This window comes from Pseudophryne corroboree, chromosome 8 (assembly GCF_028390025.1).
Source record: "Pseudophryne corroboree isolate aPseCor3 chromosome 8, aPseCor3.hap2, whole genome shotgun sequence".
NCBI lineage: Eukaryota > Metazoa > Chordata > Amphibia > Anura > Myobatrachidae > Pseudophryne > Pseudophryne corroboree.
The window spans coordinates 166,546,331-166,618,419 of NC_086451.1; the positions used below are offsets into that span (position 1 = coordinate 166,546,331).

At 39.8% G+C, this 72,089-nt stretch overlaps 9 non-coding genes across 9 annotated transcripts; 8 read left to right on the forward strand and 1 right to left on the reverse strand.

Moving 5' to 3' along the window:
* Positions 1 to 7,138: 7,138 nt before the first annotated feature.
* Positions 7,139 to 7,305, reverse strand: LOC134951673 (U1 spliceosomal RNA). The gene has a single exon (XR_010184370.1). It is a non-coding gene; the product is annotated as a U1 spliceosomal RNA (small nuclear RNA).
* An 11,480-nt stretch (positions 7,306 to 18,785) lies between these two features.
* TRNAS-ACU (transfer RNA serine (anticodon ACU)) lies at positions 18,786 to 18,859 on the forward strand. The gene has a single exon. It is a non-coding gene; the product is annotated as a tRNA-Ser (tRNA).
* A 5,951-nt stretch (positions 18,860 to 24,810) lies between these two features.
* TRNAS-ACU (transfer RNA serine (anticodon ACU)) lies at positions 24,811 to 24,884 on the forward strand. Its single transcript has one exon. It is a non-coding gene; the product is annotated as a tRNA-Ser (tRNA).
* A 2,263-nt stretch (positions 24,885 to 27,147) lies between these two features.
* On the forward strand, positions 27,148 to 27,221 carry TRNAS-ACU (transfer RNA serine (anticodon ACU)). Its single transcript has one exon. It is a non-coding gene; the product is annotated as a tRNA-Ser (tRNA).
* A 5,753-nt stretch (positions 27,222 to 32,974) lies between these two features.
* On the forward strand, positions 32,975 to 33,048 carry TRNAS-ACU (transfer RNA serine (anticodon ACU)). The gene has a single exon. It is a non-coding gene; the product is annotated as a tRNA-Ser (tRNA).
* A 2,233-nt stretch (positions 33,049 to 35,281) lies between these two features.
* Positions 35,282 to 35,355, forward strand: TRNAS-ACU (transfer RNA serine (anticodon ACU)). The gene has a single exon. It is a non-coding gene; the product is annotated as a tRNA-Ser (tRNA).
* A 26,800-nt stretch (positions 35,356 to 62,155) lies between these two features.
* On the forward strand, positions 62,156 to 62,229 carry TRNAS-ACU (transfer RNA serine (anticodon ACU)). Its single transcript has one exon. It is a non-coding gene; the product is annotated as a tRNA-Ser (tRNA).
* A 1,096-nt stretch (positions 62,230 to 63,325) lies between these two features.
* Positions 63,326 to 63,399, forward strand: TRNAS-ACU (transfer RNA serine (anticodon ACU)). The gene has a single exon. It is a non-coding gene; the product is annotated as a tRNA-Ser (tRNA).
* An 8,108-nt stretch (positions 63,400 to 71,507) lies between these two features.
* TRNAS-ACU (transfer RNA serine (anticodon ACU)) lies at positions 71,508 to 71,581 on the forward strand. Its single transcript has one exon. It is a non-coding gene; the product is annotated as a tRNA-Ser (tRNA).
* The last annotated feature ends 508 nt before the right edge of the window (positions 71,582 to 72,089 follow it).

The window sequence follows — 72,089 nt, forward strand, 5'->3', positions numbered from 1 at the left end:
TCAAGTAACTCGGAATCCTCCAAGTCACGCGTAGCCAAAGGCACCACAATAGGTTGGTTCATGTGAAAAGATGAGACCACTTTTGGTAGGAATTGAGGACGGGTCCGCAATTCCGCTCTATCCACATGGTACACCAAATATGGGCTTTTATGTGACAAAGCCGCTAATTCCGACACTCGCCTAGCCGAAGCCAAGGCTAATAACATGACCACCTTCCATGTGAGATATTTTAACTCCACCGTTTTAAGTGGTTCAAACCAGTGTGATTTTAGAAAACTTAACACCACGTTAAGGTCCCAAGGTGCCACCGGAGGCACAAAAGGAGGCTGAATATGCAGCACTCCTTTTACAAAAGTCTGAACTTCTGGAAGAGAAACCAATTCTTTTTGAAAGAAAATGGATAAGGCCGAAATCTGGACCTTAATAGAGCCTAATTTTAGGCCCAAATTCACTCCAGTTTGTAGGAAGTGAAGGAAACGGCCCAGATGGAATTCTTCCGTAGGAGCATTCCTGGCCTCACACCAAGAAACATAATTTCACCATATACGGTGTAATGTTTTGACGTTACATCCTTCCTAGCCTTTATCAGCGTAGGGATGACCTCAACCGGAATGCCTTTCACTGCTAGGATCCGGCATTCAACCGCCATGCCGTCAAACGCAGCCGCGGTAAGTCTTGGAACAGACAGGGCCCCTGATGCAACAGGTCCTGTCTTAGAGGAAGAGGCCACGGATCTTCTGTGAGCATTTCCTGCAGATCCGGATACCAGGTCCTCCGTGGCCAATCTGGAACAATGAGGATTGTTCTCACTCCTCTTTGTCTTATTATCCTTAACACCTTGGGTATGAGAGGAAGAGGAGGAAATACATAGACCGGCCGGAACACCCACGGTGTCACTAGGGTGTCTACAGCTACTGCCTGAGGGTCTCTTGACCTTGCGCAATACCTCTGTAGCTTTTTGTTGAGCCGGGACGCCATCATGTCTATCTGTGGCAGTTCCCACCGACTTGTAATCTGTGCAAAGACTTCCTGATGAAGTCCCCACTCTCCCGGATGTAGGTCGTGTCTGCTGAGGAAGTCTGCTTCCCAGTTGTCCACTCCCAGAATGAACACTGCTGACAGTGCGCTTGCGTGATTCTCCACCCAGCGAAGAATTCTGGTGGCTTGTGCCATCGCCACTCTGCTCCTTGTGCCGCCTTGGCGGTTTACATGAGCCACTGCGGTGACGTTGTCTGACTGGATCAGAACCGGTTGGTCGCGAAGTAAGGTCTCCGCTTGACGTAGGGCATTGTATATGGCCCCTAGTTTCAGGATGTTGATGTGAAGACAAGTCTCTTGACTTGACCAAAGACCTTGGATATTTCTTCCCTGTGTGACTGCTCCCCAACCTTGGAGGCTTGCCTCTGTGGTCACCAGGATCCAGTCCTGAATGCCGAATCTGCGTCACTCGAGAAGGTGAGCACTCTGCAGCCACCACAGGAGTGATACCCTGACCCTGGGGGACAGGGTGATCAACCAATGCATCTGCAAATGTGACCCAGACCACTTGTCCAGTAGGTCCCATTGGAAAGTCCTCGCATGGAACCTGCCGAATGGAATGGCTTCGTATGATGCCACCATCTTTCCCAGGACTCGAGTGCAGTGATGCACTGACACAAGTTTTGGTTTCAATAGGTTCCTGACAAGAGTCATGAGTTCCTGGGCCTTTCCTATCGGGAGATAAACTCTCTTCTGGTCTGTGTCCAGAATCATGCCCAAGAAAGACAGACGAGTCGTAGAAACCAACTGCGACTTTGGGATATTGAAAATCCCGCCGTGTTGCTGTAACACTTTCAGTGAAAGTGATACGCTGTTCAGCAACTGCTCTCTTGATCTCGCTTTTATGAGATCGCTCAAGTACGGGATAATTGTGACACCTTGCTTACGCAGGAGAACCATCATTTCCGCCATTACCTTGGTGAAAATTCTCTGGGCCGTGGAGAGACCAAACAGCAACGTCTGAAATTGGCAATGACAGTCCTGTACCGCAAATCTGAGGTACGCCTGATGAGATGGATAAATGGGGACATGAAGGTATGCATCCTGTACACAAATGCGGACAACTGGTGTCAAGCCGTGTGTTGCCTTTGTCAAGCTGTAATAAGTAGGGGTAAGGACGTTAACCACCTCAGAACATCCTCCCTTATACGTCACCTGCAGCGCATTAATCATAAGTCAGTGACAAGTTCAAAAACTTTGGATGACAGCGGAAGCAGTCCACTGACCACTAAATCCCTTCCTCTTGTAACCAAGCTCCTGCAAACCACACCACCAACTCCCTCAGTGTCAATTTCCTCCTTAGACAGGAAAGCCAATAGTCCTGTAGGCCATGTCACTGGCAAGTCTGACGAGTCCTCTCCTGCCTGGGATTCCTCCGATGCATCCTTGAGTGTAACGCCTACTGCTGCTGGCGCTGCTGTTGTTGCTGCTGGGAGTCGATCGTCATCCCAGAGGGGAAGTCGGAAGACCACTTGTACTACTTCCAGTAGGCAATTGACTGTCCAACAGTCCTTTGCGAGGAAGATGAAATATCACAGCAGTCATCCTGCTGCAAAGCGGATAACTCAGGTCTTGTCAGCCTGGGTGGTGAGAAACGTGGTTCCGGTATCCATCGTTAATTCAGAGGCAACTAGAGACTTGATTGAGGTACTGTGTCCCCGGTACCAAATGCCATCTAGGTTCCATTTCTCTAGGCAGGCGATACCGAAAATGTACACAGACCTCAGAAAAAGAGTCACCAGTGTCCTAAAAAATGCAGTTGTACCCAAGGTCCACTAGTCCACATGTCCGTGGTTAAGTGGAGCAGGGCAGACTCAGGACTATATGACTGTGACAGCCCACTGGGTAGATGTATTGCCTCCCGCAGCAAGAACAGCAGCGGCGGCACCAGTAGCAGCATCTCGCAAATGCCAACTCGTTCCTAGGCAGACTACGCTTTGTATCACCGCTTTCCATAAGAGGCACACAGCTGACAACCTCTTACGGAAACTGAGGAACATCATCGCAGAATGGCTTACCCCAATTGGACTCTCCTGGGGATTTGTGACATCGGACAATGCCACCAATATTGTGCGTGCATTACATCTGGGCAAATTCCAGCACGTCCCATGTTTTGCATATACATTGAATTTGGTGGTGCAGAATTATTTTAAAAAACGACAGGGGCGTGCAAGAGATGCTGTCGGTGGCCCGAAGAATTGCGGGCCACTTTCTGCATTCAGCCACCGCGTGCCGAAGACTGGAGCACCACCAAACATTCCTGCACCTGCCCTGCCATCCTCTGAAGCAAGAGGTGGTAACGAGGTGGAATTCAACCCTCTATATGCTTCAGAGGATGGAGGAGCAGCAAAAGGCCATTCAAGCCTATACATCTACCCACGATATAGACAAAGGAGGGGGAATGCACCTGACTCAAGCGCAGTGGAGAATGATTCCAACGTTGTGTAAGGTTCTGCAACCCTTTGAACTTGCCACACGTGAAGTCAGTTCAGACACTGCCAGGCTTTTGCAGAAGAAGCTGGAGACATTGAAGGAGGAGCTAAAACAGAGCGATTCCGCTAGGCATGTGGGACTTGTGGATGGAGCCCTTAATTCGCTTAACCAGGATTCAATCTGTTGAAATCAGAGCAATACATTTTGGCCACCGTGCTCGATCCTAGATTTAAAACCTACATTGTATCTCTCTTTCCGGCAGACACAAGTCTGCAGAGGTTCAAAGACCTGCTGGTGAGAAAATTGTCAAGTCAAGCGGAACGTGACCCGTCAACAGCTCCTCCTTCACATTCTCCCGCAACTGGGGGTGCAAGGAAAAGGCTAAGAATTCCGAGCCCATCCGCTGGCGGTGATGCAGGGCAGTTTGGAGTGAGTGCTGACATCTGGTCCGGACTGAAGGACCTGGCAACGATTACTGACATGTCGTCTACTGTCACTACATATGATTCTGTCACCTTTGAAAGAATGGTGGAGGATTATATGAGTGACCGCATCCAGGTAGGCACGTCAGACAGTCCGTATGTATACTGGCAGGAAAAAGAGGCAATTTGGAGGCCCTTGCACAAACTGGCTTTATTCTACCTAAGTTGCCCTCCCTCCAGTGTGTACTCCAAAAGAGTGTTTAGTGCAGCCGCTCACCTTGTCAGCAATCGGCGTACGAGGTTACTTCCAGAAAATGTGGAGAAGATGATGATCATCAAAATGAATTATAATCAATTCCTCCGTGGAGACATTTACCAGCAATTGCCTCCAGAAAGTACACAGGGATCTGAGATGGTGGATTCCAGTGGGGACGAATTAATAATATGTGAGGGGGGCGATGTACACAGTGAAAGGGGTGAGGAATCGGAGGATGATGAGGTGGACATCTTGCCTCTGTAGAGCCAGTTTGTGCAAGGAGAGATTGATTGCTTCTTTTTTGGTGGGGACCCAAACCAACCAGTCATTTCAGTCAGCCGTGTGGCAGACCCTGTTGCTGAAATGATGGGTTCGTCAATGTTTTTCTTTTCAATCTAAGCCCCTGCAGTTTTCTGTAAGAATCTGCTTCGCTATGATGATCAACAAGTCACAAGGGCAAACACTCAGGGCTGGAGGTGTAGATCTTAGGACCAGCTGCTACAAGCATGGCAAAGGTGTCACTATCATTGGTGACACCCAGAGAGGCAGCGAGGGAGATTGTAATGCAGTGCGCGCAGATAAGCAGCGCAATGGTAAAAAGGAGGCATGGTCTCATAGGTAGGGGTGTGGCCTGTTTTCCTGAATCTCCATTTTGTTGCTCCGGGTATCCCGGGGGTTGAGTGCTGCACCCGGGGACTAGTGTGTGAGTGGTGCTGGCTCCTGCACAGTGACAGAAACTGGGTGTTGCACGTAATGTTACAGTGAAACACCCATATTCTGTCACTGAAGAGGAGCCGGCACTTTGGTGTCACCCCCCTTGGCGGGTGACACTCGGGTGTGGGCCGCAACCCCGTTGTGATGCCACTGACCCATGGGAAGCTTTACGTGGCTTACCCATGTGTTAGTAGCCCCAAGCATCTTTTGTGTTAGTCCCTGAAGAAAAACTTCAAATATTTACAAATACATTTTGTAATCAATGGGCCTAATTCAGTAAGGATTGCAAATTCTGCTAAGTAACAGAATTTGCAATCCTTTGGTTCGCATGCTGGGGCCACCCAGCATGCCGCCTCCCTTCTTGACCACGCTGAAATTGCAGTCTCAGTGCAGTTCAGCGTGATCATAAAAAATGGGTTAGCCTCCTGTTGGTGCAGACTGTATGTGTGCGCAGGAAGCCGCCACCATTTTTGTGATCGCAGCTGCTGCATGTGATGTCATGCAGCAGCTCTGACCACGCCTCCTGTTTCTCCGTTGCCGACCCCATTTTGTAGCCCTGCCCATGCACCGCTCCATCTCCGACTTGGAAATGGATTGTTGCTGCCCCCCCCCCCAGCACCGATTGACAGTCAGAAGCGATCGCATTATCTGCGGGGTGCCGCAGAAAATGCAGGCGCATGCGTATGCTCTTAGCAATTTTTGCAGTTGGATTGCTTATTGCGATTGCAATCCAACCTGAATCAGGCTCTATTACCTATCACAATGCACTGCGGGTAGTACAAAATGGGGTTAATATAAGAGAAAACCCCCCCAGAGCTGTGCTCCTTAACTGTCCCTGGTGGCTAGTGGAGCGGCTGCCCAGTAATCAGTGTCCACGCCAGTGCGCACATGGCCCACCCCCTACAGCCACGCTGGATCACGGTATAGTGTGGGCACAGAAGTCCCTTACCTCCCTTTCATCAGCGGCCTCGTGATCCCGGAGGGCGGTGTGTGTGTGACTGACCTTAGGAAGAAACCGGAGCCTCCGCTGCAGTGACCCAGCAACCAGGGCACGGGAGTATACTGCGCCGCTGGGAGTGATGGAGCTGTAGTAAAGATGTCTATTAGACCTAACCTGCTGCAGCCCTTGTAGATTCTTATAAAAAAAAGTTCTTCTTTTCTTGTCAAAATTAATAGCTAAGAATAGGCTGCCTGAGGCAGCCCCCTGTTAAGTGGCCTGCTACTGAAGGCACCAACTACAAACTGAGCTCCCTGTTCATGTAAGCGAGGTTATAGAGCAGGGGGCGCTGAGCATCTTGGGAACAGTCAAAAGCTTTGAGCCTGTTGGTGCCTCAGATCAAGATCCTACTCTACACCCCAATGTGAATCCTTGTGGAGTCCAGTGTACCCCACAGAAGAAATGAATGTGTCACACCCATTGGCAGCAACATTAGAATAGCTGCTGATGGGCACAATTGAGAAAGGAAGGGGGGAAAACATTTGAATCCAGCACATATATGTAATTTGAATATGTAATTTGTACCTTCCTACTTTAAAATGTAATGGATGAACCTCACCCTGTGAGAACTATCTTCATGATCAAGAGATCTCATACGCAAGAAAAGCATGTGTTGGGATAGGGCTGTGGAGGGCGGCTGCTCGAGCACACCCCCGTCAAGTTAAGGAGATTCAACTGAGGAAGCACAAGGGAACTCTTGTCTGGGGACAACAACTGCAGGGAGACCACATCTTTTCAGATGAAAATGAGAGGGCGGAAGGCTGCCTAATACTGAAGCACCCTCAAACATCAAACCATATGCAACAACTAGTACAAGCATTCCTGGGGAAAGGTCTGCAGCAGACGGATTTGCATACGGTGATGTCATCCAAGCAGTGGGCCAAAGTTGGCTGGAACCCTCATCTGCATATGAAAAGAGAAAAGGGGCGCTTGGATGACCCCTAGTTCGCATTGAACACCCCCCACCCTCCTTTGGTGTGGGGCTCATGTTGGCCATGCCCCAGCCCCTGAAGCATTCAAGCTGATTTCTTGCAGCAGCTGGGCACTGTAACAGCTCCAGAGCTGCTCTGTAAGGCAAATAAAAGGGTGTGGGCCCTGCAACACCACCTGTAGTTCGCATTGTGCGTTGGAAGGCACAAAGTAAGCAGACGGGAGAAGTCAGGATAGTGCGCAAGGGCATAGAAGGGAGGGGCTCAAGAAAAGAGAAGTGGAAACAGACAGCAAACTAGGCGGGAGAGAGACCTGAGACAATGAGATCTAAATTATACCAGAGCCAACCAGGGGAAAGCACAAATGCAGTCCCCCCCCCCTACCACAAATTATGCAGTCGAGATTCCCACATTTGGGGAAATCACAGAGGTCAGCATACCCAGAATGCAATGAATGAACCTCACCCTGGGAAAACAATCTTCATGACCATGGAATCACCTAAGCAAAATAAGTATGATTTGAGATAGGGCTGGGGAGGGCCGCTGCTCAGGCACACCTCCGTCAAGTAAAGGAGATTCAACTGAGGCAGCACAAGGGAACTCTCATCTGGGGACAACAACTGCAGGGAGAACACATTTTCAGACGAATGTGTGAGGGAAGAAGGCTGCCTAATACTGAAGCACCCCCCAAACAACAAACCAAATGCAACAACTAGTGCAAGCATTCCTGGGGGAAGGCCTGCAGCAGATGGATTCGCATATGGTGATGTCATCCAAGCAATGGGTATAGTTGGCTGCAACCCTCGTCTGCATATGAAAAGAGAAAATGGTCACGCAGGGCATGGCGGCCTTTGTGGGGTTGCGCTTGGATGACCCCTAGATCGCTTTATACACCCCCATCAGTGTGGGGCTCATGTTGGCCATGCCCCAGCCCCTGAAGCATTCAAGCTGATTTCTTGCAGCAGCTGGACCCAGTAACAGCTCCAGAGTTGCTCTACAAGACAAGTAAAAGGGTGTGAGCCATGCAGCACCACCTGTAGTTTGCATACACACATATATAGGACAGCATCTCTTATATGCCCCAGGGGCAATAAAATAGTATCCTTATCTAGAGTATCCGTCCATGCCGCTACAGCACTACACATACACACCCAGGCCGACGCAATTGCCGGTCTGAGTAAGGTACCTGAATGTGTATAAATGGACTTCAGGGTAATCTCCTGTTTGCGGTCAGCAGACTCTTTGAGGGTAGCCGTATCCTGGGACGGGAGGGCTAACTTCTTGGATAAGCGTGTTAATGCTTTGTCCACCCAAGGGGAGGATTCCCATCGTAACCTATCCGTTGATGGGAAAGGATACGCCATAAGAATCCTTTTGGAAATCTGCAGGAGATTCCCAAGCTTTTTCACATAACTCGTTCAGCTCGTGTGAGGGGAAAAGGTTACCTCAGGCTTCTTTCCCTTGTACATATGTACCCTCTTGTCAGGGATAGGGGGCTCCTCTGTGATGTGCAAAACATCTTTTATTGCCATAATCATATATCAAATGTATTTTGCCAATTTTGGCTGTAACTTTGCATCATCGTAATCGACACTAGAGTCAGAATCCGTGTCGGTATCTGTGTCAACAATCTGGATAGTGGGCACTTATGAGACCCTGACAGTCCCTGCGACATAGGATCAGGCATGGGTTGAGACCCTGACTGTCCCAAAGCTTCAGCCTTGTCTAATCTTTTGTGCAATGAGTTTACACTAGCATTTAAAACATTCCACATATCCATCCAATCAGGTGTCGGCGGAGACACCACATTCATTTGCTCCCGCTCCTCTCTAATATAGCCTTCTTCCTCAGACATGTCGACACACGCGTACCGACACACCACACACACAGGGAATGCTTTTACTGAAGACATTTCCCCCACAAGGCCCTTTGCCAAAGCTGGCCCTAACCAATATGATGCCCTAGGCAAGATTTTGCCTGGTGCCCCCTAGCACCACCGCTGGTTCCGCCTCTGACCTTGCACCTCTTTCCCAGCACCATCAACCCTCACCCATAACAGTACTTATTTTGGTGTTTGTACCCCCTATATTTTAAACAGGAACAGTTCGCACATTTGGCGCACAGTCCAAAAAGGGGTGTGTTTTTGCTGGCAATGGGCATGTCCACACAATAGTACCCCCAATTAAAATTCCGCCACACAGTACTGCAATTTTATTCACATTTGATCACGCGATAGTGTCCATAATTCACATTACATCCCACAGTAGTATTACTTTACCTTATAAACGTTACTTCTCACAGTAGTGCTCCGTATTCACATTACATCACACTGAATTGCTCCTTATTTACATTACACCACACCCTATTGCTCTTTATTCACATTAGACGACACAGTAAATGCCCTTTCTATACGCAACGCTACATATTAGAGCACCTTATACACATAATGCCACACATTAGTAATGCATTTATACACATAATTCCACACAGTAATGCCCCTTACACATATGAGACACATCACTAATGTCCTTATAAACATAATGCGTCTTACACATTATGACAACCTTTATTAATGCCCTTTTACACATAATGGCCCTCATTCCGAGTTGTTAGCTCGCAAGCTGCTTTTAGCAGCATTGCACACGTTAAGCCGCCGCCTACTGGGAGTGAATCTTAGCTTATCAAAATTGCGAACGAAAGATTAGCAGAATTGCGAATAGACACTTCTTAGCAGTTTCTGAGTAGCTCCAGACTTACTCGACAACTGTGATCAGTTCAGTCAGTTTCGTTCCTGGTTTGACGTCACAAACACACCCAGCGTTCGCCCAGACACTCCCCCGTTTCTTCAGACACTCCCGCGTTTTACCCAGAAACGGCAGCGTTTTTTCACACACACCCATAAAACGGCCAGTTTCCGCCCAGAAACACCCACTTCCTGTCAATCACACTACGATCAGCAGAACAAAGAAAAAACCTTGTAATGCCGTGAGTAAAATACCTAACTGCATAGCAAATTTACTTTGCGCAGTCGCAGAGCGAACATTGCGCATGCGCAATTAGCGGAAAATCGCTGCGATGCGAAGAAAATTACCGAGCGAACAACTCGGAATGACCACCCTTGCGCATGCGCAATTAGCGGAAAATCGCTGCGATGCGAAGAAAATTACCGAGCGAACAACTCGGAATGACCACCCATATCCCTTACACATATGCCGCACATTATTAATGCCCTTATACACATAATGACACACATAGTGCCCCTTACACATATGTTGCACATTATTAATGCATTTTTACATGACACACATAATGCTCCTTACTCATATACCGAACACTACTGCACAATCAACCCACTCACATGCACACAGCACTCACACTGCCACTAACACTGTGACCTCTGCCTCTGCTTGGATACAGATGTGTCCTCATAAATCTTGCCTCAATGCTAACGTTGGGGCACCTTTTTTTTATTAAAATGCATCTTATTTGCATTGCTATGTTGTTAGGATGCACACGCAGCTTCTGCCGATTAAAATGATATGCAGCACGCCTATATACTGTGTGAGACTGTGGCTGTATCTGCATATGAAATGCTACACACAGAATATAGGCATGCCGCATATCATTTTAATCAGCAGAAGTTGCTGATGCCCCTAGGCATATCAAATGCCCTAGGCAATTGCCTAGTTTGCCTATGCCTATGGCCGGCTCTGCCCTTCGGAGAGACAGAGAGAGAGTATGCCAGCACATACCCCAGCGCTATATAACCCAGGAATAGCACAGTAACTTAATGTTTGCACAGTAGCGCTGCTGTAAGTAATTTGCGCCAAATTATGTGCCCCCCCCCTCTCTTTTCAACCCTCTTGTCTACCGTGGTATAAGCAGGGGAGAGTCCGGGGAGCTTCCTCTCAGCGGTGCTGTGGAGAAAAAATGGCGCTGGTGAGTGCTGAGGGAGAAGCCCCGCCCCCTCGGCGGCGGGCTTCTGTCCTGCTTAAACTGTACAATTGGCGGGGGCTCATACATATATACAGTGCCCAGCTGTATATATGTTATATTTCTGCCAAAAAGAGGTTTATATTGCAGCCCAGGGCGCCCCCCCTGCGCCCTGCACCCTTACAGTGACCGGAGTATGTGAGGTGTATGGGAGCAATGGCGCACAGCTGCAGTGCTGTGCGTTACCTCAATGAAGATCATGAAGTCCTCTGCCGCCTCTGAAGTCTTCTTTTCTTCTCATACTCACCCGGCTTCTATCTTCCGGCTCTGCGAGCGGGACGGCGGCGCGGCTCTGGGACGGACGGCGAGGGTGAGATCCTGCGTACCAATCCCTTTGGAGCTAATCCCTTTGGAGCTAATGGTGTCCAGTAGCTTAAGAAGCAGGACCTTGCAACTCGGAGAGTAGGGCTGCTTCTCTCCCCTCAGTCCCTCGATGCAGGGAGTCTGTTGCCAGCAGTGCTCCCTGAAAATTAAAAACCTAACAAAATACTTTCTGTCAGAAAGCTCAGGAGAGCTCCTGAAAAGCACCCAGTCTCCACTGGGCACAGTATCAAACTGAGGTATGGAGGAGGGGCATAGAGGGAGGAGCCAGTGCACACCCAGAACTAAAGTCTTTCTTAAAGTGCCCATGTCTCCTGCGGAGCCGTCTATCCCCATGTTCCTTACGGAGTCCCCAGCATCCTCTAGGACGTTAGAGAAAATAGGATTTTAATACCTACAGGTAAATCCTTTTCTCTTATTCCGTAGAGGATGCTGGGCACCCGTCCCAGTGCGTACTGTGTCTGCAGTTATTAAATGGCCCTTAACTCCAGAACATTTATGTGGAGACAACTTTCCCGACTTGACCATCTTCCTTGGACGTTTTCCCCCTGTGTAACTGCTCCCCAGCCTCGGAGGGTTGCATCCATGGTCCCTAGGATCCAGTCCTGGATCCCGAACCTTCGCCCCTCTAGGAGGTGAGAACTGTGCAGCCACCAATGGAGTGAGATTCTGGTCTTGGAAGACAGGATTATCCTCCGGTGCGTGTGTAGGTGGGATCCGTACCACTTGTCCAACAGGTCCCACTGGAACACTCTGGCATGGAACCAGCCAAACTGAATGGGCTCGTAGGCCGCAACCATCTTACCCAGCAACCAAATGCATTGATGGATTAACACTCTTGCTGGTTTCAGAATTTGTTTGACCAGACTCTGGATCTCCAGAGCCTTTCCACTGGAAGAAAACCTCTTCTGTGTCCAGTATCACTCCCAAAAACAACAACCGCGTCATTGGGACCAACTGCGATTTTGGCAAGTTTAGGAGCCAACTATGTTGTTGAAGAACTGTCAGGGAGAGTGCAATGTTTTGCACTAACTGGTCCCTGGATTTCGCCTTTATCAAAAGATCATCCAAGTACGGGATAATTGTTACTCCTTGCTTGCGATCACCCTGGTGAAAATCCTCAGAGCCGTGGACAGACCAAACGGCAATGTCTGAAATTGGTAATGACAATACTGAATTGCAAACCTCAGGTAGCTTGATGCAGAGGCTAAATGGGAACATGTAAGTAGGCATCCTTTATGTCTACCAAAACCATGAAATCTCCTTCCTCCGGACTGGAGATCACTGCACTGAGAGATTCCATCTTGAAATTTAATTTCCTTAGGTAGAAATTGAGGGATTTCAGATTTCAGATTGGTCTGACTGAGCTGTCCGGCTTAGGGACCACGAAGAGGCTTGAATAAAAACCTGCTCCCTGCTGACTAAAGCCGATTTGAACAATCGGTGAGGGGGAACGTCTTGAAACCCCAGTTTGTACCCTTGGGACACTATTTGTAAAACACACGAGTCCATGTCCGAATGAATCCAGAACTGACTGAAGAGTTTTAGACGTGCCCCCACTGGTGCGGGCTCCTGCAAGAGAGCCCCAGCGTCATGCGGTGGATTTGGCAGAAGCAGAGGATGATCTCTGCTCCTGCGATCTTGAAGAGGATGCAGACCTCTTCCCTCTTCTCCTTCCTCTACCTGCAAAGAAAGGGGAATCTTAACTTCTTGCATATCTATTGGGCCGAAATGACTGCATCAGATAATGATGCGTCTTCATCCGTTGGGAGGGAACATAGGGCAAGAAGGTTGACTTACCTGCGGGAGCTGCCGAGATCAAATTAACTAGGCAGTCACCAAACAACGCTTCACCTTCATAGGGAAGGGACTCCCTTTCTTCTTGGAGTCAGCATCAGCATTCTCTTGGTGAATCCACAATGCCCTCCTATCCGAGACTGCCATGAAATTGGCCCGTGAACTCAAGAGTCCTATATCCCTTGCAGTCTCACGTAAGTATGCTGCAGTGTCCTTGATATGATACAACGTAAGGAGTATCCCATCTCTCCAAGGTATCTATATCGGATGACAAGGTATTCGACCAATTCTTGAATACTACTACTCACCCATGCACATGTAATGGCAGGTCTAAGTAATGTACCCTTGGTTACATAACTAGAAATAATGTAGCTTCCTGCATACGATCCGCTGGATTTGTGACAGGGCCCCGTGCAGAACAGGGGGTGACTCCCACTTTATTCTGTCCGCGGCGGGAAATGAATAAACAACCAGAATCCTTTTGGGGATTTGAAACCATCTTGTCGAGCTGGCCCAGACTTTCTCAAACAGAGATGGAGGAACGTTACATCAGCTTTCATTATATATCTATATATACATACATATAGACCCCTTTGTCAGGAACAGCAGGGTCTTCAGTGATTTTAATATGTCCTTAATATCCACAATCATGTACTGAATGCTCCTTGCCAATATTGGATCTAATCAGGAAACATTATGGTCGACATAGGAATCAGTATCCGTGTCAGTATCAGTGTGTAGTAACTGGGCAAAATAACATTTTTGCGACCCCGCGGGGCCTGAGGGAAAAGAAACATAGCCATGAACATCACATCTATTCTCTACGTCTGTGTCTGGGACACAGATTTATCCAACCTTACTCTGATATTACTGAAACTTTTACCCAGTCAGTTATTGGTGGTGCCAACAGGGCCACCATCATATGTCTGCATTCCTAATATAGTTTCCTCTTGGGAAAAACATTCAGCCATCGACATGTTGACACACATGTACCAAGTACCCACAGACACATCGGCTTATGGGGGACAGACCGTCAGTAAATCTGTCAGAGGGACACAGAGGATTTTTCAGCTCACAATCCAGCGCCAAAAGTACACAGTCTGGGAAATAATAAACTCTATAGTGATAGACTTGTAATGCTCTAAAGATGTTCTGGTGAGGTGAGGAAGAAGCCCCGCTACTGTAATGGCGCGTATCTGTCCTGCTCAGAAATAATTAATTACGCTAGCGGGGTAAGGACAGTGCCCAGGCACTAATGTCCACTTTTTCCAGCCTTTTGTGAGGAATTTATGCTGCCCAGGGTGCCCCCCCCCCCGTGCCCTGCACCCTGCAGTGCCTGTGTTTGTGTGGGAGCATGGCGCGCAGCGTTCCGCTCGCTGCTCTGTACCTCAGAATGCCATCACTGGAGAAGAAGTCTTCTGTTCTTCTGCTACTCACCTGTCTTCTGGCTCTGTAAGGGGGTGACGGCAGGCTGCGGGAGTGTGCATCTAGGCGTACCCAGCGATCATCACCCTCAGGAGCTAATGGTGTCCTGTCAGCCTGAAGCAGAGCTATTGAACTCACTAGAAGTTGGTCATACTTCTCTCCCCTAAGTCCCACGAAGCAGGGAGACTGTTGCCAGCAGCCTCCCTGAAAATAAAAAAAACTAACAAGTCTTTTCAGAGAAACTCAGTAGAGCTCCCCTGTAGTGCATCCAGTATCACTGCGCACAATACTAAAACTGGAGTCTGGAGGAGGGGCATAGAGGGAGGAGACAGTTCACACCCTTTGAAAGTCTTAAAGTGCCCATGTCTCCTGTGGATCCAGTCTATACCCCAAGGTTCTTAATGTGACCCCAGCATCATCTAGGACGTATGAGAAAACAAATAACGCACACATGAGGAGGAGAGAACTAAGGAAGCTATAAGGAGAAGAGGGGAGGGGGGGTTGAAAGGTAAGGTAGTAAAGGCATATTGGATAAACTACAACCTTATACATATTCATTAATGTACCAGTAGTTAGAAGTAGAAGAGCTCTAACAGAAACCACAAAGCTTATCTAAAGCCACACCACACTGGATATGCCCAATCTCATTTGATTTTTGAAGCAAAGCAGTATTGGACTTTGTTAATACATGGATGGGAGACTGCTTGGTAGTATCAGATTCTTTAGGTGTTTTTAAACTACCAACACCATTTTCTTGGTACATTCAATTTTTACATGTATTCTTTTATGTACCAGAAGTTAGAAGTAGAAGAGCTGTAATAAAAACCACCAGCTCATCTACAGCCACAGCACACTGGATTTGCCCAATCTCTCCTGATCATGGAAGCTGAGCAGTGTTGGTCCTGGTTTTAGTACTTGGATGGGAGACCACCAGGAAATACCAGGAGCTGTGTGTATTTTTACAATACTAACACCGTTCTCTTGATGCATTCCATTTTGAAACATTGGGGCAGATCTATTAAGCCTGGTGAACTGATAAAGTGCAAGGTGATAAAGTACCAGCCAGTCAGCTCCTAACTGTCATTTTTCAAACCCAGCCTGTGACATGGCAATTAGGAGCTGATTGGCTGGTACTTTATCACCATGCAAATTATCATTTCACCAGGTTTAATAAATCGTCCGCTTATTCATTTATGTACTAGTAGTTAGAAGTAGAAGAACTCTAACAGAAACCACTAAGCTCATCTACAGCCACACCACACTGTATATGCCCAATATCACCTGATTTTAGGCCTGGTTTGTTCTTGGATGTGAGACCACCTGGGAATACCAGGTGCTGTAGGTAGTTTTATACTACCAACATCGTTCTCTTGATGCATTCTATTTTGAAACTTATTCATTGATGTACCAGTAGTTAGAAGTAGAAGTTAGAAACAGCAAAAATCATCTACAGCCGCATCACACTGGATATGTCCAATCTCATCTGATGTTGGAAGCTAAGCAGTGTTGTGCCTGGTTAGTTTTTGGATTTCAGGTCCTGCCTTCTGGTTTGGCCACGGCACCTCGGAAATTCACCAAGGTCATGGCCGTGATGACGACCCTTCACCATCGGTGGACCAGGGAGGAATCTCTCCTCCCGATAAACATTCTGGAATTGCAGGCAGTGTTCAATTCATTGACACTGGCCCTGCCTCTAGTACAGAACAGGCCTGTTCAAGTACAATCGGACAACGCCACCACGGTAGTGTACACAAATCATCAAGGCGGCACTCGAAATTGCATAGCAAAGCTGGAAGTATCAAAAATCCTCAGTTGGGTAGAACGTCATCTGCCAGCAATATCGGCAGTGTTCATTCCCGGAGTCCTCAACTGGGAAGCGGATTTCCTCAGTCGTCAGGACGTTCACGCTGGAGAGTGGAGAGGCCGCAGCAGAAATGTCTGCACTGGTGTCAGTAGGTGACTGAGGCAGGGATGACTGGGAGATAGTGGGTGACTGAAGCATGTATGAGTGGGAGATAGTGGGTGACTGAGGCCGGGGTGACAGAGATAGTGGGTGACTAAAGCAGGGGTGACTGGTATAGTGGGTGACTGAGGCAGGGGTCGCAGGTATAGTGGTTAACTGAGGCAGCGGTGACTGGGAGATAGTGGGTAACTGGGGCAGGGGTGACAGGGAAAGTGTGTGACTCAGGCAGGGGTGATAGGGAGATAGTGGGCAGCAGATCACTGCCTTGCTGACAGCAGCACATCCCTGCTTCACTGACAGCAGCACATCCCTGCCTCACTTATAGCAGCACATCCCTGCCTTACTGACAGCAGCAGATCACTGCCTCACTGACAGCAGCAGATCACTGCTTCACTGACAGCAGCACATCCCTGCCTCACTGGCAGCAGCAGATCCCTGCCTCACTGGCAGCAGACGATCCCTGCCTTACTGACAGCTGTATATAGGGCCTAATTCAGACCTGATCTCTGCTGTGCATATTCACACAACAGGAGATCAGGTCTGAAGTGTGTGTGTGTGCTGGTGCCGCAGTGCACCGGCACATGCCAGAGATGCGATCAGCATCTCTGCCCAGTGAGCGCCTCTGCCAACACATACTTATCTTGCATATGAGATCTCTTGATCATAAAGATAGTTCTCACAGGGTGAGGTTCATCCATTACATTTTAAAGTAGGAAGGTACAAATTACATATTCAAATTACATATATGTGCTGGATTCAAATGTTTTCCCCCCTTCCTTTCTCAATTGTGCCCATCAGCAGCTATTCTAATGTTGCTGCCAATGGGTGTGACACATTCATTTCTTCTGTGGGGTACACTGGACTCCACAAGGATTCACATTGGGGTGTAGAGTAGGATCTTGATCTGAGGCACCAACAGGCTCAAAGCTTTTGACTGTTCCCAAGATGCTCAGCGCCCCCTGCTCTATAACCTCGCTTCCATGAACAGGGAGCTCAGTTTGTAGTTGGTGCCTTCAGTAGCAGGCCACTTAACAGGGGGCTGCCTCAGGCAGCCTATTCTTAGCTATTAATTTTGACAAGAAAAGAAGAACTTTTTTTATAAGAATCTCCAAGGGCTGCAGCAGGCTAGGTCTAATAGACATCTTTACTGCAGCTCCATCACTCCCAGCGGCGCAGTATACTCCCGTGCCCTGGTTGCTGGGTCACTGCAGCGGAGGCTCCGGTTTCTTCCTAAGGTCAGTCACACACACACCGCCCTCCGGGATCACGAGGCCGCTGATGAAAGGGAGGTAAGGGGCTTCTGTGCCCACACTATACCGAGATCCAGCGTGGCTGTAGGGGGCGGGCCGTGTGCGCACTGGCGTGGACACTGATTACTGGGCAGCCGCTCCACTAGCCACCAGGGACAGTTAAGGAGCACAGCTCTGGGGGTTTTTCTCCTATATTAACCCCATTTTGTACTACCTGCACTGCATTGTGATAGGTAATAGAGCCTGATTCAGGTTGGATTGTAATCGCAAAGAGCTGCGCATTGGAAAATTCAGGGCTATGCCGTGTAGATGATGGCCTAACAGGAGGCTTTAAAATTTTCTTTCTAGTGTCCTTCGTTTGGAATTTTAAAGCCTCCTGTTAGGCCATCATCTACACGGCATAGCCCTGAATTTTCCAATGCGCAGCTCTTTGCAAAAGAGAGATATTGGCAAGGAAAAGCTGTCTTGTACCTTTGCATTTTTCTCCCAAACGAAGGACACTAGAAAGAAAATTTTAAAGCCTCCTGTTAGGCCATCATCTACACGGCATAGCCCTGAATTTTCCAATGCGCAGCTCTTTGCAAAAGAGAGATATTGGCAAGGAAAAGCTGTCTTGTACCATTGGATTTTTCTCCCAAACGAAGGACACTAGAAAGAACATTTAAAGCCTCCTGTTAGTGCTTCATCTACACGGTATAGCCCTGAATTTTCCAATGCGTAGCTCTTTGCAAAAGAGAGATATTGGCAAGGAAAAGCTGTCTTGTACCTTTGCATTTTTCTCCCAAACAAATGTAGTTTGTTTTTGTCAATTACCATTTTAATAATAGGGTAAAAAAAATTAAGTAGATTTTTGAAAGAAAACAATACTGTCAATATACTATTAAAACAAATTAAAATGGTAAAAGTTATTGTACTTTAAGAAAACATAAAAGAGCTAACATATCAATCCCAGTTTTGGATTACTTTAATTAAAAAAAAAAATGCATATAGCAGAGGATAGTTTCAATCTGCCTACCTCTGGGTAATGGGCCCAGCATGCTTCCATTGCAGTACTCTGCTGCACATGTAAGTGCAAGAGATCCTAAAGCACTCACTCATCATGGGAAAGTACCAATGTGTTTCTTCGTTGGTTGATGGAAGAAACATCTTAAAAAAACTCTCCAGATTATTGACTTTTTAAAGTTTTTCTAGGAAAAGTTTTAGATGTATGCTTATTAGCCTTTGTCAGTAGGGACTTTTTGAGAAGTGTCTCTGTGGCGCAATCGGTTAGTGTGTCCGGCTACTAACCAAAAGGTTGGTGGTTCAATCCCACCCAGGGACGTAATTGACCTTGTTATCAGATTTTGGTGATCTTTAAGTAGACAAGTCAAAATTTCAAACCCCCTGTTATGGTGTAGGGTACCTGGCCTTTTCTGATGTAATCAGAGTTAGATTTGATTCAGTGATTTAATAAAAACAGCTAGGAAGCACAATTTAGCAGTGGGTTGCAGAGAAAAAGAAATATGCTGGCAAAAAAAATCCAATTGAGTGATTAAACAGCTCTTCATTTTCTGGCTTTATTTTTATGCTAACAAATTTGTTCTCTGAAAAGTGTCCACAAAGCCAAGTCTCTGATTAACACCTTTGTAGGGATGGTTTTTCACCTATTACTAAATTAAACTTGCTTCATTGGAAAGGCAGCAAGATGCATCCTCATTTCAATGTCTACTGAAATAATACAGGTTGACACCAGGAAACATTAACGCCACTGCATCCTTGCTGCTTTCTCATGTAGAAGTCTGTTTAATGTGAAAACAAGGTGATATCTAATTAGCACACAGGTAAGGAATTAAGAAAATCTTTATTTAAGGGTGAAGATGTTTCTCACAAAATCGTTGCCCCAATGCATCATTGAAATTCAAGCTGGAAAGATGATTTTAATATATCACTTGTACATTTTGTATTGCTCTTCTGGTGACAATGTAGTTTGTTTTTGTCAATTACCCTTTTAATAATAGGGTAAAGAAAATGAAGTGGATTTTTTAAAGAAAACTATACTGTCAATATACTATTAAAACAAATTAAAATGGTAAAAGTTATTGTACTTTAAGTAAAAATAAAAGAGCAAAAATATCAATCCCAGTTTTGATTACTTAAATTAACAAAAAAAAAATGCATATAGCAAAGGATAGTTTCAATCTGCCTACCTCTGGGTTATGGGCCCAGCATGCTTCCATTGCAGTACTCTGCTGCACATGTAAGTGCAAGAGATCCTGAAGCACTCACTCATCATGGGAAAGTACCAATGTGTTTCTTCATTGGTTGATGGAAGAAACATCTTACAAAAACTCTCCAGATTATTGACTTTTTAAAGTTTTTCTAGGAAACGTTCTAGATGTATGCTTATTAGACTTTGTCAGTATATACTTTTTGCAAAGTGTCTCTGTGGCGCAATCGGTTAGTGTGTCTGGCTACTAACCAAAAGGTTAGTGGTTCAATCCCAACCAGGGATGTAATTGACCTTGTTTACATATTTTGGTGATCTTTAAGTAGACAAGTCAAAATTTCAAACCCCCTGTTATGGTGTAGGGTACCTGGCCTTCTCTGATGTAATCAGAGTTAGATTTGATTCAGTGATTTTATAAAAACAGCTAGGAAGCACAATTTAGCAGTGGGTTGCAGAGAAAAAGAAATATGCTGGCAAAAAAAATCCAATTGAGTGATTAAACAGCTCTTCATTTTCTGGCTTTATTTTTATGCTAACAAATTTGTTCTTTGAAAAGTGTCCACAAAGCCAAGTCTCTGATTAACACCTTTGTAGGGATGGTTTTTAACCTATTACTAAATTAAACTTGCTTCATTGGAAAGGCAGCAAGATGCATCCTCATTTCAATGTCTACTGAAATAATACAGGTTGACACCAGGAAACATTAACGCCACTGCATCCTTGCTGCTTTCTCATGTGGAAGTCTGTTTAATGTGAAAACAAGGTGATATCTAATTAGCACACAGGTAAGGAATTAAGAAAATCTTTATTTAAGGGTGAAAATGTTTCTCACAAAATCGTTGCCCCAATGCATCATTGAAATTCAAGCTGGAAAGATGATTTTAATATATCACTTGTACATTTTGTATTGCTCTTCTGGTGACAATGTAGTTTGTTTTTGTCAATTACCATTTTAATAATAGGGTAAAGAAAATTAAGTGGATTTTTGAAAGAAAACAATACTGTCAATATACTATTAAAACAAATTAAAATGGTAAAAGTTATTGTACTGTAAGTAAAAATAAAAGAGCCAACATATCAATCCCAGTTTTGGATTACTTTAATTAACAAAAAAAAATGCATATAGCAGAGGATAGTTTCAATCTGCCTACCTCTGGGTTATGTGCCCAGCATGCTTCCATTGCTGTACTCTGCTGCACATGTAAGTGCAATAGATCCTGAAGCACTCACTCATCATGGGAAAGTACCAATGTGTTTCTTCGTTGGTGGATGGAAGAAACATCTTACAAAAACTCTCCAGATTATTGACTTTTTAAAGTTTTTCTAGGAAACGTTTTAGATGAATGCTTATTAGCCTTTGTCAGTAAGTACTTTTGCAAAGTGTCTCTGTGGCGCAATCAGTTAGTGTGTACGGCTATAAACCAAAAGGTTGGTGGTTCAATCCCACCCAGGGACGTAATTGACCTTGTTATCAGATTTTGGTGATCTTTAAGTAGACAAGTCAAAATTTCAAACCCCCTCTTATGGTGTAGGGTACCTGGCCTTCTCTGATGTAATCAGAGTTAGATTTGATTCAGTGATTTTATAAAAACAGCTAGGAAGCACAATTTAGCAGTGGGTTGCAGAGAAAAAGAAATATGCTGGCAAAAAAATCCAATTGAGTGATTAAACAGCTCTTCATTTTCTGGCTTTATTTTTATGCTAACAAATTTGTTCTCTGAAAAGTGTCCACAAAGCCAAGTCTCTGATTAACACCTTTGTAGGGATGGTTTTTCACCTATTACTAAATTAAATTTGCTTCATTGGAAAGGCAGCAAGATGCATCCTCATTTCAATGTCTACTGAAATAATACGGGTTGACACCAGGAAACATTAACGCCACTGCATCCTTGCTGCTTTCTCATGTGGAAGTCTGTTTAATGTGAAAACAAGGTGATATCTAATTAGCACACAGGTAAGGAATTAAGAAAATCTTTATTTAAGGGTGAAGATGTTTCTCACAAAATCGTTGCCCCAATGCATCATTGAAATTCAAGCTGGAAAGATGATTTTAATATATCACTTGTACATTTTGTATTGCTCTTCTGGTGACAATGTAGTTTGTTTTTGTCAATTACCCTTTTAATAATAGGGTAAAGAAAATTAAGTGGATTTAAACAAATTAAAATGGTAAAAGTTATTGTACTTCAAGTAAAAATAAAAGAGCAAAAATATCAATCCCAGTTTTGATTACTTAAATTAACAAAAAAAATGCATATAGCAAAGGATAGTTTCAATCTGCCTACCTCTGGGTTATGGGCCCAGCATGCTTCCATTGCAGTACTCTGCTGCACATGTAAGTGCAAGAGATCCTGAAGCACTCACTCATCATGGGAAAGTACCAATGTGTTTCTTCTTTGGTTGATGGAAGAAACATCTTACAAAAACTCTCCAGATTATTGACTTTTTAAAGTTTTTCTAGGAAACGTTTTAGATGAATGCTTATTAGCCTTTGTCAGTATGGACTTTTGCAAAGTGTCTCTGTGGCGCAATCAGTTAGTGTGTATGGCTATTAACCAAAAGGTTGGTGGTTCAATCCCACCCAGGGACGTAATTGACCTTGTTATCAGATTTTGGTGATCTTTAAGTAGACAAGTCAAAATATCAAACCCCCTCTTATGGTGTAGGGTACCTGGCCTTCTCTGATGTAATCAGAGTTAGATTTGATTCAGTGATTTTATAAAAACAGCTAGGAAGCACAATTTAGCAGTGGGTTGCAGAGAAAAAGAAATATGCTGGCAAAAAAATCCAATTGAGTGATTAAACAGCTCTTCATTTTCTGGCTTTATTTTTATGCTAACAAATTTGTTCTCTGAAAAGTGTCCACAAAGCCAAGTCTCTGATTAACACCTTTGTAAGGATGGTTTTTCACCTATTACTAAATTAAACTTGCTTCATTGGAAAGGCAGCAAGATGCATCCTCATTTCAATGTCTACTGAAATAATACAGGTTGACACCAGGAAACATTAACGCCACTGCATCCTTGCTGCTTTCTCATGTGGAAGTCTGTTTAATGTGAAAACAAGGTGATATCTAATTAGCACACAGGTAAGGAATTAAGAAAATCATTATTTAAGGGTGAAAATGTTTCTCACAAAATCGTTGCCCCAATGCATCAATGAAATTCAAGCTGGAAAGATGATTTTAATATATCACTTGTACATTTTGTATTGCTCTTCTGGTGACAATGTAGTTTGTTTTTGTCAATTACCATTTTAATAATAGGGTAAAGAAAATTAAGTGGATTTTTAAAAGAAAACAATTCTTTCAATATACTATTAAAACAAATTAAAATGGTAAAAGTTATTGTACTTTAATGAAAAATAAAAGAGCAAAAATATCAATCCCAGTTTTGGATTACTTTAATTAACAAAAAAAATGCATATAGCAGAGGATAGTTTCAATCTGCCTACCTCTGGGTTATGGGCCCAGCATGCTTCCATTGCAGTACTCTGCTGCACATGTAAGTGCAAGAGATCCTGAAGCACTCACTCATCATGGGAAAGTACCAATGTGTTTCTTCGTTGGTGGATGGAAGAAACATCTTACAAAAACTCTCCAGATTATTGACTTTTTAAAGTTTTTCTAGGAAATGTTTTAGATGAATGCTTATTAGCCTTTGTCAGTATGTACTTTTGCAAAGTGTCTCTGTGGTGCAATCAGTTAGTGTGTACGGCTATAAACCAGAAGGTTGGTGGTTCAATCCCACCCAGGGACGTAATTGACCTTGTGATCAGATTTTGGTGATCTTTAAGTAGACAAGTCAAAATTTCAAATCCCCTCTTATGGTGTAGGGCACAGGTTCTCAAACTCGGTCCTCATGACCCCACACAGTGCATGTTTTGCAGGTCTCCTCACAGAATCACAAGTGACATAATTAGCTCCACCTGTGGACCTTTTAAAATGTGTCAGTGAGTAATCAACACACCTGTGCACCTGCTGGGTTACCTGCAAAACATGCACTGTGTGGGGTCCTGAGGACCGAGTTTGAGAACCACTGGTGTAGGGTACCTGGCCTTCTCTGATGTAATCAGAGTTAGATTTGATTCAGTGATTTTATAAAAACAGCTAGGAAGCACAATTTAGCAGTGGGTTGCAGAGAAAAAGAAATATGCTGGCAAAAAAATCCAATTGAGTGATTAAACAGCTCTTCATTTTCTGGCTTTATTTTTATGCTAACAAATTTGTTCTCTGAAAAGTGTCCACAAAGCCAAGTCTCTGATGAACACCTTTGTAAGGATGGTTTTTCACCTATTACTAAATTAAACTTGCTTCATTGGAAAGGCAGCAAGATGCATCCTCATTTCAATGTCTACTGAAATAATACAGGTTGACACCAGGAAACATTAACGCCAATGCATCCTTGCTGCTTTCTCATGTGGAAGTCTGTTTAATGTGAAAACAAGGTGATATCAAATTAGCACACAGGTAAGGAATTAAGAAAATCTTTATTTAAGGGTGAAGATGTTTCTCACAAAATCGTTGCCCCAATGCATCATTGAAATTCAAGCTGGAAAGATGATTTTAATATATCACTTGTACATTTTGTATTGCTCTTCTGGTGACAATGTAGTTTGTTTTTGTCAATTACCATTTTAATAATAGGGTAAAGAAAATTAAGTGGATTTTTGAAAGAAAACAATACTGTCAATATACTATTAAAACAAATTAAAATGGTAAAAGTTATTGTACTTTAAGTAAACATAAAATAGCTAACATATCAATCCCAGTTTTGGATTACTTTAATTAACAAAAAAAATGCATATAGCAGAGGATAGTTTCAATCTGCCTACCTCAGGGTAATGGGCCCAGCATGCTTCCATTGCAGTACTCTGCTGCACATGTAAGTGCAAGAGATCCTGAAGCACTCATCTCATCATGGGAAAGTACCAATGTGTTTCTTCGTTGGTTGAGTTAAGAAAATTCTTACAAAAACTCTCCAGATTATTGACTTTTTAAAGTTTTTCTAAGAAACGTTCTAGATGAATGCTTATTAGCCTTTGTCAGTATGTACTTTTTGCAAAGTGTCTCTGTGGCGCAATCGGTTAGTGTGTCTGGCTACTAACCAAAAGGTTGGTGGTTCAATCCCACCCAGGGACATAATTGACCTTGTGATCAGGTTTTGGTGATATTTAAGTAGACAAGTCAAAATTTCAAACCCCCTCTTATGGTGTAGGGTACCTGGCCTTCTCTGATGTAATCAGAGTTAGATTTGATTCAGTGATTTTATAAAAAACAGCTAGGAAGCACAATTTAGCAATGGGTTGCAGAGAAAAAAAATATGCTGGCAGAAAAATCCAATTGAGTGATTAAACAGCTCTTCATTTTCTGCCTTTATTTTTATGCTAACAAATTTGTTCTCTAAAAAGTATCCACAAAGCAAAGTCTCTGATTAACACCTTTGTAGGGATGGTTTAACACCTATAACTAAATTAAACTTGCTTCATTGGAAAGGCAGCAAGATGCATCCTCATTTCAATGTCTACTGAAATAATACAGGTTGACACCAGGAAACATTAACGCCACTGCATCCTTGCTGCTTTCTCATGTAGAAGTCTGTTTAATGTGAAAACAAGGTGATATCTAATTAGCACACAGGTAAGGAATTAAGAAAATCTTTATTTAAGGGTGAAGATGTTTCTCACAAAATCGTTGCCCCAATGCATCATTGAAATTCAAGCTGGAAAGATGATTTTAATATATCACTTGTACATTTTGTATTGCTCTTCTGGTGACAATGTAGTTTGTTTTTGTCAATTACCCTTTTAATAATAGGGTAAAGAAAATTAAGTGGATTTTTTAAAGAAAACTATACTGTCAATATACTATTAAAACAAATTAAAATGGTAAAAGTTATTGTACTTTAAGTAAAAATAAAAGAGCAAAAATATCAATCCCAGTTTTGATTACTTAAATTAACAAAAAAAATGCATATAGCAAAGGATAGTTTCAATCTGCCTACCTCTGGGTTATGGGCCCAGCATGCTTCCATTGCAGTACTCTGCTGCACATATAAGTGCAAGAGATCCTGAAGCACTCACTCATCATGGGAAAGTACCAATGTGTTTCTTCGTTGGTTGATGGAAGAAACATCTTACAAAAACTCTCCAGCTTATTAACTTTTTAAAGTTTTTCTAGGAAACGTTCTAGATGTATGCTTATTAGCCTTTGTCAGTATATACTGTTTGCAAAGTGTCTCTGTGGCGCAATCGGGTAGTGTGTCTGGCTACTAACCAAAAGGTTGGTGGTTCAATCCCACCCAGGGAAGTAATTGAACTTGTTATCAGATTTTGGTGATCTTTAAGTAGACAAGTCAAAATTTCAAACCCCCTCTTATGGTGTAGGGTACCTGGCCTTCTCTGATGTAATCAGAGTTAGATTTGATTCAGTGATTTTATAAAAACAGCTAGGAAGCACAATTTAGCAGTGGGTTGCAGAGAAAAAGAAATATGCTGGCAAAAAAAATCCAATTGAGTGATTAAACAGCTCTTCATTTTCTGGCTTTATTTTTATGCTAACAAATTTGTTCTCTGAAAAGTGTCCACAAAGCCAAGTCTCTGATTAACACCTTTGTAGGGATGGTTTTTCACCTATTACTAAATTAAACTTGCTTCATTGGAAAGGCAGTAAGATGCATCCTCATTTCAATGTCTACTGAAATAATACAGGTTGACACCAGGAAACATTATTGCCACTGCATCCTTGCTGCTTTCTCATGTAGAAGTCTGTTTAATGTGAAAACAAGGTGATATCTAATTAGCACACAGGTAAGGAATTAAGAAAATCTTTATTTAAGGGTGAAGATGTTTCTCACAAAATCGTTGCCCCAATGCATCATTGAAATTCAAGCTGGAAAGATGATTTTAATATATCACTTGTACATTTTGTATTGCTCTTCTGGTGACAATGTAGTTTGTTTTTGTCAATTACCCTTTTAATAATAGGGTAAAGAAAATTAAGTGGATTTTTTAAAGAAAACTATACTGTCAATATACTATTAAAACAAATTAAAATGGTAAAAGCTATTGTACTTTAAGTAAAAATAAAAGAGCAAAAATATCAATCCCAGTTTTGATTACTTAAATTAACAAAAAAAATGCATATAGCAAAGGATAGTTTCAATCTGCCTACCTCTGGGTTATGGGCCCAGCATGCTTCCATTGCAGTACTCTGCTGCACATGTAAGTGCAAGAGATCCTGAAGCACTCACTCATCATGGGAAAGTACCACTGTGTTTCTTCATTGGTTGATGGAAGAAACATCTTACAAAAACTCTCCAGATTATTGACTTTTTAAAGTTTTTCTAGGAAACGTTCTAGATGTATGCTTATTAGCCTTTGTCAGTACGTACTTTTTACAAAGTGTCTCTGTGGCGCAATCGGTTAGTGTGTCTGGCTACTAACCAAAAGGTTGGTGGTTCAATCCCACCCAGGGACGTAATTGACCTTGTTATCAGATTTTGGTGATCTTTAAGTAGACAAGTCAAAATTTCAAACCCCCTGTTATGGTGTAGGGTACCTGGCCTTCTCTGATGTAATCAGAGTTAGATTTGATTCAGTGATTTTATAAAAACAGCTAGGAAGCACAATTTAGCAGTGGGTTGCAGAGAAAAAGAAATATGCTGGAAAAAAAATCCAATTGAGTGATTAAACAGCTCTTCATTTTCTGGCTTTATTTTTATGCTAACAAATTTGTTCTCTGAAAAGTGTCCACAAAGCCAAGTCTCTGATTAACACCTTTGTAGGGATGGTTTTTCACCTATTACTAAATTAAACTTGCTTCATTGGAAAGGCAGCAAGATGCATCCTCATTTCAATTTCTACTGAAATAATACAGGTTGACACCAGGAAACATTAACGCCACTGCATCCTTGCTGCTTTCTCATGTGGAAGTCTGTTTAATGTGAAAACAAGGTGATATCTAATTAGCACACAGGTAAGGAATTAAGAAAATCTTTATTTAAGGGTGAAGATGTTTCTCACAAAATCGTTGCCCCAATGCATCATTGAAATTCAAGCTGGAAAGATGATTTTAATATATCACTTGTACATTTTGTATTGCTCTTCTGGTGACAATGTAGTTTGTTTTTGTCAATTACCATTTTAATAATAGGGTAAAGAAAATTAAGTGGATTTTTGAAAGAAAACAATACTGTCAATATACTATTAAAACAAATTAAAATGGTAAAAGTTATTGTACTTTAAGTAAACATAAAATAGCTAACATATCAATACCAGTTTTGGATTACTTTAATTAACAAAAAAAATGCATATAGCAGAGGATAGTTTCAATCTGCCTACCTCTGGGTAATGGGCCCAGCATGCTTCCATTGCAGTACTCTGCTGCACATGTAAGTGCAAGAGATCCTGAAGCACTCACTCATCATGGGAAAGTACCAATTTGTTTCTTCGTTGGTTGATTTAAGAAAATTCTTACAAAAACTCTCCAGATTATTGACTTTTTAAAGTTTTTCTAGGAAATGTTCTAGATGAATGCTTATTAGCCTTTGTCAGTATGTACTTTTTGCAAAGTGTCACTGTGGCGCAATCGGTTAGTGTGTCCGGCTACTAACCAAAAGGTTGGTGGTTTAATCCCACCCAGGGACATAATTGACCTTGTGATCAGGTTTTGGTGATATTTAAGTAGACAAGTCAAAATTTCAAACCCCCTCTTATGGTGTAGGGTACCTGGCCTTCTCTGATGTAATCAGAGTTAGATTTGATTCAGTGATTTTATAAAAAACAGCTAGGAAGCACAATTTAGCAATGGGTTGCAGAGAAAAAAATATGCTGGCAGAAAAATCCAATTGAGTGATTAAACAGCTCTTCATTTTCTGCCTTTATTTTTATGCTAACAAATTTGTTCTCTAAAAAGTGTCCACAAAGCCAAGTCTCTGATTAACACCTTTGTAGGGATGGTTTTTCACCTATAACTAAATTAAACTTGCTTCATTGGAAAGGCAGCAAGATGCATCCTCATTTCAATGTCTACTGAAATAATACAGGTTGACACCAGGAAACATTAACGCCACTGCATCCTTGCTGCTTTCTCATGTAGAAGTCTGTTTAATGTGAAAACAAGGTGATATCTAATTAGCACACAGGTAAGGAATTAAGAAAATCTTTATTTAAGGGTGAAGATGTTTCTCACAAAATCGTTGCCCCAATGCATCATTGAAATTCAAGCTGGAAAGATGATTTTAATATATCACTTGTACATTTTGTATTGCTCTTCTGGTGACAATGTAGTTTGTTTTTGTCAATTACCCTTTTAATAATAGGGTAAAGAAAATTAAGTGGATTTTTTAAAGAAAACTATACTGTCAATATACTATTAAAACAAATTAAAATGGTAAAAGTTATTGTACTTTAAGTAAAAATAAAAGAGCAAAAATATCAATCCCAGTTTTGATTACTTAAATTAACAAAAAAAAAATGCATATAGCAAAGGATAGTTTCAATCTGCCTACCTCTGGGTTATGGGCCCAGCATGCTTCCATTGCAGTACTCTGCTGCACATGTAAGTGCAAGAGATCCTGAAGCACTCACTCATCATGGGAAAGTACCAATGTGTTTCTTCGTTGGTTGATGGAAGAAACATCTTACAAAAACTCTCCAGATTATTGACTTTTTAAAGTTTTTCTAGTAAACGTTTTAGATGAATGCTTATTAGCCTTTGTCAGTATATACTTTTGCAAAGTGTCTCTGTGGCGCAATCAGTTAGTGTGTATGGCTATTAACCAAAAGGTTGGTGGTTCAATCCCACCCAGGGACGTAATTGACCTTGTTATCAGATTTTGGTGATCTTTAAGTAGACAAGTCAAAATTTCAAACCCCCTCTTATGGTGTAGGGTACCTGGCCTTCTCTGATGTAATCAGAGTTAGATTTGATTCAGTGATTTTATAAAAACAGCTAGGAAGCACAATTTAGCAGTGGGTTGCAGAGAAAAAGAAATATGCTGGCAAAAAAATCCAATTGAGTGATTAAACAGCTCTTCATTTTCTGGCTTTATTTTTATGCTAACAAATTTGTTCTCTGAAAAGTGTCCACAAAGCCAAGTCTCTGATTAACACCTTTGTAAGGATGGTTTTTCACCTATTACTAAATTAAACTTGCTTCATTGGAAAGGCAGCAAGATGCATCCTCATTTCAATGTCTACTGAAATAATACAGGTTGACACCAGGAAACATTATCGCCACTGCATCCTTGCTGCTTTCTCATGTGGAAGTCTGTTTAATGTGAAAACAAGGTGATATCTAATTAGCACACAGGTAAGGAATTAAGAAAATCTTTATTTAAGGGTGAAGATGTTTCTCACAAAATCGTTGCCCCAATGCATCATTGAAATTCAAGCTGGAAAGATGATTTTAATATATCACTTGTACATTTTGTATTGCTCTTCTGGTGACAATGTAGTTTGTTTTTGTCAATTACCATTTTAATAATAGGGTAAAGAAAATTAAGTGGATTTTTTAAAGAAAATAATACTTTCAATATACTATTAAAACAAACTAAAATGGTAAAAGTTATTGTACTTTAATGAAAAATAAAAGAGCAAAAATATCAATCCCAGTTTTGGATTACTTTAATTAACAAAAAAATATGCATATAGCAGAGGATAGTTTTAATCTGCCTACCTCTGGGTTATGGGCCCAGCATGCTTCCATTGCAGTACTTTGCTGCACATGTAAGTGCAAGAGATCCTGAAGCACTCACTCATCATGGGAAAGTACCAATGTGTTTCTTCGTTGGTGGATGGAAGAAACATCTTACAAAAACTCTCCAGATTATTGACTTTTTAAAGTTTTTCTAGGAAACGTTTTAGATGAATGCTTATTAGCCTTTGTCAGTATATACTTTTGCAAAGTGTCTCTGTGGCGCAATCAGTTAGTGTGAACGGCTATAAACCAAAAGGTTGGTGGTTCAATCCCACCCAGGGACGTAATTGACCTTGTGATCAGATTTTGGTGATCTTTAAGTAGACAAGTCAAAATTTCAAACCCCCTCTTATGGTGTAGGGTACCTGGCCTTCTCTGATGTAATCAGAGTTAGATTTGATTCAGTGATTTTATAAAAACAGCTAGGAAGCACAATTTAGCAGTGGGTTGCAGAGAAAAAGAAATATGCTGGCAAAAAAATCCAATTGAGTGATTAAACAGCTCTTCATTTTCTGGCTTTATTTTTATGCTAACAAATTTGTTCTCTGAAAAGTGTCCACAAAGCCAAGTCTCTGATTAACACCTTTGTAGGGATGGTTTTTCACCTATTACTAAATTAAATTTGCTTCATTGGAAAGGCAGCAAGATGCATCCTCATTTCAATGTCTACTGAAATAATACGGGTTGACACCAGGAAACATTAACGCCACTGCATCCTTGCTGCTTTCTCATGTGGAAGTCTGTTTAATGTGAAAACAAGGTGATATCTAATTAGCACACAGGTAAGGAATTAAGAAAATCTTTATTTAAGGGTGAAGATGTTTCTCACAAAATCGTTGCCCCAATGCATCATTGAAATTCAAGCTGGAAAGATGATTTTAATATATCACTTGTACATTTTGTATTGCTCTTCTGGTGACAATGTAGTTTGTTTTTGTCAATTACCATTTTAATAATAGGGTAAAGAAAATTAAGTGGATTTTTGAAAGAAAACAATACTGTCAATATACTATTAAAACAAATTAAAATGGTAAAAGTTATTGTACTTTAAGTAAAAATAAAAGAGCAAAAATATCAATCCCAGTTTTGATTACTTAAATTAACAAAAAAAATGCATATAGCAAAGGATAGTTTCAATCTGCCTACCTCTGGGTTATGGGCCCAGCATGCTTCCATTGCAGTACTCTGCTGCACATGTAAGTGCAAGAGATCCTGAAGCACTCACTCATCATAGGAAAGTACCAATGTGTTTCTTCGTTGGTTGATGGAAGAAACATCTTACAAAAACTCTCCAGATTATTGACTTTTTAAAGTTTTTCTAGGAAACATTCTAGATGTATGCTTATTAGCCTTTGTCAGTACGTACTTTTTACAAAGTGTCTCTGTGGCGCAATCGGTTAGTGTGTCTGGTTGGTGGTTCAATCCCACCCAGGGACGTAATTGACCTTGTTATCAGATTTTGGTGATCTTTAAGTAGACAAGTCAAAATTTCAAACCCCCTGTTATGGTGTAGGGTACCTGGCCTTCTCTGATGTAATCAGAGTTAGATTTGATTCAGTGATTTTATAAAAACAGATAGGAAGCACAATTTAGCAGTGGGTTGCAGAGAAAAAGAAATATGCTGGGAAAAAAATCCAATTGAGTGATTAAACAGCTCTTCATTTTCTGGCTTTATTTTTATGCTAACAAATTTGTTCTCTGAAAAGTGTCCACAAAGCCAAGTCTCTGATTAACACCTTTGTAGGGATGGTTTTTCACCTATTACTAAATTAAACTTGCTTCATTGGAAAGGCAGCAAGATGCATCCTCATTTCAATTTCTACTGAAATAATACAGGTTGACACCAGGAAACATTAACGCCACTGCATCCTTGCTGCTTTCTCATGTGGAAGTCTGTTTAATGGGAAAACAAGGTGATATCTAATTAGCACACAGGTAAGGAATTAAGAAAATCTTTATTTAAGGGTGAAGATGTTTCTCACAAAATCGTTGCCCCAATGCATCATTGAAATTCAAGCTGGAAAGATGATTTTAATATATCACTTGTACATTTTGTATTGCTCTTCTGGTGACAATGTAGTTTGTTTTTGTCAATTACCCTTTTAATATTAGGGTAAAGAAAATTAAGTTGATTTTTTAAAGAAAACTATACTGTCAATATACTATTCAAACAAATTAAAATGGTAAAAGTTATTGTACTTCAAGTAAAAATAAAAGAGCAAAAATATCAATCCCAGTTTTGATTACTTAAATTAACAAAAAAAATGCATATAGCAAAGGATAGTTTCAATCTGCCTACCTCCGGGTTATGGGCCCAGCATGCTTCCGTTGCAGTACTCTGCTGCACATGTAAGTGCAAGAGATCCTGAAGCACTCACTCATCATGGGAAAGTACCAATGTGTTTCTTCGTTGGTTGATGGAAGAAACATTTTACAATAATTCTCCAGATTATTGACTTTTTAAAGTTTTTCTAGGAAACGTTCTAGATGTATGCTTATTAGCCTTTGTCAGTATATACTTTTTGCGAAGTGTCTCTGTGGCGCAATCGGTTAGTGTGTCCGGCTACTAACCAAAAGGTTGGTGGTTCAATCCCACCCAGGGACGTAATTGACCTTGTTATCAGATTTTGGTGATCTTTAAGTAGACAAGTCAAAATTTCAAACCCCCTGTTATGGTGTAGGGTACCTGGCCTTTTCTGATGTAATCAGAGTTAGATTTGATTCAGTGATTTAATAAAAACAGCTAGGAAGCACAATTTAGCAGTGGGTTGCAGAGAAAAAGAAATATGCTGGCAAAAAAAATCCAATTGAGTGATTAAACAGCTCTTCATTTTCTGGCTTTATTTTTATGCTAACAAATTTGTTCTCTGAAAAGTGTCCACAAAGCCAAGTCTCTGATTAACACCTTTGTAGGGATGGTTTTTCACCTATTACTAAATTAAACTTGCTTCATTGGAAAGGCAGCAAGATGCATCTTCATTTCAATGTCTACTGAAATAATACAGGTTGACACCAGGAAACATTACCGCCACTGCATCCTTGCTGCTTTCTCATGTAGAAGTCTGTTTAATGTGAAAACAAGGTGATATCTAATTAGCACACAGGTAAGGAATTAAGAAAATCTTTATTTAAGGGTGAAGATGTTTCTCACAAAATCGTTGCCCCAATGCATCATTGAAATTCAAGCTGGAAAGATGATTTTAATATATCACTTGTACATTTTGTATTGCTCTTCTGGTGACAATGTAGTTTGTTTTTGTCAATTACCATTTTAATAATAGGGTAAAGAAAATTAAGTGGATTTTTGAAAGAAAACAATACTGTCAATATACTATTAAAACAAATTAAAATGGTAAAAGTTATTGTACTTTAAGTAAAAATAAAAGAGCCAAAATATCAATCCCAGTTTTGGATTACTTTAATTAACAAAAAAAAATGCATATAGCAGAGAATAGTTTCAATCTGCTTACCTCTGGGTTATGTGCCCAGCATGCTTCCATTGCTGTACACTGCTGCACATGTAAGTGCAGTAGATCCTGAAGCACTCACTCATCATGGGAAAGTACCAATGTGTTTCTTCGTTGGTGGATGGAAGAAACATCTTACAAAAACTCTCCAGATTATTGACTTTTTAAAGTTTTTCTAGGAAACGTTTTAGATGAATGCTTATTAGCCTTTGTCAGTATGTACTTTTGCAAAGTGTCTCTGTGGCGCAATCAGTTAGTGTGTATGGCTATTAACCAAAAGGTTGGTGGTTCAATCCCACCCAGGGACGTAATTGACCTTGTTATCAGATTTTGGTGATCTTTAAGTAGACAAGTCAAAATGTCAAACCCCCTCTTATGGTGTAGGGTACCTGGCCTTCTCTGATGTAATCAGAGTTAGATTTGATTCAGTGATTTTATAAAAACAGCTAGGAAGCACAATTTAGCAGTGGGTTGCAGAGAAAAAGAAATATGCTGGCAAAAAAATCCAATTGAGTGATTAAACAGCTCTTCATTTTCTGGCTTTATTTTTATGCTAACAAATTTGTTCTCTGAAAAGTGTCCACAAAGCCAAGTCTCTGATTAACACCTTTGTAGGGATGGTTTTTCACTTATTACTAAATTAAATTTGCTTCATTGGAAAGGCAGCAAGATGCATCCTCATTTCAATGTCTACTGAAATAATACGGGTTGACACCAGGAAACATTAACGCCACTGCATCCTTGCTGCTTTCTCATGTGAAAGTCTGTTTAATGTGAAAACAAGGTGATATCTAATTAGCACACAGGTAAGGAATTAAGAAAATCTTTATTTAAGGGTGAAGATGTTTCTCACAAAATCGTTGCCCCAATGCATCATTGAAATTCAAGCTGGAAAGATGATTTTAATATATCACTTGTACATTTTGTATTGCTCTTCTGGTGACAATGTAGTTTGTTTTTGTCAATTACCCTTTTAATAATAGGGTAAAGAAAATTAAGTGGATTTAAACAAATTAAAATGGTAAAAGTTATTGTACTTTAAGTAAAAATAAAAGAGCCAAAATATCAATCCCAGTTTTGGATTACTTTAATTAACAAAAAAAATGCATATAGCAGAGGATAGTTTCAATCTGCCTACCTCAGGGTAATGGGCCCAGCATGCTTCCATTGCAGTACTCTGCTGCACATGTAAGTGCAAGAGATCCTGAAGCACTCATCTCATCATGGGAAAGTACCAATGTGTTTCTTCGTTGGTTGAGTTAAGAAAATTCTTACAAAAACTCTCCAGATTATTGACTTTTTAAAGTTTTTCTAGGAAACGTTCTAGATGAATGCTTATTAGCCTTTGTCAGTATGTACTTTGTGCAAAGTGTCTCTGTGGCGCAATCGGTTAGTGTGTCTGGCTACTAACCAAAAGGTTGGTGGTTCAATCCCACCCAGGGACATAATTGACCTTGTGATCAGGTTTTGGTGATATTTAAGTAGACAAGTCAAAATTTCAAACCCCCTCTTATGGTGTAGGGTACCTGGCCTTCTCTGATGTAATCAGAGTTAGATTTGATTCAGTGATTTTATAAAAAAACAGCTAGGAAGCACAATTTAGCAATGGGTTGCAGAGAAAAAAAATATGCTGGCAGAAAAATCCAATTGAGTGATTAAACAGCTCTTCATTTTCTGCCTTTATTTTTATGCTAACAAATTTGTTCTCTAAAAAGTATCCACAAAGCCAAGTCTCTGATTAACACCTTTGTAGGGATGGTTTTTCACCTATAACTAAATTAAACTTGCTTCATTGGAAAGGCAGCAAGATGCATCCTCATTTCAATGTCTACTGAAATAATACAGGTTGACACCAGGAAACATTAACGCCACTGCATCCTTGCTGCTTTCTCATGTAGAAGTCTGTTTAATGTGAAAACAAGGTGATATCTAATTAGCACACAGGTAAGGAATTAAGAAAATCTTTATTTAAGGGTGAAGATGTTTCTCACAAAATCGTTGCCCCAATGCATCATTGAAATTCAAGCTGGAAAGATGATTTTAATATATCACTTGTACATTTTGTATTGCTCTTCTGGTGACAATGTAGTTTGTTTTTGTCAATTACCCTTTTAATAATAGGGTAAAGAAAATTAAGTGGATTTTTTAAAGAAAACTATACTGTCAATATACTATTAAAACAAATTAAAATGGTAAAAGTTATTGTACTTTAAGTAAAAATAAAAGAGCAAAAATATCAATCCCAGTTTTGATTACTTAAATTAACAAAAAAAATGCATATAGCAAAGGATAGTTTCAATCTGCCTACCTCTGGGTTATGGGCCCAGCATGCTTCCATTGCAGTACTCTGTTGCACATGTAAGTGCAAGAGATCCTGAAGCACTCACTCATCATGGGAAAGTACCAATGTGTTTCTTCATTGGTTGATGGAAGAAACATCTTACAAAAACTCTCCAGCTTATTAACTTTTTAAAGTTTTTCTAGGAAACGTTCTAGATGTATGCTTATTAGCCTTTGTCAGTATATACTTTTTGCAAAGTGTCTCTGTGGCGCAATCGGGTAGTGTGTCTGGCTACTAACCAAAAGGTTGGTGGTTCAATCCCACCCAGGGAAGTACTTGAACTTGTTATCAGATTTTGGTGATCTTTAAGTAGACAAGTCAAAATTTCAAACCCCCTCTTATGGTGTAGGGTACCTGGCCTTCTCTGATGTAATCAGAGTTAGATTTGATTCAGTGATTTTATAAAAACAGCTAGGAAGCACAATTTAGCAGTGGGTTGCAGAGAAAAAGAAATATGCTGGCAAAAAAAATCCAATTGAGTGATTAAACAGCTCTTCATTTTCTGGCTTTATTTTTATGCTAACAAATTTGTTCTCTGAAAAGTGTCCACAAAGCCAAGTCTCTGATTAACACCTTTGTAGGGATGGTTTTTCACCTATTACTAAATTAAACTTGCTTCATTGGAAAGGCAGTAAGATGCATCCTCATTTCAATGTCTACTGAAATAATACAGGTTGACACCAGGAAACATTAACGCCACTGCATCCTTGCTGCTTTCTCATGTAGAAGTCTGTTTAATGTGAAAACAAGGTGATATCTAATTAGCACACAGGTAAGGAATTAAGAAAATCTTTATTTAAGGGTGAAGATGTTTCTCACAAAATCGTTGCCCCAATGCATCATTGAAATTCAAGCTGGAAAGATGATTTTAATATATCACTTGTACATTTTGTATTGCTCTTCTGGTGACAATGTAGTTTGTTTTTGTCAATTACCCTTTTAATAATAGGGTAAAGAAAATTAAGTGAATTTTTTAAAGAAAACTATACTGTCAATATACTATTAAAACAAATTAAAATGGTAAAAGTTATTGTACTTTAAGTAAAAATAAAAGAGCAAAAATATCAATCCCAGTTTTGATTACTTAAATTAACAACAAAAAAAATGCATATAGCAAAGGATAGTTTCAATCTGCCTACCTCTGGGTTATGGGCCCAGCATGCTTCCATTGCAGTACTCTGCTGCACATGTAAGTGCAAGAGATCCTGAAGCACTCACTCATCATGGGAAAGTACCAATGTGTTTCTTCGTTGGTTGATGGAAGAAACATCTTACAAAAACTCTCCAGATTATTGACTTTTTAAAGTTTTTCTAGTAAACGTTTTAGATGAATGCTTATTAGCCTTTGTCAGTATATACTTTTGCAAAGTGTCTCTGTGGCGCAATCAGTTAGTGTGTATGGCTATTAACCAAAAGGTTGGTGGTTCAATCCCACCCAGGGACGTAATTGACCTTGTTATCAGATTTTGGTGATCTTTAAGTAGACAAGTCAAAATTTCAAACCCCCTCTTATGGTGTAGGGTACCTGGCCTTCTCTGATGTAATCAGAGTTAGATTTGATTCAGTGATTTTATAAAAACAGCTAGGAAGCACAATTTAGCAGTGGGTTGCAGAGAAAAAGAAATATGCTGGCAAAAAAATCCAATTGAGTGATTAAACAGCTCTTCATTTTCTGGCTTTATTTTTATGCTAACAAATTTGTTCTCTGAAAAGTGTCCACAAAGCCAAGTCTCTGATTAACACCTTTGTAAGGATGGTTTTTCACCTATTACTAAATTAAACTTGCTTCATTGGAAAGGCAGCAAGATGCATCCTCATTTCAATGTCTACTGAAATAATACAGGTTGACACCAGGAAACATTATCGCCACTGCATCCTTGCTGCTTTCTCATGTGGAAGTCTGTTTAATGTGAAAACAAGGTGATATCTAATTAGCACACAGGTAAGGAATTAAGAAAATCTTTATTTAAGGGTGAAGATGTTTCTCACAAAATCGTTGCCCCAATGCATCATTGAAATTCAAGCTGGAAAGATGATTTTAATATATCACTTGTACATTTTGTATTGCTCTTCTGGTGACAATGTAGTTTGTTTTTGTCAATTACCATTTTAATAATAGGGTAAAGAAAATTAAGTGGATTTTTGAAAGAAAATAATACTTTCAATATACTATTAAAACAAATTAAAATGGTAAAAGTTATTGTACTTTAATGAAAAATAAAAGAGCAAAAATATCAATCCCAGTTTTGGATTACTTTAATTAACAAAAAAATATGCATATACAGATGTGTCCACGATTACCTTTCTGAAAAGAGTGCCATGGCAGTCAATTTGGCATGACATAAGTTCATTGTGTTGTTCTGCCGTGATGTTGTGCCTTGACAATTCATAGTTTCACCACTGGGTGGCCAGTGCATCATGTAACGTAGCTTTCCACATACAGTACATTTTGTCTAGAAAGGATTTTTTCCAATTACAGAAGGAGGACAAATGAAAAATGACTACCGTACACCAAGGTAGTCTAGTGGACTAATGCTTTGATTTAGTAAACCAAGTACCCAGGTTCGAAGCCCAGGAAAGCAACTTTACTTTTATATAAATTTTAATTCTTAAAAATGTAATTTAAATATAAGCTGCTTTGTTCAGAGGAATTTTTTTTTTAGGAATGGCAAACAGGGTATTGGGATTACTTTCACTCCGATTATGGTGAGGGAGGGGCACACAGAGCCACTGCTGGCTGTGATCAGGAAGGGTGTGTGGAGGAAGAGACCTGCTTTGAATTCATTGCTAAAGCTGTCCATACTGTACATTGAATGATATTGTTCCAACCAGCCAACTCTGACTCTGTCTCTCTCCTGACTCTGTCTCTGTGTGTCACTCTCCCTCTAAGTTTGACTCTCTCCCTTTGACTCTACTGTATCTCTTTCCTCCTGACTCTCTCTTCCCTGACTCTGTCTCTCAGTGTCTCCCACCATCTAATTGTCTTTCTAGTAGACTTTATCTCTCTCCCCTGACTCTATTTCTCTCACATGACTCTGTCTCACTGTCTCTCTCCATCTGACTTTCTCTCTCCCTCTAACTTTATCTCTCTCATTGACTCTGTCTCTCTTCCCTTAATTTTCCCTCTGTGTCTCTGTCCCCTGACTTTGTCGTTCTCTCCTCCTGACTCTATTGCTCTCCCCCTAACTCTGTCTCTGTGTCTCCCACCCTCTGATTTTCTTTCTCCTAGACCTTATCTCCTTCCCCATGACTCTGTCTCTCTCCACATGACTCTGTCTCAGTGTCTCTCGCCATCTGACTGTCTCTCTCCCTCTAACTCTATCGCTCTCTCTCCTTTAATCTATCTCTCCCCTTCACTATCTATGTGTCTCTGTCCCCTGAATTTGTTGCTATCTCCTCCTGACTCTATCGCTCTCCCCCTGACTCTGTCTCTGTGTCTCCCACCCTCTCATTTTCTTTCTCCTAGACTTTATCTCTCTCCCCCTGACTATTTCTCTCTCACATGACTCTGAATCTCCATCAAACTTTGTCTCTCTCCCTATAACTCCATCGCTCTCTCTCCTTGACTCTATCTCTCTCCCCTTAACTATATCTCTATGTCTCTGTCCCCTGAATTTGTCACTCTCTCCTCCTAACTGTATCGCTCTCCCCCTGACTGTCTCTCACCCTTTGATTTTCTTTCTCCTAGACTTTATCTCTCTCCCTCTGACTATCTCTCTCACGTGACTTTGTCTCACTTTGTCTCTCCATCAAACTTTGTCTCTCTCCGTCTAACTCTATCGCTCTCTCTCCTTGACTCTATCTCTCTCCCTTTAACTATCTCTATGTCTCTATTCCCTGAATTTTTTTGCTCTCTTCTCCTGACTCTATCGCTCTGCCCCTGACTCTGTCTCTCAGTGTCTACCACCCTCTAATTTTCTTTTTCCTAGACTTTATCTCTCTCCCCCTCTGACTATCTCTCTCACATGACTCTGTCTCACTTTGTCTCTCTCCATCTAACTCTATCTCTCCTTGACTCTATCTCTCTCCCCTTTACTGTCTCTCTGTGTCTCTGTCCCATGACGTTGTCGCTCTCTCCTCCTGACTCTATCGCTCTCCCCCTGACTCTGTCTCTTTGTCTCCCACCCTCTGATTTTGTCTTTCAAGTAGACTTTATCTCTTTCCCCTGACTCTATCTCTCTCACATGACTCTATCTCACTTTCTCTCTCCATCTGACTTTCTCTCTCCCTCTAACTCTATCTCTCTCCCCTTAATTATCTCTCTATGTCTGTCCCCTGACTTTGTCACTCTCTACTTCTGACTCTATCGCTCTCCCCCTAACTCTATCTCTGTGTCTCCCACCCTCTGATTTTCTTTCTCCTAGACTTTATCTCCTTCCCCCTGACTCTGTCTCTCTCACATGACTCTGTCTCAGTGTCTCTCTCCATCTGACTGTCTCTCTCCCTCTAACTCTATCGCTCTCTCTCCTTTACTCTATCTCTCCCCTTAACTATCTGTGTCTCTGTCCCCTGAATTTGTCGCTATCTCCTACTGACTCTATCGCTCCCCCCTGACTCTGTCTCTCAGTGTCTCCCACCCTCTGATTTACTTTCTCCTAGACTTTATCTCTCTCCCCCTGACTATTTCTCATATGACTCTTTATCTCCATCAAACTTTGTCTCTCCCCCTATAACTCTATTGCTCTCTCTCCTTGACTCTATCTCTCTCCCCTTAACTATCTCTCTATGTCTCTGTCCCCTGAATTTGTCACTCTCTCCTCCTAACACTATCGCTCTCCCCCTGACTCTGTCTCTCAGTGTCTCCCACCCTTTGATTTTCTTGCTCCTAGACTTTATCTCTCTCCCTCTGACTATCTCTCTCACATGACTCTGTCTCACTTTGTCTCTCCTTCAAACTTTGTCTCTCTCCCTCTAACTCTATTGCTCTCTCTCCTTGACTCTATCTCTCTGTGTCTCTGACCCCTGAATTTGTCGCTCTCTCCTCCTGACTATCGCTCTCCCCCTGACTCTCTCTGTGTATCTACCACCCTCTAATTTTCTTTCTCCTAGACTTTATCTCTCTCCCTCTGACTATCTCTCTCACATGACTCTGTCTCACTTTGTCTCTCTATCAAACTTTGTCTTTCTCCCTCTAACTCTATTGCTCTCTTCTTGACTCTATCTCTCTCCCCTAAACTATCTCTCTGTGTCTCTGTCCCTTGACTTTGTCGCTCTCTCCTCCTGACTCTATTGCACTCCCCTAACTCTTTCTCTCATTGTCAAACACCCTCTAATTTTCTTTCTCCTAGACTTTATCTCTCTCACATGACTGTCTCACTTTCTCTCTCCACCTGACTTTGTCTCTCACCATCTAACTCTATCTCTCTCCCCTTATCTTTCTCTGTGTCTCTGTCCCCTGATTTTGTTGCTCTCTCCTCCTGACTCTATCGCTCTCCCCCTAACTCTGTCTCTCAGTGTTTCTCTCCATTTTACTTTCTCTTTCCATATGACTCTAGCCCTCTCCCTCTGACTATCAGTAACCATTACAAATTTCTCCCTTCCCCCCTACTCCCTTCCTCCCTGTACAGAACCCTGTGCTTGGGTACTTCAAAAACATGGCTATGGGTGGGTGCTTCAAAATTTAGAAACAAATCTAGCTTCTGTCACAAAGTAAGTCTGTTGCTGACCTACAGCGATCAGTGGGATTTTACAGCCATTACTGTACAATGACATTGAAAACGTGGTTTACTATTACAATGATAGTTTATTGTAATGTTAGCAGCCACACAGCAAAACACAAGCTAAAAAACATTCTCCATAAAGGAGCTGCACAATAAAGAGCATATTACCCCATATTAATAAAGATCTGTTTACAGACTACAGTGAGTGGCCAATTAAACACAGGAAAGTAGCAATCATGCCATAGCTTTAGAGTCCAATTCCTAATTGTGTACAGTAGGTGTGAAATCTCAGTGTGTGAGGCCTTTGAAGTAGATTCCTTGGAGAGTATAGATAGCATATATCCTGTCTGGGGGATGGCCTGGGATTTGAAATGAATAATTCAATTCCAATTTAAGTGTTTTCAGCTTCTAACTTTAGTCTATGCAGCTACAATATCAAAAGTTTTTTTTATACATTTCTTGTTCCTTGCAATAAACAAATATGGTATGTATTTAAAAATATAATTTATTCAGCTTCCTTCATAACTGGTCAAATAATGTAAAATGCTCAGGAAATGCTCTCCTGGCTGTGAGGGGAGCCTGTGCCATGCTTTAGAGGAGAGTAGGGAGTGGGCATCACAGCATCTACTGTATAAAAGGGCCTACACAGTACACATGGGGTGACTGTGCTGAGCGATCTGAGCGATGCTAGATCACTCAGCAAGATTACTCAGCACACAGCGCTGCACAGCAATGTGTCAACGATGTGTGCTGAGCGATCTGTCAGGACCAGTGAACACTGGCCCTGACAGGCGATCTGACTAGATTTATCCTGCATGCAGGATCTTAATCGCTGCACCATTGCGACAACTGAACATCTATGTACTTGGGATATGCAGTACCTATCACCCACATAATCACTGTTGAAGTCAGGTTCCAGTTTAAGAAATATAGCATCATAACTATTTATTTACAGTTTCTTACATAGCGCAGCATAATTCTTTCCCATTGGTCCATTTAAAAAATATGAGTTATTTTGTGTGCACTGTGACTGTGTAAAGTAATTGCTATCACACAGAGCTTCCACTGCTGTGATCGGGGAGGGAGGGGGATGGGAATTGCTTGAGCTGTGTGCACTGTGCCTGATTGTTGTCATTCTGTTGGGGGAGGGGAGAACACACAGAGCTGCATAAAGGGGGTCATTCCAAGTTGATCGCTAGCTGCCATTGTTCGCAGCACAGCGATCAGGCTAAAAATCTGCATTTCTGTGCATGCATATGCCCCGCAATGCGCACGCGCGACGTACGGGTACAAAGCCCTTTGTGGTTTTGCACAGGTTCTATCGAAGTTTTCCTTCACACTGGCACCCGCTAGAAGATTGACAGGAAGGGGTCGTTTCTGAGTGTCAACTGACCGTTTTCAGGGAGTGTTTGGAAAAACGCAGGCGTGTCTGAAAAAATGCAGGCGTGGCCGGGCATTCGCTGGGCGGGTGTGTGATGTCAAATCCGGACACGAATAGGCTGAAGTGATCGCAAGCACTGAAACTGCACAAACTGTTTTTGCAGAGCTCGGCTGCACATGCGTTCGCACTTCTGCTAAGCTAAAATACACTCCCCAGTGGGCGGCGGCATAGCGTTTGCACGGCTGCTAAAATTAGCCAGCGAGCGATCAACTCAAAATGACCCCCAATGCCTGGTGCTCAGACGTGCATTAAATGCTTTGCTCACTACAAGGATACTAAAGGTTATGATTTGTGACATGGATAGACAAGGATGGAAAAAGTAAAAAAATATGGAAAAATTCCCAAAACCTTGTGTTGACCATATGTGTGTTTTGACCATTTCCATGTCGACCATTTGCTGCTGTGAGTAGTTGTTTCCTGATTTGGGAGCAACCGGTATATAATGAGCTGTCCAGGCTCATGGTAGTATTATGTCGTTTCAGGGGTGGTGATATCTGCGCTCACCTGATGTCTAGGTGTATGTGTCTTACATTATTACCAGTAATTTATATAGCGCACACATATTCCGCAGCGCTTTACAGAGAATATTCAGCCATTCACATCAGTCCCTGCCCCAGTGGAGCTTACACTCTATATTACCTACCACATGTACACACACACATTTGCACAAGGGTTAATTTTGTTAGGAACCAATTAACCTATCACTATATTTTGGGATTGTGGGAGGAAACCGGAGTACCCGGAGGAAGCCCACTCAAGTACGGGGAGAATATACAAACTCCGCACATTATAATGAGTGTACAATGGTGTATTTGTAGTGTTCTTTATTTTGACACAATGCTCAGGTCACATGCATATTAATTAGACAGGTAAAAAGAGAGGTTTTTAAAACCGCACAGGACATGTGTTTGGTTCACACTATGATTAGTTAGAAATTTAAAAAACCAACATAAAGGCAATAAAGGGTCAAATACTCCTGGCACTTGGTTGGTGGTGCTGCCAGAAAAAATAGTACAATAAACTGTATAAATGGAAAATCTTTACATAGGAGGTAAAGACAAAAGGATACTTTAAGTCTACCCTGGGGCACACTTGTCAAAAATTATTAATAAAATATAACTTTTAATATTCACAATTAAAAAAGATCATCTCACAAAGCGACATGGCGACATGTAAAAATTGTAATCATAAACTTTTTGATACGGTAATCCAATGTATTATAGCGAAATACACAGTATGCGGTATTGAAATACCAAAAAATCTCTCAGAGGTGTATTACCTTGTTACAATACTTTGAGAGAATTGGCTTCTCTATACTCACACCTTAACCACTAAACAATTGCAAAAAATAACAAGTATCGATAGTGCCTTTTAATTAGTATCATAATTTCCATATCAAATCTCTGTGTGACGTTTTCCCGGCTGCTGGGATGAGAGAGCCAGGTACCTGTATGGAAGTTACTGTAGTATGAGAGATGTATTGGAGATATATTAATACTACACAATTAGCTGCCGCTGCTGATATTCCCGTGTGCCTGATGGATAAATTGCCCTGCACATACGGATGTCCATGTTGCTGCCCACGGTGCTATTGGTGGCTAGAGGTGGGAGGAGAAGCCACCGGCATCCGTGATTCTGAAGACCGGAAGTCGGACCCGGTCACATGCTCGTTGCCAGGGGTTACATGCTCGTTGCCAGGGGTTACATATGCTTGTTGCCATAGGGGTTACATGTTTAGTGCCAGGGGGTTACATGCTCAGTGCCAGGGGGTTACATGCTCATTCTGGGTAGCGCTGGGTAATGGTGTAGTAATACCTCTAGCATCTGTCTCCTAGAAGGCAGCTGCCATTTTTAAAGGGCCGTCTTCCATGCTGTCTGCATTGAATCTGCAGCTTCCAGTAGTAGGTAGAGCCTAAGCGTCTATTGGACCGGTGCTGTGCCCCCCCCCAGGCTCTAAACAAACAAACAATTTAGCTATACTTTCATTTGCAAAGCAAAAAAACATGCACAATCTAATTGTTAGACCAACGTCTAACTATCTCAAGATGTTAATAGCAAGCAGCAGATGGTTAATAATAGAGTCCGCATATGCAAAAGAGTAAGATGTTAGGCAAGCGAGTAATTGGAAAGCAGAGATATTTGCTTAGGATCCATCCATACTAATAGGCAGTTTTTTAGTATACTTTGTAGATTATTAATATGCTGGCAATCTAGGCTCAGCTGGTCCCAAGAATAAATAAATGAATGAAGGCAAATTGAACACTACAGTCCAAAATTCACTTAGAGTACAGTAAGCTGTGTACCCAAATTTGTACCTCTCCTGATTATGTTGTAGGCATTGCAGCCTCATCCAAGGAGTGTGGTGGATAATAAAGTATCTGTGCAGCGTGTTCTTTGCAGGTGCCTCTCCTCCGTATTATCAGCAGCTGGTTCTCCAATACTGCTAAAGGCAACAAAGTGTAGGTTTTAGCCAGAAATTGAGTCACGTGTGTAGGGGGCCTACACACGTAGCGATTTAGGCTGCTTTTCTAAGTGATTTGACTGAAGTCTTGACTTAGTCAATTTTTTCAGGACAAAGCAGGCTTGTGAAAAGGTGTTAAGCCTCGGCGTTGAACGGTGAGTGCTGATGCGTACTCCCGCTTCATCGACGGTGGCTGCCGTTCATATGCTGGTATTACCAGCAGATGAACATCAGGGTGGACGGTTTTCCATAGCGTCCTGCTATGGAAAGCCATTCACTCCCACTGACATCGCTGGGCAGGGGGTAAATCGCTCGGTGTGTATGCGCTGAGTTATTTTCAGCCCAACGATGTCAGCGATCACACGGGCCTCCTGCTCTCTTAAAGTGCCCCTGCTTTCATCTATTGTTTGCCTCAGCACACAGGGGGAATGAGAAATGAATTTGGAGACAGTTGGTAAGATGTACTAAGCCTTAAAAAGTGATAAAGTGGAGGGTGATAAACCACCAACCAATCAGCTCCTAACTGTCATTTTTAAAACACAGCCTGTGACATGGCAGTAAGGAGCTGGTTGGATGGTACTTTATCACTCTCCATTTTATCACCCCTCCAGCCACCCAAGGGCCAGGGGTGAAGCCTGAGGCTGTCCCCCCATCCAAGGGCGGCTGATGGGATGCTGATAGCCATAGTGTAAAAAATAAGAATATTGTTTTTTGTAGCAGTACTACAAGTCCCAGCAAGCCTCCCCAGCAAGCTGGAACTTGGAGAAACACAAGTACCAGCATGCGGGGGGGAAACGGGCCCGCTGGTACCTGTAGTTCTACTACAAAAAAAACCCAAATAAAAACAAAACACACACACCTTGAAAGTTAAAGTTTATTAAACATACATGCACACTTACATTCATACATACTTAACTATGTTGACACGAAGCAGTCGGTCCTCTTCTCCAGTAGAATTCCGGGGTACCTGTAAATAAAAATTAAACTCACAAAAAATCCTATGTAGATCGGTCCTCTTCTTTAAATTTGTAATCCAGGGACTTGGCAAAATAAAAAAACGCATTACCCGGACCACGCACTGAAAGGGGATCCATGTTTACACATGGATCCCCTTTCCCCGTCTGGCGGGACCCCCCGTGACTCCTGTCAAAGAGGGTCCCTTCAGCCAATCAGGGAGCGCCATGTCATGGCACTCTCCTGATTGGCTGTGCGCTCCTGAGCTGTCAGTCAGGCTGCGCACAGTAGATACAATGTAGCGCATAGGCGCTCCATTGTATCCAATGGTGGGAACTTTGCAGTCTGCGGTAGACCGCGAGGTTAAGTGGGCTCACTCTTGTGGTACTACAGGTACCAGCGGGCCCATTTTCCCCCTGCATGCTGGTACTTGTGGTTCTCCAAGTACCAGCTTGCGGGGGAGGCTTGCTGGGACTTGTAGATCTGCTACAAAAAAACAATATTCTTTTATTTTTACACAAAAGGCTATCAGCCCCTCATCCGCCACCCTTGGATGGGGGGGACAGCCTCGGGCTTCACCCCTGGTCCTTGGGTGGCTGGAGGGGGGACCCCTTGATTTAAGGGGTCGCCCCTCCTCCAGGGTACCCCGGCCAGGGGTGACTAGTTGGTGATTTAATGCCAGGGCTGCAGGGACCAATATAAAAGTGTCCCCCGGCTGTGGCATTATCTCTCTGACTAGTAGAGCCCGGTGCTGGTGTTAAAAATACGGGGGACCCCTACGCTTTTTGGCCCCCGTATTTTTTGCACCAGGACCAGGCGCAGAGCCTGGTGCTGGTTGTTGAAATATGGGGGAACCCCTGTCAATTTTTTCCCTGTATTTTTACAACCAGGATCGGCTCAAAGAGCCCGAGGCTGGTTATGCTTAGGAGGGGGGACCCCACGCAATTTTTTTGGGGGATTTTTAACACTGTCCACACTTCTTTTAAGGTACACAATGAAGCCCTGCACGGATTACACTAATCTGGCCGGGATTCATTGTGTTAAGTCCGGCAGTGTTTTACTAATCACTCCCGTAAAACACTGCCAGACATTACGAATGACATCGACATCGGAAAACACGACAATGCAGAATACGACAGCATAGTAAATGAGGCGTAAAAAAAACAAAAAGTTGCAAATTATCACTCCCGATGTCATTCGTGTTTAACCTTCAACCAAAATCCGAAAATTACGATTTTTAGTAAATATACCCCCTATAAGTCTGTCCTGGGGCACACTTGTCAAAAATGATTAATAAAATATAACTTTTAATATTCACAATTAAAATAGATCATCTCACAAAGCGACATGGCGACATGTAAAAATTGTAATCATAAACTTTTGGTACAGTAATCAAAATTTGTAATCACAAACTTTTTGATACGGTAATCCAATATATCATAACAAAATATGGGCCTAATTCAGATCTGTTCGCTCGCTAGCGTTTTTCGCTGTGCAGCAATCAGGTAGCGTATGCACCGCAATGCGCAGGCACGTCGTACGGTTACAAAGCGGATCGTTGCTGTGCACTGGTTCTAGCGAAGAATCCATTCGCACAGCCGATCGCAAGGAGATTGACAGGAAGAGGGCGTTTGTGGGTGTCAACTGACCGTTTTCTGGGAGTGTTTGGAAAAACGCAGGCGTGTCGAGGCGTTTGCAGGACGGGTGTCTGACGTCGATTCCGGGCTTGAATAGGCTGAAGTGATCGCAGCGGCTGAGTAAGATCAGAGCTACTCAGAAACTGCACAAGCTGTTTTTGTACAGGGCGGATGCACACGCGTTCGCACACTTGCAAAGCTAAAATACACTCCCCTATAGGCGGCGTCTATCTGTTCGCAGTGCTGCAAAAAATAGCTAGCGAGCGAACAGATCTGAATTAGCGCTCCCTTGATAGTAATTGCTAACTTTGTATTTATAATAATTAATTGGTGGGACAGTACCACCTGTGGGAGTTGCAGGAATCTGGTATACAGAAAATATTCAACAGTTTTTGGTGGTTTGTAAGTGCTGTGTTTTAGTATAAATTATTGGAGTTCTGAATTAGGCTCAATATTGAAATATCAAAAACTCTCTCAAAGGTGTATTACCTCGTTACAATACTTTGAGAGAATTGGCTTCTCTATACTCACACCTTAACCATCAAACAATTGCAAAAAATGACAAGTAGTGCCTTTTAATAAGTATCATAATTTTCATATCAAATCTCTGTGTTGAGTTTGTATGAACTCTCCATCAGCCCATCATAAATCATAAGGAAAGAGATTTTTACAAACATATAGGCAGCAATGTACCAGAACATAAAAGGGGGTAGGGGAATTCCTATCACACAGGCGCCTGGAAAAGCTGCCCTGAATTGTGCTCCTTCCCAAAGTGTCACCACACTTTAAAACAGAGAATGGTCAAAAATTGGTTGGAAGAAGCGTCACACTGTTTGACAGGCAACAGTGCTGGCAGCTTGAAGCTTCCCCCATGCGAGGGGACGCCGTACACTTTTACGGTGTCCATGACGACATATGTCGACATAGCCACCAAAAATCATGAAAAACTCATTGCGACTTTTGTGTGTCAACCTTTCTATATTGACCTATTACTTGTGTCGACCTTTCAATACTGTCTACCTAAACCATGTTGACCTTTCTGATGTGTCGACATATGGCCTGTCGACCAATATTGGTCGACCTAATGACTGTTGACCTTCTTATTGTCGACAATATGACCCATTCCAATTACATGCAGCTGGCTCAGCAAGATCGCTCAGCATACAGCGCTGCACAGCGATGTGTCAACGATGTGTGCTGAGTGAACACTGGCCCTGACAGACGATCTGACTAGATTTATCCTGCATGCAGGATCTTAATCGCCGGGCGATATCGACATATGAACATCTGTGTACTTGGGCGATCACTTTAGCCTGTTCGTGTCCGGAATTGACGTCAGACACCCGCTCTGCAAACGCTTGGACACGCCTGCATTTTTCCAAACACTCCCAGAAAACGGTCAGTTGCCACCCACAAACGCCTTCTTCCTGTCAATCTCCTTGCGATCGGCTGTGCGAATCGATTCTTCATTAAATTCAACGCTCAGCAACGATCCGCTTTGTACCCGTATGACGCGCATGCGCATTGCAGTACATGCGCAGTTTTGTCCTGATCGCACCTCAGCGAAAAAACCTAGCATGCGATCAGGTCGGAATGACCCCCATGGTTTTGCCTATCTGCTAACAAAAATGCTTCGATCAGGTCTGAATTACCCCTCTAGAATCTTTCTCTCAGACTTTCTGCTTACTCAGTTTCTGAAAATGCCACCTGCTGTCTGAAAAGTGGTACTGCATTATATTTCAGACGACTTACACACGGCCTGCCATGTATATATTAGGAGGAAAGCTTATCTCGTGCCATGAACGGCAGGCCATTATACTTTTTTCAGAAAGGTAATCGTGGACACATCTGTAGCAGAGGATAGTTTTAATCTGCCTACCTCTGGGTTATGGGCCCAGCATGCTTCCATTGCAGTACTTTGCTGCACATGTAAGTGCAAGAGATCCTGAAGCACTCACTCATCATGGGAAAGTACCAATGTGTTTCTTCGTTGGTGGATGGAAGAAACATCTTACAAAAACTCTCCAGATTATTGACTTTTTAAAGTTTTTCTAGGAAACGTTTTAGATGAATGCTTATTAGCCTTTGTCAGTATATACTTTTGCAAAGTGTCTCTGTGGCGCAATCAGTTAGTGTGAACGGCTATAAACCAAAAGGTTGGTGGTTCAATCCCACCCAGGGACGTAATTGACCTTGTGATCAGATTTTGGTGATCTTTAAGTAGACAAGTCAACATTTCAAACCCCCTCTTATGGTGTAGGGTACCTGGCCTTCTCTGATGTAATCAGAGTTAGATTTGATTCAGTGATTTTATAAAAACAGCTAGGAAGCACAATTTAGCAGTGGGTTGCAGAGAAAAAGAAATATGCTGGCAAAAAAATCCAATTGAGTGATTAAACAGCTCTTAATTTTCTGGCTTTATTTTTATGCTAACAAATTTGTTCTCTGAAAAGTGTCCACAAAGCCAAGTCTCTGATTAACACCTTTGTAGGGATGGTTTTTCACCTATTACTAAATTAAATTTGCTTCATTGGAAAGGCAGCAAGATGCATCCTCATTTCAATGTCTACTGAAATAATACGGGTTGACACCAGGAAACATTAACGCCACTGCATCCTTGCTGCTTTCTCATGTGGAAGTCTGTTTAATGTGAAAACAAGGTGATATCTAATTAGCACACAGGTAAGGAATTAAGAAAATCTTTATTTAAGGGTGAAGATGTTTCTCACAAAATCGTTGCCCCAATGCATCATTGAAATTCAAGCTGGAAAGATGATTTTAATATATCACTTGTACATTTTGTATTGCTCTTCTGGTGACAATGTAGTTTGTTTTTGTCAATTACCATTTTAATAATAGGGTAAAGAAAATTAAGTGGATTTTTGAAAGAAAACAATACTGTCAATATACTATTAAAACAAATTAAAATGGTAAAAGTTATTGTACTTTAAGTAAAAATAAAAGAGCAAAAATATCAATCCCAGTTTTGATTACTTAAATTAACAAAAAAAATGCATATAGCAAAGGATAGTTTCAATCTGCCTACCTCTGGGTTATGGGCCCAGCATGCTTCCATTGCAGTACTCTGCTGCACATGTAAGTGCAAGAGATCCTGAAGCACTCACTCATCATAGGAAAGTACCAATGTGTTTCTTCGTTGGTTGATGGAAGAAACATCTTACAAAAACTCTCCAGATTATTGACTTTTTAAAGTTTTTCTAGGAAACATTCTAGATGTATGCTTATTAGCCTTTGTCAGTACGTACTTTTTACAAAGTGTCTCTGTGGCGCAATCGGTTAGTGTGTCTGGTTGGTGGTTCAATCCCACCCAGGGACGTAATTGACCTTGTTATCAGATTTTGGTGATCTTTAAGTAGACAAGTCAAAATTTCAAACCCCCTGTTATGGTGTAGGGTACCTGGCCTTCTCTGATGTAATCAGAGTTAGATTTGATTCAGTGATTTTATAAAAACAGATAGGAAGCACAATTTAGCAGTGGGTTGCAGAGAAAAAGAAATATGCTGGGAAAAAAATCCAATTGAGTGATTAAACAGCTCTTCATTTTCTGGCTTTATTTTTATGCTAACAAATTTGTTCTCTGAAAAGTGTCCACAAAGCCAAGTCTCTGATTAACACCTTTGTAGGGATGGTTTTTCACCTATTACTAAATTAAACTTGCTTCATTGGAAAGGCAGCAAGATGCATCCTCATTTCAATTTCTACTGAAATAATACAGGTTGACACCAGGAAACATTAACGCCACTGCATCCTTGCTGCTTTCTCATGTGGAAGTCTGTTTAATGTGAAAACAAGGTGATATCTAATTAGCACACAGGTAAGGAATTAAGAAAATCTTTATTTAAGGGTGAAGATGTTTCTCACAAAATCGTTGCCCCAATGCATCATTGAAATTCAAGCTGGAAAGATGATTTTAATATATCACTTGTACATTTTGTATTGCTCTTCTGGTGACAATGTAGTTTGTTTTTGTCAATTACCATTTTAATAATAGGGTAAAGAAAATTAAGTGGATTTTTGAAAGAAAACAATACTGTCAATATACTATTAAAACAAATTAAAATGGTAAAAGTTATTGTACTTTAAGTAAACATAAAATAGCTAACATATCAATACCAGTTTTGGATTACTTTAATTAACAAAAAAAATGCATATAGCAGAGGATAGTTTCAATCTGCCTACCTCTGGGTAATGGGCCCAGCATGCTTCCATTGCAGTACTCTGCTGCACATGTAAGTGCAAGAGATCCTGAAGCACTCACTCATCATGGGAAAGTACCAATTTGTTTCTTCGTTGGTTGATTTAAGAAAATTCTTACAAAAACTCTCCAGATTATTGACTTTTTAAAGTTTTTCTAGGAAATGTTCTAGATGAATGCTTATTAGCCTTTGTCAGTATGTACTTTTTGCAAAGTGTCACTGTGGCGCAATCGGTTAGTGTGTCCGGCTACTAACCAAAAGGTTGGTGGTTTAATCCCACCCAGGGACATAATTGACCTTGTGATCAGGTTTTGGTGATATTTAAGTAGACAAGTCAAAATTTCAAACCCCCTCTTATGGTGTAGGGTACCTGGCCTTCTCTGATGTAATCAGAGTTAGATTTGATTCAGTGATTTTATAAAAAACAGCTAGGAAGCACAATTTAGCAATGGGTTGCAGAGAAAAAAAATATGCTGGCAGAAAAATCCAATTGAGTGATTAAACAGCTCTTCATTTTCTGCCTTTATTTTTATGCTAACAAATTTGTTCTCTAAAAAGTGTCCACAAAGCCAAGTCTCTGATTAACACCTTTGTAGGGATGGTTTTTCACCTATAACTAAATTAAACTTGCTTCATTGGAAAGGCAGCAAGATGCATCCTCATTTCAATGTCTACTGAAATAATACAGGTTGACACCAGGAAACATTAACGCCACTGCATCCTTGCTGCTTTCTCATGTAGAAGTCTGTTTAATGTGAAAACAAGGTGATATCTAATTAGCACACAGGTAAGGAATTAAGAAAATCTTTATTTAAGGGTGAAGATGTTTCTCACAAAATCGTTGCCCCAATGCATCATTGAAATTCAAGCTGGAAAGATGATTTTAATATATCACTTGTACATTTTGTATTGCTCTTCTGGTGACAATGTAGTTTGTTTTTGTCAATTACCCTTTTAATAATAGGGTAAAGAAAATTAAGTGGATTTTTTAAAGAAAACTATACTGTCAATATACTATTAAAACAAATTAAAATGGTAAAAGTTATTGTACTTTAAGTAAAAATAAAAGAGCAAAAATATCAATCCCAGTTTTGATTACTTAAATTAACAAAAAAAAAAATGCATATAGCAAAGGATAGTTTCAATCTGCCTACCTCTGGGTTATGGGCCCAGCATGCTTCCATTGCAGTACTCTGCTGCACATGTAAGTGCAGTAGATCCTGAAGCACTCACTCATCATGGGAAAGTACCAATGTGTTTCTTCGTTGGTTGATGGAAGAAACATCTTACAAAAACTCTCCAGATTATTGACTTTTTAAAGTTTTTCTAGGAAACGTTTTAGATGAATGCTTATTAGCCTTTGTCAGTATTTACTTTTGCAAAGTGTCTCTGTGGCGCAATCAGTTAGTGTGTATGGCTATTAACCAAAAGGTTGGTGGTTCAATCCCACCCAGGGACGTAATTGACCTTGTTATCAGATTTTGGTGATCTTTAAGTAGACAAGTCAAAATTTCAAACCCCCTCTTATGGTGTAGGGTACCTGGCCTTCTCTGATGTAATCAGAGTTAGATTTGATTCAGTGATTTTATAAAAACAGCTAGGAAGCACAATTTAGCAGTGGGTTGCAGAGAAAAAGAAATATGCTGGCAAAAAAATCCAATTGAGTGATTAAACAGCTCTTCATTTTCTGGCTTTATTTTTATGCTAACAAATTTGTTCTCTGAAAAGTGTCCACAAAGCCAAGTCTCTGATTAACACCTTTGTAGGGATGGTTTTTCACCTATTACTAAATTAAATTTGCTTCATTGGAAAGGCAGCAAGATGCATCCTCATTTCAATGTCTACTGAAATAATACGGGTTGACACCAGGAAACATTAACGCCACTGCATCCTTGCTGCTTTCTCATGTGGAAGTCTGTTTAATGTGAAAACAAGGTGATATCTAATTAGCACACAGGTAAGGAATTAAGAAAATCTTTATTTAAGGGTGAAGATGTTTCTCACAAAATCGTTGCCCCAATGCATCATTGAAATTCAAGCTGGAAAGATGATTTTAATATATCACTTGTACATTTTGTATTGCTCTTCTGGTGACAGTGTAGTTTGTTTTTGTCAATTACCCTTTTAATAATAGGGTAAAGAAAATTAAGTGGATTTAAACAAATTAAAATGGTAAAAGTTATTGTACTTCAAGTAAAAATAAAAGAGCAAAAATATCAATCCCAGTTTTGATTACTTAAATTAACAAAAAAAATGCATATAGCAAAGGATAGTTTCAATCTGCCTACCTCTGGGTTATGGGGCCAGCATGCTTCCATTGCAGTACTCTGCTGCACATGTAAGTGCAAGAGATCCTGAAGCACTCACTCATCATGGGAAAGTACCAATGTGTTTCTTCTTTGGTTGATGGAAGAAACATCTTACAAAAACTCTCCAGATTATTGACTTTTTAAAGTTTTTCTAGGAAACGTTTTAGATGAATGCTTATTAGCCTTTGTCAGTATGGACTTTTGCAAAGTGTCTCTGTGGCGCAATCAGTTAGTGTGTATGGCTATTAACCAAAAGGTTGGTGGTTCAATCCCACCCAGGGGCGTAATTGACCTTGTTATCAGATTTTGGTGATCTTTAAGTAGACAAGTCAAAATATCAAACCCCCTCTTATGGTGTAGGGTACCTGGCCTTCTCTGATGTAATCAGAGTTAGATTTGATTCAGTGATTTTATAAAAACAGCTAGGAAGCACAATTTAGCAGTGGGTTGCAGAGAAAAAGAAATATGCTGGCAAAAAAATCCAATGGAGTGATTAAACAGCTCTTCATTTTCTGGCTTTATTTTTATGCTAACAAATTTGTTCTCTGAAAAGTGTCCACAAAGCCAAGTCTCTGATTAACACCTTTGTAAGGATGGTTTTTCACCTATTACTAAATTAAACTTGCTTCATTGGAAAGGCAGCAAGATGCATCCTCATTTCAATGTCTACTGAAATAATACAGGTTGACACCAGGAAACATTAACGCCACTGCATCCTTGCTGCTTTCTCATGTAGAAGTCTGTTTAATGTGAAAACAAGGTGATATCTAATTAGCACACAGGTAAGGAATTAAGAAAATCTTTATTTAAGGGTGAAGATGTTTCTCACAAAATCGTTGCCCCAATGCATCATTGAAATTCAAGCTGGAAAGATGATTTTAATATATCACTTGTACATTTTGTATTGCTCTTCTGGTGACAATGTAGTTTGTTTTTGTCAATTACCCTTTTAATAATAGGGTAAAGAAAATTAAGTGGATTTTTTAAAGAAAACTATACTGTCAATATACTATTAAAACAAATTAAAATGGTAAAAGTTATTGTACTTTAAGTAAAAATAAAAGAGCAAAAATATCAATCCCAGTTTTGATTACTTAAATTAACAAAAAAAAAATGCATATAGCAAAGGATAGTTTCAATCTGCCTACCTCTGGGTTATGGGCCCAGTATGCTTCCATTGCAGTACTCTGCTGCACATGTAAGTGCAAGAGATCCTGAAGCACTCACTCATCATGGGAAAGTACCAATGTGTTTCTTCTTTGGTTGATGGAAGAAACATCTTACAAAAACTCTCCAGATTATTGACTTTTTAAAGTTTTTCTAGGAAACGTTTTAGATGAATGCTTATTAGCCTTTGTCAGTATGGACTTTTGCAAAGTGTCTCTGTGGCGCAATCAGTTAGTGTGTATGGCTATTAACCAAAAGGATGGTGGTTCAATCCCACCCAGGGACGTAATTGACCTTGTTATCAGATTTTGGTGATCTTTAAGTAGACAAGTCAAAATATCAAACCCCCTCTTATGGTGTAGGGTACCTGGCCTTCTCTGATGTAATCAGAGTTAGATTTGATTCAGTGATTTTATAAAAACAGCTAGGAAGCACAATTTAGCAGTGGGTTGCAGAGAAAAAGAAATATGCTGGCAAAAAAATCCAATTGAGTGATTAAACAGCTCTTCATTTTCTGGCTTTATTTTTATGCTAACAAATTTGTTCTCTGAAAAGTGTCCACAAAGCCAAGTCTCTGATTAACACCTTTGTAAGGATGGTTTTTCACCTATTACTAAATTAAACTTGCTTCATTGGAAAGGCAGCAAGATGCATCCTCATTTCAATGTCTACTGAAATAATACAGGTTGACACCAGGAAACATTAACGCCACTGCATCCTTGCTGCTTTCTCATGTGGAAGTCTGTTTAATGTGAAAACAAGGTGATATCTAATTAGCACACAGGTAAGGAATTAAGAAAATCTTTATTTAAGGGTGAAAATGTTTCTCACAAAATCGTTGCCCCAATGCATCATTGAAATTCAAGCTGGAAAGATGATTTTAATATATCACTTGTACATTTTGTATTGCTCTTCTGGTGACAATGTAGTTTGTTTTTGTCAATTACCATTTTAATAATAGGGTAAAGAAAATTAAGTGGATTTTTAAAAGAAAACAATTCTTTCAATATACTATTAAAACAAATTAAAATGGTAAAAGTTATTGTACTTTAATGAAAAATAAAAGAGCAAAAATATCAATCCCAGTTTTGGATTACTTTAATTAACAAAAAAAATGCATATAGCAGAGGATAGTTTTAATCTGCCTACCTCTGGGTTATGGGCCCAGCATGCTTCCATTGCAGTACTCTGCTGCACATGTAAGTGCAAGAGATCCTGAAGCACTCACTCATCATGGGAAAGTACCAATGTGTTTCTTCGTTGGTGGATGGAAGAAACATCTTACAAAAACTCTCCAGATTATTGACTTTTTAAAGTTTTTCTAGGAAATGTTTTAGATGAATGCTTATTAGCCTTTGTCAGTATGTACTTTTGCAAAGTGTCTCTGTGGTGCAATCAGTTAGTGTGTACGGCTATAAACCAGAAGGTTGGTGGTTCAATCCCACCCAGGGACGTAATTGACCTTGTGATCGGATTTTGGTGATCTTTAAGTAGACAAGTCAAAATTTCAAATCCCCTCTTATGGTGTAGGGTACCTGGCCTTCTCTGATGTAATCAGAGTTAGATTTGATTCAGTGATTTTATAAAAACAGCTAGGAAGCACAATTTAGCAGTGGGTTGCAGAGAAAAAGAAATATGCTGGCAAAAAAATCCAATTGAGTGATTAAACAGCTCTTCATTTTCTGGCTTTATTTTTATGCTAACAAATTTGTTCTCTGAAAAGTGTCCACAAAGCCAAGTCTCTGATGAACACCTTTGTAAGGATGGTTTTTCACCTATTACTAAATTAAACTTGCTTCATTGGAAAGGCAGCAAGATGCATCCTCATTTCAATGTCTACTGAAATAATACAGGTTGACACCAGGAAACATTAACGCCAATGCATCCTTGCTGCTTTCTCATGTGGAAGTCTGTTTAATGTGAAAACAAGGTGATATCAAATTAGCACACAGGTAAGGAATTAAGAAAATCTTTATTTAAGGGTGAAGATGTTTCTCACAAAATCGTTGCCCCAATGCATCATTGAAATTCAAGCTGGAAAGATGATTTTAATATATCACTTGTACATTTTGTATTGCTCTTCTGGTGACAATGTAGTTTGTTTTTGTCAATTACCATTTTAATAATAGGGTAAAGAAAATTAAGTGGATTTTTGAAAGAAAACAATACTGTCAATATACTATTAAAACAAATTAAAATGGTAAAAGTTATTGTACTTTAAGTAAACATAAAATAGCTAACATATCAATCCCAGTTTTGGATTACTTTAATTAACAAAAAAAATGCATATAGCAGAGGATAGTTTCAATCTGCCTACCTCAGGGTAATGGGCCCAGCATGCTTCCATTGCAGTACTCTGCTGCACATGTAAGTGCAAGAGATCCTGAAGCACTCATCTCATCATGGGAAAGTACCAATGTGTTTCTTCGTTGGTTGAGTTAAGAAAATTCTTACAAAAACTCTCCAGATTATTGACTTTTTAAAGTTTTTCTAGGAAACGTTCTAGATGAATGCTTATTAGCCTTTGTCAGTATGTACTTTTTGCAAAGTGTCTCTGTGGCGCAATCGGGTAGTGTGTCTGGCTACTAACCAAAAGGTTGGTGGTTCAATCCCACCCAGGGAAGTAATAGAACTTGTTATCAGATTTTGGTGATCTTTAAGTAGACAAGTCAAAATTTCAAACCCCCTCTTATGGTGTAGGGTACCTGGCCTTCTCTGATGTAATCAGAGTTAGATTTGATTCAGTGATTTTATAAAAACAGCTAGGAAGCACAATTTAGCAGTGGGTTGCAGAGAAAAAGAAATTTGCTGGCAAAAAAAATCCAATTGAGTGATTAAACAGCTCTTCATTTTCTGGCTTTATTTTTATGCTAACAAATTTGTTCTCTGAAAAGTGTCCACAAAGCCAAGTCTCTGATTAACACCTTTGTAGGGATGGTTTTTCACCTATTACTAAATTAAACTTGCTTCATTGGAAAGGCAGTAAGATGCATCCTCATTTCAATGTCTACTGAAATAATACAGGTTGACACCAGGAAACATTAACGCCACTGCATCCTTGCTGCTTTCTCATGTAGAAGTCTGTTTAATGTGAAAACAAGGTGATATCTAATTAGCACACAGGTAAGGAATTAAGAAAATCTTTATTTAAGGGTGAAGATGTTTCTCACAAAATCGTTGCCCCAATGCATCATTGAAATTCAAGCTGGAAAGATGATTTTAATATATCACTTGTACATTTTGTATTGCTCTTCTGGTGACAATGTAGTTTGTTTTTGTCAATTACCCTTTTAATAATAGGGTAAAGAAAATTAAGTGGATTTTTTAAAGAAAACTATACTGTCAATATACTATTAAAACAAATTAAAATGGTAAAAGTTATTGTACTTTAAGTAAAAATAAAAGAGCCAAAATATCAATCCCAGTTTTGGATTACTTTAATTAACAAAAAAAAATGCATATAGCAGAGAATAGTTTCAATCTGCTTACCTCTGGGTTATGTGCCCAGCATGCTTCCATTGCTGTACTCTGCTGCACATGTAAGTGCAGTAGATCCTGAAGCACTCACTCATCATGGGAAAGTACCAATGTGTTTCTTCGTTGGTTGATGGAAGAAACATCTTACAAAAACTCTCCAGATTATTGACTTTTTAAAGTTTTTCTAGGAAACGTTTTAGATGAATGCTTATTAGCCTTTGTCAGTATTTACTTTTGCAAAGTGTCTCTGTGGCGCAATCAGTTAGTGTGTATGGCTATTAACCAAAAGGTTGGTGGTTCAATCCCACCCAGGGACGTAATTGACCTTGTTATCAGATTTTGGTGATCTTTAAGTAGACAAGTCAAAATTTCAAACCCCCTCTTATGGTGTAGGGTACCTGGCCTTCTCTGATGTAATCAGAGTTAGATTTGATTCAGTGATTTTATAAAAAACAGCTAGGAAGCACAATTTAGCAATGGGTTGCAGAGAAAAAAAATATGCTGGCAGAAAAATCCAATTGAGTGATTAAACAGCTCTTCATTTTCTGCCTTTATTTTTATGCTAACAAATTTGTTCTCTAAAAAGTATCCACAAAGCCAAGTCTCTGATTAACACCTTTGTAGGGATGGTTTTTCACCTATAACTAAATTAAACTTGCTTCATTGGAAAGGCAGCAAGATGCATCCTCATTTCAATGTCTACTGAAATAATACAGGTTGACACCAGGAAACATTAACGCCACTGCATCCTTGCTGCTTTCTCATGTAGAAGTCTGTTTAATGTGAAAACAAGGTGATATCTAATTAGCACACAGGTAAGGAATTAAGAAAATCTTTATTTAAGGGTGAAGATGTTTCTCACAAAATCGTTGCCCCAATGCATCATTGAAATTCAAGCTGGAAAGATGATTTTAATATATCACTTGTACATTTTGTATTGCTCTTCTGGTGACAATGTAGTTTGTTTTTGTCAATTACCCTTTTAATAATAGGGTAAAGAAAATTAAGTGGATTTTTTAAAGAAAACTATACTGTCAATATACTATTAAAACAAATTAAAATGGTAAAAGTTATTGTACTTTAAGTAAAAATAAAAGAGCAAAAATATCAATCCCAGTTTTGATTACTTAAATTAACAAAAAAAATGCATATAGCAAAGGATAGTTTCAATCTGCCTACCTCTGGGTTATGGGCCCAGCATGCTTCCATTGCAGTACTCTGCTGCACATGTAAGTGCAAGAGATCCTGAAGCACTCACTCATCATGGGAAAGTACCAATGTGTTTCTTCGTTGGTTGATGGAAGAAACATCTTACAAAAACTCTCCAGCTTATTAACTTTTTAAAGTTTTTCTAGGAAACGTTCTAGATGTATGCTTATTAGCCTTTGTCAGTATATACTTTTTGCAAAGTGTCTCTGTGGCGCAATCGGGTAGTGTGTCTGGCTACTAACCGAAAGGTTGGTGGTTCAATCCCACCCAGGGAAGTAATAGAACTTGTTATCAGATTTTGGTGATCTTTAAGTAGACAAGTCAAAATTTCAAACCCCCTCTTATGGTGTAGGGTACCTGGCCTTCTCTGATGTAATCAGAGTTAGATTTGATTCAGTGATTTTATAAAAACAGCTAGGAAGCACAATTTAGCAGTGGGTTGCAGAGAAAAAGAAATTTGCTGGCAAAAAAAATCCAATTGAGTCATTAAACAGCTCTTCATTTTCTGGCTTTATTTTTATGCTAACAAATTTGTTCTCTGAAAAGTGTCCACAAAGCCAAGTCTCTGATTAACACCTTTGTAGGGATGGTTTTTCACCTATTACTAAATTAAACTTGCTTCATTGGAAAGGCAGTAAGATGCATCCTCATTTCAATGTCTACTGAAATAATACAGGTTGACACCAGGAAACATTAACGCCACTGCATCCTTGCTGCTTTCTCATGTAGAAGTCTGTTTAATGTGAAAACAAGGTGATATCTAATTAGCACACAGGTAAGGAATTAAGAAAATCTTTATTTAAGGGTGAAGATGTTTCTCACAAAATCGTTGCCCCAATGCATCATTGAAATTCAAGCTGGAAAGATGATTTTAATATATCACTTGTACATTTTGTATTGCTCTTCTGGTGACAATGTAGTTTGTTTTTGTCAATTACCCTTTTAATAATAGGGTAAAGAAAATTAAGTGGATTTTTTAAAGAAAACTATACTGTCAATATACTATTAAAACAAATTAAAATGGTAAAAGTTATTGTACTTTAAGTAAAAATAAAAGAGCAAAAATATCAATCCCAGTTTTGATTACTTAAATTAACAAAAAAAAATGCATATAGCAAAGGATAGTTTCAATCTGCCTACCTCTGGGTTATGGGCCCAGCATGCTTCCATTGCAGTACTCTGCTGCACATGTAAGTGCAAGAGATCCTGAAGCACTCACTCATCATGGGAAAGTACCAATGTGTTTCTTCGTTGGTTGATGGAAGAAACATCTTACAAAAACTCTCCAGATTATTGACTTTTTAAAGTTTTTCTAGGAAACGTTCTAGATGTATGCTTATTAGCCTTTGTCAGTAGGTGCTTTTTACAAAGTGTCTCTGTGGCGCAATCGGTTAGTGTGTCTGGCTACTAACCAAAAGGTTGGTGGTTCAATCCCACCCAGGGACGTAAGTGACCTTGTTATCAGATTTTGGTGATCTTTAAGTAGACAAGTCAAAATTTCAAACCCCCTGTTATGGTGTAGGGTACCTGGCCTTCTCTGATGTAATCAGAGTTAGATTTGATTCAGTGATTTTATAAAAACAGCTAGGAAGCACAATTTAGCAGTGGGTTGCAGAGAAAAAGAAATTTGCTGGCAAAAAAAATCCAATTGAGTGATTAAACAGCTCTTCATTTTCTGGCTTTATTTTTATGCTAACAAATTTGTTCTCTGAAAAGTGTCCACAAAGCCAAGTCTCTGATTAACACCTTTGTAGGGATGGTTTTTCACCTATTACTAAATTAAACTTGCTTCATTGGAAAGGCAGTAAGATGCATCCTCATTTCAATGTCTACTGAAATAATACAGGTTGACACCAGGAAACATTAAATCCACTGCATCCTTGCTGCTTTCTCATGTAGAAGTCTGTTTAATGTGAAAACAAGGTGATATCTAATTAGCACACAGGTAAGGAATTAAGAAAATCTTTATTTAAGGGTGAAGATGTTTCTCACAAAATCGTTGCCCCAATGCATCATTGAAATTCAAGCTGGAAAGATGATTTTAATATATCACTTGTACATTTTGTATTGCTCTTCTGGTGACAATGTAGTTTGTTTTTGTCAATTACCCTTTTAATAATAGGGTAAAGAAAATTAAGTGGATTTTTTAAAGAAAACTATACTGTCAATATACTATTAAAACAAATTAAAATGGTAAAAGTTATTGTACTTTAAGTAAAAATAAAAGAGCAAAAATATCAATCCCAGTTTTGATTACTTAAATTAACAAAAAAAAATGCATATAGCAAAGGATAGTTTCAATCTGCCTACCTCTGGGTTATGGGCCCAGCATGCTTCCATTGCAGTACTCTGCTGCACATGTAAGTGCAAGAGATCCTGAAGCACTCACTCATCATGGGAAAGTACCAATGTGTTTCTTCGTTGGTTGATGGAAGAAACATCTTACAAAAACTCTCCAGATTATTGACTTTTTAAAGTTTTTCTAGGAAACGTTCTAGATGTATGCTTATTAGCCTTTGTCAGTACGTACTTTTTACAAAGTGTCTCTGTGGCGCAATCGGTTAGTGTGTCTGGCTACTAACCAAAAGGTTGGTGGTTCAATCCCACCCAGGGACGTAATTGACCTTGTTATCAGATTTTGGTGATCTTTAAGTAGACAAGTCAAAATTTCAAACCCCCTGTTATGGTGTAGGGTACCTGGCCTTCTCTGATGTAATCAGAGTTAGATTTGATTCAGTGATATTATAAAAACAGCTAGGAAGCACAATTTAGCAGTGGGTTGCAGAGAAAAAGAAATATGCTGGAAAAAAAATCCAATTGAGTGATTAAACAGCTCTTCATTTTCTGGCTTTATTTTTATGCTAACAAATTTGTTCTCTGAAAAGTGTCCACAAAGCCAAGTCTCTGATTAACACCTTTGTATGGATGGTTTTTCACCTATTACTAAATTAAACTTGCTTCATTGGAAAGGCAGCAAGATGCATCCTCATTTCAATTTCTACTGAAATAATACAGGTTGACACCAGGAAACATTAACGCCACTGCATCCTTGCTGCTTTCTCATGTGGAAGTCTGTTTAATGTGAAAACAAGGTGATATCTAATTAGCACACAGGTAAGGAATTAAGAAAATCTTTATTTAAGGGTGAAGATGTTTCTCACAAAATCGTTGCCCCAATGCATCATTGAAATTCAAGCTGGAAAGATGATTTTAATATATCACTTGTACATTTTGTATTGCTCTTCTGGTGACAATGTAGTTTGTTTTTGTCAATTACCATTTTAATAATAGGGTAAAGAAAATTAAGTGGATTTTTGAAAGAAAACAATACTGTCAATATACTATTAAAACACATTAAAATGGTAAAAGTTATTGTACTTTAAGTAAACATAAAATAGCTAACATATCAATACCAGTTTTGGATTACTTTAATTAACAAAAAAAATGCATATAGCAGAGGATAGTTTCAATCTGCCTACCTCTGGGTAATGGGCCCAGCATGCTTCCATTGCAGTACTCTGCTGCACATGTAAGTGCAAGAGATCCTGAAGCACTCACTCATCATGGGAAAGTACCAATTTGTTTCTTCGTTGGTTGATTTAAGAAAATTCTTACAAAAACTCTCCAGATTATTGACTTTTTAAAGTTTTTCTAGGAAATGTTCTAGATGAATGCTTATTAGCCTTTGTCAGTATGTACTTTTTGCAAAGTGTCACTGTGGCGCAATCGGTTAGTGTGTCAGGCTACTAACCAAAAGGTTGGTGGTTTAATCCCACCCAGGGACATAATTGACCTTGTGATCAGGTTTTGGTGATATTTAAGTAGACAAGTCAAAATTTCAAACCCCCTCTTATGGTGTAGGGTACCTGGCCTTCTCTGATGTAATCAGAGTTAGATTTGATTCAGTGATTTTATAAAAAACAGCTAGGAAGCACAATTTAGCAATGGGTTGCAGAGAAAAAAAATATGCTGGCAGAAAAATCCAATTGAGTGATCAAACAGCTGTTCATTTTCTGCCTTTATTTTTATGCTAACAAATTTGTTCTCTAAAAAGTGTCCACAAAGCCAAGTCTCTGATTAACACCTTTGTAGGGATGGTTTTTCACCTATAACTAAATTAAACTTGCTTCATTGGAAAGGCAGCAAGATGCATCCTCATTTCAATGTCTACTGAAATAATACAGGTTGACACCAGGAAACATTAACGCCACTGCATCCTTGCTGCTTTCTCATGTAGAAGTCTGTTTAATGTGAAAACAAGGTGATATCTAATTAGCACACAGGTAAGGAATTAAGAAAATCTTTATTTAAAGGTGAAGATGTTTCTCACAAAATCGTTGCCCCAATGCATCATTGAAATTCAAGCTGGAAAGATGATTTTAATATATCACTTGTACATTTTGTATTGCTCTTCTGGTGACAATGTAGTTTGTTTTTGTCAATTACCCTTTTAATAATAGGGTAAAGAAAATTAAGTGGATTTTTTAAAGAAAACTATACTGTCAATATACTATTAAAACAAATTAAAATGGTAAAAGTTATTGTACTTTAAGTAAAAATAAAAGAGCAAAAATATCAATCCCAGTTTTGATTACTTAAATTAACAAAAAAAAAATGCATATAGCAAAGGATAGTTTCAATCTGCCTACCTCTGGGTTATGGGCCCAGCATGCTTCCATTGCAGTACTCTGCTGCACATGTAAGTGCAAGAGATCCTGAAGCACTCACTCATCATGGGAAAGTACCAATGTGTTTCTTCGTTGGTTGATGGAAGAAACATCTTACAAAAACTCTCCAGATTATTGACTTTTTAAAGTTTTTCTAGTAAACGTTTTAGATGAATGCTTATTAGCCTTTGTCAGTATATACTTTTGCAAAGTGTCTCTGTGGCGCAATCAGTTAGTGTGTATGGCTATTAACCAAAAGGTTGGTGGTTCAATCCCACCCAGGGACGTAATTGACCTTGTTATCAGATTTTGGTGATCTTTAAGTAGACAAGTCAAAATTTCAAACCCCCTCTTATGGTGTAGGGTACCTGGCCTTCTCTGATGTAATCAGAGTTAGATTTGATTCAGTGATTTTATAAAAACAGCTAGGAAGCACAATTTAGCAGTGGGTTGCAGAGAAAAAGAAATATGCTGGCAAAAAAATCCAATTGAGTGATTAAACAGCTCTTCATTTTCTGGCTTTATTTTTATGCTAACAAATTTGTTCTCTGAAAAGTGTCCACAAAGCCAAGTCTCTGATTAACACCTTTGTAAGGATGGTTTTTCACCTATTACTAAATTAAACTTGCTTCATTGGAAAGGCAGCAAGATGCATCCTCATTTCAATGTCTACTGAAATAATACAGGTTGACACCAGGAAACATTATCGCCACTGCATCCTTGCTGCTTTCTCATGTGGAAGTCTGTTTAATGTGAAAACAAGGTGATATCTAATTAGCACACAGGTAAGGAATTAAGAAAATCTTTATTTAAGGGTGAAGATGTTTCTCACAAAATCGTTGCCCCAATGCATCATTGAAATTCAAGCTGGAAAGATGATTTTAATATATCACTTGTACATTTTGTATTGCTCTTCTGGTGACAATGTAGTTTGTTTTTGTCAATTACCATTTTAATAATAGGGTAAAGAAAATTAAGTGGATTTTTGAAAGAAAACAATACTGTCAATATACTATTAAAACAAATTAAAATGGTAAAAGTTATTGTACTTTAAGTAAAAATAAAAGAGCAAAAATATCAATCCCAGTTTTGATTACTTAAATTAACAAAAAAAATGCATATAGCAAAGGATAGTTTCAATCTGTCTACCTCTGGGTTATGGGCCCAGCATGCTTCCATTGCAGTACTCTGCTGCACATGTAAGTGCAAGAGATCCTGAAGCACTCACTCATCATAGGAAAGTACCAATGTGTTTCTTCGTTGGTTGATGGAAGAAACATCTTACAAAAACTCTCCAGATTATTGACTTTTTAAAGTTTTTCTAGGAAACGTTCTAGATGTATGCTTATTAGCCTTTGTCAGTATGTACGTTTTGCGAAGTGTCTCTGTGGCGCAATCGGTTAGTGTGTCCGGCTACTAACCAAAAGGTTGGTGGTTCAATCCCACCCAGGGATGTAATTGACCTTGTTATCAGATTTTGGTGATCTTTAAGTAGACAAGTCAAAATTTCAAACCCCCTGTTATGGTGTAGGGTACCTGGCCTTTTCTGATGTAATTAGAGTTAGATTTGATTCAGTGATTTAATAAAAACAGCTAGGAAGCACAATTTAGCAGTGGGTTGCAGAGAAAAAGAAATATGCTGGCAAAAAAAAAACCAATTGAGTGATTAAACAGCTCTTCATTTTCTGGCTTTATTTTTATGCTAACAAATTTGTTCTCTGAAAAGTGTCCACAAAGCCAAGTCTCTGATTAACACCTTTGTAGGGATGGTTTTTCACCTATTACTAAATTAAACTTGCTTCATTGGAAAGGCAGCAAGATGCATCTTCATTTCAATGTCTACTGAAATAATACAGGTTGACACCAGGAAACATTACCGCCACTGCATCCTTGCTGCTTTCTCATGTAGAAGTCTGTTTAATGTGAAAACAAGGTGATATCTAATTAGCACACAGGTAAGGAATTAAGAAAATCTTTATTTAAGGGTGAAGATGTTTCTCACAAAATCGTTGCCCCAATGCATCATTGAAATTCAAGCTGGAAAGATGATTTTAATATATCACTTGTACATTTTGTATTGCTCTTCTGGTGACAATGTAGTTTGTTTTTGTCAATTACCATTTTAATAATAGGGTAAAGAAAATTAAGTGGATTTTTGAAAGAAAACAATACTGTCAATATACTATTAAAACAAATTAAAATGGTAAAAGTTGTTGTACTTTAAGTAAAAATAAAAGAGCCAAAATATCAATCCCAGTTTTGGATTACTTTAATTAACAAAAAAAAATGCATATAGCAGAGGATAGTTTCAATCTGCTTACCTCTGGGTTATGTGCCCAGCATGCTTCCATTGCTGTACTCTGCTGCACATGTAAGTGCAGTAGATCCTGAAGCACTCACTCATCATGGGAAAGTACCAATGTGTTTCTTCGTTGGTTGATGGAAGAAACATCTTACAAAAACTCTCCAGATTATTTACTTTTTAAAGTTTTTCTAGGAAACGTTTTAGATGAATGCTTATTAGCCTTTGTCAGTATGTACTTTTGCAAAGTGTCTCTGTGGCGCAATCAGTTAGTGTGTATGGCTATTAACCAAAAGGTTGGTGGTTCAATCCCACCCAGGGACGTAATTGACCTTGTTATCAGATTTTGGTGATCTTTAAGTAGACAAGTCAAAATTTCAAACCCCCTCTTATGGTGTAGGGTACCTGGCCTTCTCTGATGTAATCAGAGTTAGATTTGATTCAGTGATTTTATAAAAACAGCTAGGAAGCACAATTTAGCAGTGGGTTGCAGAGAAAAAGAAATATGCTGGCAAAAAAATCCAATTGAGTGATTAAACAGCTCTTCATTTTCTGGCTTTATTTTTATGCTAACAAATTTGTTCTCTGAAAAGTGTCCACAAAGCCAAGTCTCTGATTAACACCTTTGTAAGGATGGTTTTTCACCTATTACTAAATTAAACTTGCTTCATTGGAAAGGCAGCAAGATGCATCCTCATTTCAATGTCTACTGAAATAATACAGGTTGACACCAGGAAACATTATCGCCACTGCATCCTTGCTGCTTTCTCATGTGGAAGTCTGTTTAATGTGAAAACAAGGTGATATCTAATTAGCACACAGGTAAGGAATTAAGAAAATCTTTATTTAAGGGTGAAGATGTTTCTCACAAAATCGTTGCCCCAATGCATCATTGAAATTCAAGCTGGAAAGATGATTTTAATATATCACTTGTACATTTTGTATTGCTCTTCTGGTGACAATGTAGTTTGTTTTTGTCAATTACCATTTTAATAATAGGGTAAAGAAAATTAAGTGGATTTTTTAAAGAAAATAATACTTTCAATATACTATTAAAACAAATTAAAATGGTAAAAGTTATTGTACTTTAATGAAAAATAAAAGAGCAAAAATATCAATCCCAGTTTTGGATTACTTTAATTAACAAAAAAATATGCATATAGCAGAGGATAGTTTTAATCTGCCTACCTCTGGGTTATGGGCCCAGCATGCTTCCATTGCAGTACTTTGCTGCACATGTAAGTGCAAGAGATCCTGAAGCACTCACTCATCATGGGAAAGTACCAATGTGTTTCTTCGTTGGTGGATGGAAGAAACATCTTACAAAAACTCTCCAGATTATTGACTTTTTAAAGTTTTTCTAGGAAACGTTTTAGATGAATGCTTATTAGCCTTTGTCAGTATATACTTTTGCAAAGTGTCTCTGTGGCGCAATCAGTTAGTGTGAACGGCTATAAACCAAAAGGTTGGTGGTTCAATCCCACCCAGGGACGTAATTGACCTTGTGATCAGATTTTGGTGATCTTTAAGTAGACAAGTCAACATTTCAAACCCCCTCTTATGGTGTAGGGTACCTGGCCTTCTCTGATGTAATCAGAGTTAGATTTGATTCAGTGATTTTATAAAAACAGCTAGGAAGAACAATTTAGCAGTGGGTTGCAGAGAAAAAGAAATATGCTGGCAAAAAAATCCAATTGAGTGATTAAACAGCTCTTAATTTTCTGGCTTTATTTTTATGCTAACAAATTTGTTCTCTGAAAAGTGTCCACAAAGCCAAGTCTCTGATTAACACCTTTGTAGGGATGGTTTTTCACCTAATACTAAATTAAATTTGCTTCATTGGAAAGGCAGCAAGATGCATCCTCATTTCAATGTCTACTGAAATAATACGGGTTGACACCAGGAAACATTAACGCCACTGCATCCTTGCTGCTTTCTCATGTGGAAGTCTGTTTAATGTGAAAACAAGGTGATATCTAATTAGCACACAGGTAAGGAATTAAGAAAATCTTTATTTAAGGGTGAAGATGTTTCTCACAAAATCGTTGCCCCAATGCATCATTGAAATTCAAGCTGGAAAGATGATTTTAATATATCACTTGTACATTTTGTATTGCTCTTCTGGTGACAATGTAGTTTGTTTTTGTCAATTACCATTTTAATAATAGGGTAAAGAAAATTAAGTGGATTTTTGAAAGAAAACAATACTGTCAATATACTATTAAAACAAATTAAAATGGTAAAAGTTATTGTACTTTAAGTAAAAATAAAAGAGCAAAAATATCAATCCCAGTTTTGTTTACTTAAATTAACAAAAAAAATGCATATAGCAAAGGATAGTTTCAATCTGCCTACCTCTGGGTTATGGGCCCAGCATGCTTCCATTGCAGTACTCTGCTGCACATGTAAGTGCAAGAGATCCTGAAGCACTCACTCATCATAGGAAAGTACCAATGTGTTTCTTCGTTGGTTGATGGAAGAAACATCTTACAAAAACTCTCCAGATAATTGACTTTTTAAAGTTTTTCTAGGAAACGTTCTAGATGTATGCTTATTAGCCTTTGTCAGTACGTACATTTTACAAAGTGTCTCTGTGGCGCAATCGGTTAGTGTCTCTGGTTACTAACCAAAAGGTTGGTGGTTCAATCCCACCCAGGGACGTAATTGACCTTCTTATCAGATTTTGGTGATCTTTAAGTAGACAAGTCAAAATTTCAAACCCCCTGTTATGGTGTAGGGTACCTGGCCTTCTCTGATGTAATCAGAGTTAGATTTGATTCAGTGATTTTATAAAAACAGATAGGAAGCACAATTTAGCAGTGGGTTGCAGAGAAAAAGAAATATGCTGGAAAAAAAAATCCAATTGAGTGATTAAACAGCTCTTCATTTTCTGGCTTTATTTTTATGCTAACAAATTTGTTCTCTGAAAAGTGTCCACAAAGCCAAGTCTCTGATTAACACCTTTGTAGGGATGGTTTTTCACCTATTACTAAATTAAACTTGCTTCATTGGAAAGGCAGCAAGATGCATCCTCATTTCAATTTCTACTGAAATAATACAGGTTGACACCAGGAAACATTAACGCCACTGCATCCTTGCTGCTTTCTCATGTGGAAGTCTGTTTAATGTGAAAACAAGGTGATATCTAATTAGCACACAGGTAAGGAATTAAGAAAATCTTTATTTAAGGGTGAAGATGTTTCTCACAAAATCGTTGCCCCAATGCATCATTGAAATTCAAGCTGGAAAGATGATTTTAATATATCACTTGTACATTTTGTATTGCTCTTCTGGTGACAATGTAGTTTGTTTTTGTCATTACCCTTTTAATAATAGGGTAAAGAAAATTAAGTGGATTTTTGAAAGAAAACTATACTGTCAATATACTATTCAAACAAATTAAAATGGTAAAAGTTATTGTACTTCAAGTAAAAATAAAAGAGCAAAAATATCAATCCCAGTTTTGATTACTTAAATTAACAAAAAAAATGCATATAGCAAAGGATAGTTTCAATCTGCCTACCTCTGGGTTATGGGCCCAGCATGCTTCCATTGCAGTACTCTGCTGCACATGTAAGTGCAAGAGATCCTGAAGCACTCACTCATCATGGGAAAGTACCAATGTGTTTCTTCGTTGGTTGATGGAAGAAACATTTTACAAAAATTCTCCAGATTATTGACTTTTTAAAGTTTTTCTAGGAAACGTTCTAGATGTATGCTTATTAGCCTTTGTCAGTATGTACTTTTTGCAAAGTGTCTCTGTGGCGCAATCGGTTAGTGTGTCTGGCTACTAACCAAAAGGTTGGTGGTTCAATCCCACCCAGGGACGTAATTGACCTTGTTATCAGATTTTGGTGATCTTTAAGTAGACAAGTCAAAATTTCAAACCCCCTCTTATGGTGTAGGGTACCTGGCCTTCTCTGATGTAATCAGAGTTAGATTTGATTCAGTGATTTTATAAAAACAGCTAGGAAGCACAATTTAGCAGTGGGTTGCAGAGAAAAAGAAATATGCTGGCAAAAAAATCCAATTGAGTGATTAAACAGCTCTTCATTTTCTGCCTTTATTTTTATGCTAACAAATTTGTTCTCTAAAAAGTGTCCACAAAGCCAAGTCTCTGATTAACACCTTTGTAGGGATGGTTTTTCACCTATAACTAAATTAAACTTGCTTCATTGGAAAGGCAGCAAGATGCATCCTCATTTCAATGTCTACTGAAATAATACAGGTTGACACCAGGAAACATTAACGCCACTGCATCCTTGCTGCTTTCTCATGTAGAAGTCTGTTTAATGTGAAAACAAGGTGATATCTAATTAGCACACAGGTAAGGAATT